Source organism: Cryptomeria japonica, chromosome 5 (genome assembly GCF_030272615.1).
Source record: "Cryptomeria japonica chromosome 5, Sugi_1.0, whole genome shotgun sequence".
Taxonomy (NCBI): Eukaryota; Viridiplantae; Streptophyta; class Pinopsida; order Cupressales; family Cupressaceae; genus Cryptomeria; species Cryptomeria japonica.
In genome coordinates, this window is record NC_081409.1 from 318,960,295 (window position 1) to 319,032,383 (window position 72,089).

General features: G+C 35.4%; 1 pseudogene; it reads left to right on the plus strand.

Moving 5' to 3' along the window:
- Positions 1 to 16,756: 16,756 nt before the first annotated feature.
- LOC131062617 (pleiotropic drug resistance protein 1-like) lies at positions 16,757 to 23,394 on the plus strand (annotated as a pseudogene).
- The last annotated feature ends 48,695 nt before the right edge of the window (positions 23,395 to 72,089 follow it).

Sequence of the window (72,089 nt, forward strand, 5' to 3'; positions counted from 1 at the left end):
TTAAAAAGAAACAAAAACCTCTTTTTTTTTCGCTTTTTTTCAAGAAATTTTTTTTAAAAGCACATTTCGGCCTGCATGTCGTAAAAAGGCAAAAAATTTGTTTTTCAATTTTTTTCTCGATCTGCGTGCCAGGAAAAAATTCACTTAGAGGCTCAGGAACCAAAATAGGTCAAATTTTATATGACCATAAGGGTTTTCGTGCCTTATGAGCATGATGGTGAGGTCCATTTAGGCCCAAAGTGCTCAGAAAAAAAGGTCAAACCCTAGGTACATAAAAAATTCCTGAAACCCCAGATCTGCTTCCAAAGCCAAAAATTCTCAAAACAAGAACAAGTAGCTGTAGATCTGAGCTCTGATACCATATAGGAGTTGAGAAAATACAACACCACAGGAGCCCAAGTAATCTCTGCAAGCTGAAAAACCTATTACAAGGAGAAGCAATGAAGCAAATCACAGAAGGAAAGAATACATAGGAAAAATATGCTCCAAAAGATGAGAGCTCAACAATCTCCAAAATGTATTGTCAATAATAATCCTTCTTCATATAATGAAAAGAAAGAACTCAACCTTTAATAGGTCAAGAAACCCTAAAAGGGAAAACCTAGGTTTGCACATAATAATTAATTAAAATAATTAATTATATGCACCTGAAGTTAGCTTAAGTGTAAAAGAGATAAAGGGAACTATAATAATTAAACAAAAAATGTTTAATTAATTAAGTAAATACCCAAATACTCTAACAACCATCAAACAATTTTTTTAATCCTTTTTGCAGAGCATCATTTGATGAACCCGACGTGAATCCAACACAAGATTTCTCTACAAAACTACTAACTTTTTTTGTTTAAATTGCTACACAGGTTGCGCTTTAGCGCTTTTATGTTAAATAGCGTTTCTTTGTTTACACAGAGTGGCGCTATTGTAATAGAGAGTTGTAATTTTTTTTATTGTAACCGAAAATCAAAACCTAGGCTTGTAGAAGCCCACCAATACCTCATTTAAAATTTTTTTTGGACTAATTGTTTGTTTGTTTATGCAGGATTGGAGGAGTTAGATTAGAAAGCATTGAATTCTTTCTTTCACTTTATTTTCAAAGTTGGATTAAAACAAATTCATTGTCTCTTTTGGCTTAAAAATTGAACCTCACATTTTCATTTTGGATCATAAAAAGACTCTCATCTTTAGTTTTGGTTTGTAAAAACAACCCCACTTGCAAATTAAAAAGAACCACAAACTTCAAAGTTTGTTTGTAATTTAGGAACAATCTTTATTTTTGTGCTTAAAATCAACAACACAACTTTCATTTCTTGCATCAACTTAAGGAAATTCACAATCAACATTTCGTTTTGGGGCCAACTAAAAAGAACAAGCCATTTTTTTTTCCTTCAAAGTTCAAAAGCAATTTTACTACAAGCAAAAACGTGTTTTTCAATTCAGTTGACCAGGATTTCAAGTTTCTAGTTTACAACACTTTTTGCCTTTGAAAGTTAAAAAGATCACCATGATTGTTGGAGCAACATCTCCAAATAGTTAGATCACATTGCAATGAAAATCAGTTAAAAAGAACAAGTGTTTTTCATGATTGGCACACTTGTGCAAAGTTTGTCGAGTGGTCCTACTTCTAACACACACTATCTTCTTTCTTGGATTTCGTGGTCCTAGGTGCAAGAGAAAAGTGTTAGTAACACTCATATTTTATATTTTTAAGAGAGGCCTGCCAAGAGACACATCACTCTTGGGAACGACCTCGCATGGTAAATCCTTTGACCTGCTATAGAAATCAGGTGAGAGCCAAAGATGTTGCCTTGGGTATAGTTGTTTCTATAGTGTAACTTGCCGAAAGGACAAATGGGCCCCACCACAAGTTACAAGACTCTTAAGTGAGTCACTGCAGAATGAACTTATGTCCAAAAACATCAAAAATTACTAAACACTTTTAAGTAGCAGCCCACCCGTTCCACTGATTGAGGATATTTGTGATAAATAAAAGCATAGAAGGTTTTGCTCCCAAGATACTCACCATACATATTTCCTTGAGTAGAAACATAGCTTTTTTGAAAGGTTATTTGTAGCCCGATAAAAGTTGTGACTCCCCCATCATAGGGATCATCTATTTGTTATGCTCGCACAAGACTTAGTATATCACATCCTTACCTGCCACGACAAGATTCATAAGGTATGTAGTACCAAAGTCGAAGAAATATCAAGATGTGGGCTGAACTTATCGCAACTGGCCATTTGACCTTAGGGATAAAGGTTGTTTGAAGTGTTTTCATTTTGAGTCAAGACCATTGCAAATTGAGCCGACTTTAGGCTTTGGGAAACACCTAAAAAAAACATTTGAAGGAAAGGGTCATAAAAAGTTCAAAAGATTGGGTTGATCTAGACCCATATTTACTTGTGCCATTTGAGGCAACATTCTTGTGTTTGTGTGCTTGCTTTGTTTTCTTGTCAAAGAAACATCATAAAAGTAAAATCCAAAACAAGTATTCATCCAACACAAACATTTTCAAAAATAAAAGATCAAAAAACTAAGAGAAACAACAAAAGTGTCGAATTATATGACCATTCTTCACATCTTGAGAAAGCAGAATCTTCATCAGCACATCAACTTGAAAAAAAGACCATTGAGCTCAAAGGCTCTTATCAAAAGGAGGAAATTCTTCTATCTTAATAGACAAATCTTTGTCTCTCATAGAACCTTCCTACGTCGCATGCGTCTATATCTTCAAGGGAAATCAAATGAATTTGATCAAGAGTCATTAAACCGCAGAGCTTTTATGCAATATCGAGCTTTGAGTTATCACAAGAACAAAGGAGGCAAAATCAATCCTAACTTCTTTCCCGACATTTTCATCACATATAACGTAGCTCGGGAAGAACCACCAACTCCCGAAAGAGAAGAAGAAGAATTTGTCCCATATGTGACACAAAGCTTTTATTGAAGTTAACATTTCATCCATTACCCCATTCACATCATTACTCCGTTCCAACTCTCAAAACATTAAGAGGTTCTTGTCCTAAGTTCTATTTCGACTTTGCTTGAATCAAACACAAAACATCACTTTTTAGAGTGTCTCTAAATCTAGGATAAACTCATCCTCAGAGACATTTCTACGTAGGTTAAAACTAGTCTATGAGTGCAATCCTCTCATTACTAGGTAGTTGAGTCTGTAATACATCTCAGATTTCTCTAAGCCTTATCACATCAAACTTTGTCAATCAAACACAACAAGCAATTCAAGAAAAAAAACTTTGGTAACATCTACCTTTAGTGCTAGAGATTCATATGCGAAACACTTCACCAAACATCAATCTTTCATTTCATCAACAAGCAATTCAAGAAAAAAAACTTTGGTAACATCTACCTTTAGTGCTAGAGATTCATATGCGAAACACTTCACCAAACATCAATCTTTCATTTCATCACCAAATCATCCTCATTTTCATCAAACTTCAACAAAAACTTATAAACAAAATGGCTCATACCAGATCAAGATCTAGACAACAAGAAATTGAAGAGGAAGAGGAAGAAAATATCAATGAGTTCCAAGAAGCCCTAGGAGGAAATATAAATGATGAAAATCCAAGCACTCCTACTCCAGCGGCAATAGAAAGGGCACAACATAACCCTCTCTTTAATAGACTTTTTCATGAAATACTCAAGAGCAATGTCGATGCTCACTTTTTAAGACTTGCTCAAGAGGGGGCTAAACTACCCTCTGACTTTGATGTTGCACAACTAAGACAAGTATCAGAACGCCAATGTCATAATGAGGATGAAAGAGGTCGAGAACACATCAGATACAACCTTCATCAAGGTAATTCCCCACCTCCTCCTCCTCCAAATGAAATAGAAGTGTTGCGGCAACAAGTTGAGAATCTCGCCCAACAACTTTATAGTGGTGTGAAAACTAATCAGTTTTTACTTAATGACATTTGTCCCTATCCCTTTGATATGAATCTTCATATGCCACCTTTTCCGTGAGGGTTTGAAACACCCAAGTTTGAAAAGTACCAAGGAAAAGGAGATCCTCGTGATCATGTTAGAGAATTCCATTCAGCTTGCCTCGAAATGGCATACGAGGATACATACCTAATGTGAATTTTTCCCCAAAGCTTGGGAGGAACAACCACATCATGGTTTTCCTGATTACCAGGTGGCATTAGGACATTTGAAGAACTCATCCAGAAATTCCTGGCACATTACTCACACAACATTGAATGTGATATCACAATGGCCAATCTATGTAACACTAAACAAAAATCAGGTGAGCTATTTTCAGTCTTTCTGCAATGATGGTGTTCAATGTCTAGCAGACGTTCTCTTCAGTTACCTGAACAAGAACTAGTGGAAATATTTATTTCCAACTTAAATGACGAAATGGAATTTCACCTAGACATAAAAGACACAGACTATTTCAATGACATGATCACAAAAGGCTTAAAATGTGAGCGGGCTCTCATTAAAAAAGGGCTTATCAAGATATATAATGAGCCAAAGGATGGCCCTCGCCTATGCTTCAATAGTGACAAGCCTAGCTTCTGGAACAAAAACAAAAACATCGTCAACAATGGGGTTGTGGATGTAAGAACTATCAAAAGTGCACAACCTGTAGTTTGATTTGTAGGACAGAACCCCCCACCCAAGAATAAAACAATTATTAGTCACATGACCATCCTTACCACAATATGTACAATGGGGCCTCTTAGAATAATTATTCTTTTGATTATTATTGGAATTGTTATTATAGGATTTAGAATGAAATTTATTATTAGAATAATGATTATTATGATTATTATTGGATTTAAAATTATTATTATGATTTTGATTTTTAGACATAAAAGCATGTTCACTACTTTTAAGAGTACCAAACTAAATTAATTTAGCTTCCTCTTGACGTAATAAATTACGAAAATATCATGTTAATTAAGTAGGTAAACTATGAATAGCAAGCTAAGCATGAATATTAGTAATAAATTGTTGAAATTGACAAGGAAGACATTTTTTTAGAATAAGATGAATTAAACTTATATCAGCTAGTTTAACTCCTAAAACAGTTAATTGACTATTAATAGAATCAAATTTAATAAAAATTCATCCATGGATTTAAAATCCGTATACTTGATGTCTTCGAGTTGATCTTGAAGCTGATTTTTTCGGGATTCATTTGAGCTATCATAAGTTGTTTTTAAAATTTCCCAAGCTTCATAACCCTTTGTACAATTGACAATGAGAACATACAATTTGAGAATCATTAAAATACCAATTAAACCAAGTGCTTCCTCATTTTGAGCCTTCCACATGTCTTTTTTAGCTTGAGGAGTAGTTGTAGCGGGCTCTGAACTTTTATCAGTTGCAACATCCAAAAGGTGTTTGAAACAGAAAATAAAAGAAATATGCATTTTCCATGAATGAGAATTAGAACTATTTAATTTAATTTCCGGAATTGATGTAGACATATTTGCAAAATAAAGAGTTAGAAAAGAAAAATACCCCCTTTTGAAACAAATTTAATAATTTTACTATATAAACTTCTAAATAACAAAAAAAAAAAAATAATAAATAAAAACTTTAAACTCTTAAAAAAACAAAACTTTGCACATATTCAAGATTTTTTTACAAAAGAAAAGGTTATATGACAAAAATAAAAAAATAACTTAATTTAAAACCTTTTTTTTAAACAATATTAAAAACTTTTTTTTTTTGCTCGGTAAAAAAGCTTAAGCCATATTTTATTAATAAAAAGTATTACAATCTCCGCTCAGTGCAGGCGCCGATAGGAAAGAGTGGAGAGGAGAAAACCTTTGGCCTTGTCCGGGACCATAGGTCTAGTGAGACTAATAACATTTAATTTACATATAAACTTTTACAGGTTCTACATTTTGGCTTATCAAAAAGCCCTTCATAGGTAGCATCTATGATTTACATGGGATAGTGTATTTCTGCCAAACTTTCCAAGTTCACTGCTGCCATATTTGCCATCTTCTTCTTATCCTGCAAAACAGATTTTCAAAACATTCTTCTGCAAAACCACTTTGTTAACTGTTAGTGCCAAAGAGAAGAATAAGAGCCAATATTATTTCTGTATACTCACCCCTATTGTCATTATAGACTAGGTTTCTTTCATATTAAGTCAACATCATAAATTGTTGGCTATACTATGAAAGATTACCCAGTCTACAATAATAATAGAAGTGTAAACACTGGTCAGCAAAGGATTGATACTAACACAACCTATCTAGCCTGTATTTTAGACTCTTACTGTGATATTCGAGATTTATATATGTTTAAGTATAAATGCTGAAGTAAACCAATATGCCAAAACTTCTAAAGTACTCCCTATTACTGTATTTTAGTTTATGCCTACTTCATTAAACATCCTCATTCTCAATTTCACTTAATTAGTATAACTATATGTTTTGAAATTGTCATCCAGAGGGTATCTTACCCTTCGCTATGTATGCTATATCAAAGGAAATAAACAGTTCACTATGTACCATATTCTAACTGCAAATCATATATCTCTATGTATAAGATTAGTTATAGTAGTAATAGAAAACAAAACTATGTAATTGAAGCTTAATCTTCCTCCTTGTCATCTGTGGCTTCCGTGCCAGAGGCCTGTGATTCGGTGGGATTATTAGCCTAGAATGGGGTCCATCCCTCTTCTACCATATAACTCACCCACCATTCCCCTTTTGGTTCTTTTACCACTCCAAGCCACTTCTTAAGGAATGCAATGCTTCTTACAATCTATGTTTGTCTTTGACGACAGAGTTTCTGATCCTTTCCACTTAGAATAGGCCTTTTGAACTCTACATTGAGCACCTCATCCTTATCTATAGCTTCCGCAACTTTGGAGTAATCTTCCGGGTAAGATATTTGAAGATTATCATCCACACATTTTATCGCCATTTCCAGGTTTCCCAAGTATTATTCTTTGAAAATCAACCTGCATAATGTGACTGTGACTGCTTTTTCTTCTCCCATTGTGAGTAGTATTGCTGCAAACCCTGCTAGGATGCTGTTATTAACTCATTTCCTATGTTCTGAGAGTATAACCTCATCACCCAGAATCCTTTTGGTCGCATGTATGACCAAATCATCTTCCCATTTCAGGATAATCGACCATTAGAGATCTCTCTGATGAAGGACATTTCATGTTTCTCAGGGCAGAGACAAATACCAGAATCCATTTTCAGGTAGAGCTAAGTGGTGAATGCCTATGCAAAGATATATAGGTTATGGCAATCGGTATTGTCAGTAATACAAATTGTGACCCCGGTTGTGCCAGGCTAGTCTCATGATGTTTTCCTATTTGCCTTTTAGTATGTAATATGATTTGTTGATAACTCTGACATATTTCCCTTCCCAAAATGCCCCGTTGTAATGACTGCGGGGGTGATGATTACTTTTTTCATGATTGTTGGTTCGCCTTACTCCCTAGCCTTATCAATGCATGATTACTCAAGCAATCGAGCAATATCTTTATGATTATTTCTAGCTTATGATGTTTAATCATTTTTATATACTACATTGATACATATCTATATATGTCTATATATATATATGTGGGCATATATATCTATATCTCTGTGTAGGTATATATTTGCTCTATTAAATTTATGTCCATGTACGTGTGTGCATATATGTATATGCCTTTATGCATTTATATTTATAAGCATCTCTGTATACTTGCATGTATATGTGTATATATGAATATTTTTGTATACATATATGCATTTATATGCATATATCTATATATATACATATATGCATATACATTTATATGCTTATATGCATATATATCTATATCCATACTTGTATATCTGTATATATATGCATATATGTGTATGCAAATATAGCTTTGAATATTTAATCATGTTGTATGTGTCTAGATGAGCATGTGTGTTTCTGTCACATCTGCAAAAGTTCCATCCCTATTCTGTCATGTCGTATCAATTGTGAGATTGTTGATCGCTCTATCATTTAATCTCTGTTTGTCTTATATCCTAGTGTCTCCAACTTGCTAAGGGTTCAAGCCGTGTCTAAATGATAAAGTCTTGTCGTATGATGATGTCCATGTATATTTATATATTATATATATCTATTTATATATAGGTCTGCATATATGTCTATATGTATGTTTGCATTTTTCCGCCTCTGTGTATATATATGTCTATATATATAGGTATTTATGTATATCTCTATGTAAGTATGACATATGTATCTGTCTATGTATTGTATGTCACTTTGTCATATACTTGTATGTATATAACCCTATATGTTTGCCACTATACTTTGTTTATATTCTTGTATGTATTGTATGTCGCTTTGTCATATACTTGTATGTATATAACCCTATATGTTTGCCACTATACTTTGTTTATATTCGTTTGCATCTATAGAAGGGAGTAATCTCTGCTCTAAGAATACTATTGATAGATATATATGATTATATGTACATATAACTGTATATGTGTCCGTATATACCTGTATATATAGTTATATATGTATATGTGCATCTATATATGTCTCTGCTACCATATATATGCACGTGTACACATATAATTATATAAATACAATTGTATAAGTACATATATATCTCTATCTGCGCATGTACATATGTATACCTTCCAATATATATGTGACTATTTTGTGAATATGTTGTTTCTAGGATTATGTCTAAATCTTTGCATGTGTATGAGTATCTAGTTCTGATTGCCTATGTGTTAATGATGTGTTTCTATTTGTTCCATCTGCCCCTAAATTGACTAGCTTATCTGCCAATGTGTTAGCTTCCCCATAGATGTGATTGATCATGTAATCTGAGAAGCTTCCCATTAGAGAGAGGGCTCTATCCAATAAAATTTTGAGCTCCCAATTTGGCATTGTCTTGGTCCTTATTCCATTAACAATAATGGCTAAGTCCCCTTCTATTTCCAATTTGGATATTTTTAATTGTTTGTATAGGTTTAAACCTTCTATTAGGCTCAACAGTTATGCCTTATTGTTAGTGTAATGCCCTAGATATTGGGATCTCGATCCAATACTTATCCCTTCATGTGAGTGGATTATACATCCTTCCCCTGCCTCCCCTGGATTGCCTCTGGATGCTCCATCAAAATTGAGTTTGCACCATCCAGCCTTCGGGGGCACCCATTTGCATGCTTTTCTACCCTCGGTCTTATCTTTGTTCGCCTTCCCAAAGAAAGGAGGGATTTGATCCCCTTCTAATATTTTATGATATAGTTATCCCAATCTGTAAATGTCTTATCATGTTGTGGAATGGTCATATTCCTATTATTGGAGGTTTCTGTGATGGAGGCTTCTATTTTTGCTATCAAGTTTTCTACCTTCATTTCTATCTCCTGAAAGATTCTCTTGTTCCTCCCCTTCCAAACCTCCTAGATTACTATTGCTGGACTGCATATCCATAGATTGTGGAAGATGTTATTCCTTTTGATGAATGGCCAATTTTTGAGCCAATCCTTTAGGTAAGGGATGATGTCCCCTGACCAGCCTAATTGTGCCATCAACCAATACCAACATTTCTATGTGTAGTTACAGGTTGTGAATATGTGGTCATTTGTTTCCTCATCTTTCTTGCATAAGACACAAATTGAGGTTCCTTCGAAACCTCTAATTTTAAATTTCTTTGCAGTTAGGACCTTCCCCTGAAATGCCACCCAGGCAAAGAAGCCAACTTTTGGGAGACTGAATTTGTCCCAACAAATTGTGTTAGGGGTATAGTCTTTGATATTGTTTGCCTCATCATATATGGTTTTGAAACTATCTTTGCAATTGTATTGTCCATCCTTTGACTTCGACCATATAAGTTCATCTGGCCCAGGTCTGAGTTTTATTATTCTTCCCTCAAGATTTTGCAACAATTCTTGGTCTTTGTTGTCCACTAAGAAGGGGAGCATGTTTTTCCATTTCCATCCCATTGTTGATTTTGGTGCCAATGTCGTATAATCCCTTACATGGTTCCCCCATAAAGATTTCATTTGGTTTTTAATGCCGGTTGTGTTCATTACACTGTCTATTGAGGGGTAACCCCCCGAGGAATCCTCCCAGAACAAGGCGGTTCTACCATCGTGAATATCCCAGGATAGGTGGTTCACTATGAGCGATCGACTTTCTTTTATAAAGTTCCAGATTCTAGATCCCTTGGGTGAGTTTGTTTCCCTAAATACTGCCTCTCTCTGATTTTGTGTTATGTATTTGCTCCTAAGGATTTTGGCCCATTGTGCTTCTGAGGATGTGTACATTCTCCATGCCAATTTTGCCCCTAAAGCCTTGTTTTGCCATAGTAATTTTCTTATTCCCGTGTCTCCATCACTCTTTTCTCGACATATCTTATCCCATGATATCAGTTTCATTTTGTTTTTATCCTCTACACCATTCCAATAGAATTCTCTCATTATTTGAGATAGTTATTTATAGGCCCCTTTTGGAAATGGTATACATGATAGAAGATAGATAGGCATTGTTGCTAATACTGTTTTTATGAGGGTTAATCTTCTTGCCCCTGTCAGACATAAGGCTTTCCAGGATGACAACTTCTTCCTCAGTTTTTCAATCAGGGGATCCCAAATTTTATTGGTTTTGATACCTTTGTCTAGAGGCATCCCTAAATACGTGAATGGTAGATGCCCTATTTTGTACCTAGATACAAAGCTATCCTGTATTCCTCTCGTGCTTCCGTTTTAAAGAAGAATATTTTTTATTTCTCTTTGTTTACCATCTCTCCTGAGGCCAGCCCATAAGTCTGTAATATGTTCTTAATTTCCTTAGCTTCCTTTAACTATCCTTTCCCCAGAATTATTGTGTTGTTAGCAAACTGTTGATGGGTGCATGGTTCTACCCCACTAGTGATCTGAATTCCCGTCAGTCGGTTGGACCTCCGTGATGCATCCAAGCTTCTACCTAAGGCTTTAGACATAATTATAAATAAGAATGGGGATAAAGGGTCTCCCTGTCTAAGTCCTCTGTAAACTTCAAAGAATCCTTCCGGTTCCCCATTTAGTAAGATAGAGAACCTAGGGTTTGATATGTAGAAGTAAACCCAATTGATCCATTGTTTGTTAAAGCCAAAGGCCTTCATGCAGCTGCAGAGGAAGTACCAATCCACTTTATCATAAGCCTTTTTGATGTCTAATTTTAGCAACATATTAGGCTGTCCTTGGAGCTAATAGGAGTGGATGGCTTCCTGGATAATAATAATTCTATTGGGTACAAATCCTGTTTGTTCTTCTGATATTATGGCGAGCAGTAATTTTTTTAGTCTATTAGCCATGACTTTAGCTAGTAGTTTATAAGTCATGTTACATAGAGAAATGGGTCTGAACTCATCCCATTTTGAGGGGTTCTCCTTCTTTGGAATTAAGGCCAAAAAGGTGTTATTAATCTCTTTTAGGAATCTCTTTGCATTGCGGGTGGATTCCAAGGTATTAGTAACCTCGTCCCCTAAGATGTGCTAGCATTTCTGAAAAAAGCTAGCAGGGAAGCCATCCAGTCCAGGGGTTTTGTCTCCCTTAAATTGTGCCAAAGTTATTTTAACTTCTTCGTGAGTGATTTTAGAGTCTAACATTTTATTATCATCCTTTGTTATCAGTTTGGGTATGTTATTTGATAAGATTATATTGTTAGGGAGGTCTGAGTGTTCCCAGTTGTTAATGATATTTTGAAAATACTTAATTGCATCTTTTGCGATCAGATCTTGATCCGTTATGGTCTGATCACTGTCATTGGTGATTTGGGTAATTTTGTTTGCTGACCTTTTAATTTTGACACTGTTGTGAAAAAAATTGGTATTTCTATCACCATCTTCTAACCATGTCTCTCGAGATTTCTGTTTCCAGTATATCTCTTCTCTGGCCAGAATGCCTTCAGATTCGCATAAAAGCATTTTCTCAGCCTCATATGTTTCAAAGGTCATCCCGTTTTGCATCACATCAGTGTTTATTGTCTCCAGCTCATTCTCAATTCTTGACTTTTCCTCAAAGATGTTTTTAAATTTCTCTTTGTTCCAATCTAGTAGCTTGTGCTTGATCTCTTTCAGCTTAGAGACCAGACAATACATTTTTGATCCTACAAAGATACTATCCTTCCACCATTTTTGTATGTTGGGGAGGAATTCTTAATGTGTAAACCACATTCTTTTGAACTTGAAGGGATACCCAGTTTGCTTTGTTTCCCCCACAAGTTCTAAGCGTACCGGGTAATGATTAGAGCCTGACCAAGGTAATACTATAGTTTTTAGTTCTCTTTGGAGATCGGTTAGATCTCCTTTAAATAAGAATCTATCAAATGTTTCTGCAATGTTGGAGAAATCTTTTCTTCTATTATTCCATGTGTGAAAACATGTCTCTGTTCTGATTTCAAGTAAGTTATTGTTATTTATCCAGTTTATGAAGTCTCTTTGTGATTGTTTAATGGTTTTTATACCATCGCTTTTATCAAATGAGTATAAGATGGTGTTGAACTCACCACCTATGATGATGTGTTTTTCATCTTGAATATTTAAGTAGTGTTCTATTTCCTGCCACACTAATCTCTTTTTGTCTGTTGGGATTGGGCCATAAACATTAATAATTATAAACTCAAGATTTAGACTAAGGGCTCTAACTCTGCTAGCCATCCAATTTTGCATCTTGGTTTGACATGTGAATGCAACTGCATTTTTTCTCCACATTATACCTAGTCCCCCCGATGCCCCTGTAGACTCCACAACTTTCATCTTCCATTGGATGAATTTTCTGCTAAAATTATTTATATCAGTCTTGCCTAGTTTTGTTTCTTGTATCATAACTATATCCATAGCAGATTTTAGTATGCTTCGCTTAAATAGTCTTTGATTGTTAGGGGCTCCCAAACCCCTAACATTCCATGTAAGTATGTTTATACCTCTTCGAGGGGATGGGGAGATATTCCTTGCCCCAACAGTGTTGTAATTTTGGCCCGCCCTTCTGCATCCTCGTCCATCTTCCTTTTGTCTAAAAAAGACTTCCTACCTCTTTTGTTGCTCATGGAATTACCACAATCAGTAGTTAATTTCTCACCTCCCATCTGGAGGATACCTCTATTTTTTGGATTGGTAGAGCTATTGTCTAATATTATGTTATTTTTTGTTACTTGCATATTGATCAGTTCATTGATAATGAAATCTCTTTCCTCATTTGCATTCAACCCTTCCACAATAGGGGATTTCTCCAGAGTGGTATAGGCTATGATTGTATCCTCTTGAGCCATCTCAGTCGGGTTGGTGATTAGTAGGGGTGTTTTGGAGGGGGAATTGAACTTGTATATTGGGGATGTTAGCATTCTCTACCCTATTTGTCGGAGTATCAATGAGTATTTCCTCGACAAATTCTTCAGCTATTTTCCCCATTAAGTTTTTTATAACATTGTTCAGTTCTGCTTGGATTTGTTCCTGATTATTATAAGCCTGAGTTTCTATGGCTCTGTCAGGACTATTACCCAAGATCGGGATAGGAGGTGGGGTTGGGGTAGTATCAATCTCTTTCTGACTAGTGTTTATAATGAGGCCACCCCTGTCATCATTAAATTGTATATTTATTTTCTCATTTGAAGCTCCATTTTTATCCGTTACTATCACTTGCGGCTTCTGCAAATTAGGACTTGACCTCTTGCAGAAAGCTAAATCTTCTGCTACTGGTCCATTATACCATATCGGTTTTAGACTATATATGCCATCTATTGTTTCTAAGATTATATTTTTTAGGTCTTCCTTGCCTTTGTTTATTTCTATTAGTATTTTTATGTCTGAGTTATCCGACCAATTTTTTTCTACAGCTATGAATTTACCTAGTTTATCCCCAATTTCTATAAGGATTTTAGCATGCATTAATTCTATAGGAACATTGTGGATTTCTATCCATTTTGATACCATTTTAAATTTATATACATTAGCACTAATTTCGGTTGCCAATCAATGAAATTGAAATTTGTGCCTTTGTAAAAAACATAATCTTCATGCAATAGTTTGGCCTTCAGAGATTTATCATGGCATTCAATGTATAGAAACTTATTTGCTAGGGTTGTTATACTTACCTGGTCGTGGAACGTTGTTTTCCACCATTGCACAATTCCAGCAAGTGGCTGGTTGTTCCCTCCCCATTTCGCAAAGAGCCCATGCCCTCTTCAATAATTACTTAAATCCTTTGCTTCTCTAGGGTTCGTGATTTTGATGGGCTCTGGATCGGGTTTTGTTGTTGCTAGGGCATCTTCTCTTCTTGCAACATGATGGAGTGAGTTTACTAGCTTCGAGACCGGAAATGGTTTTGCAAATTTGGGGCCATGAAATGGCAGTGCCCTTCTTCCATCCTTAGCAGGTCTACCATAACCCTCCGCTCTGTTGGTATGTGGGCAAGTATTTTGTTGTGGCTTTCAGAGGGGTTTTTCAAGGCTTGCATAATTTTCTCGAAAACCCAACAGTATCTTGTTTGCTTTGGTGGCGCAATTGAGGATTTGAGAAGTGATGGGGATCACCCACATTTTTTATTGTTCCGCCGGCCTAGCTTCCCTCTTCTCTGCCCTAGTTGCTCTCTTGCCCACTACCACTTGCCATGGATGATTATGTGCAGAAGCTTCCCTGCCAGATGAAGGTTTGCCCGCCATGTCAAAGTTCTTGCCCTGGTATGGGCGATGATCGTCGGGATAGTGATATGCAGAGCTCCTTTTTTCTTTCATTGTTTTTTCTGACTAACTTTATTTAAAACTTTATAATCTTAATTAAAAAATAATAATATTACATTAAACTATTAGTAAACTTTATTTTAAATAGATTCTACTTAATTCTAAAGAGAGGAAAGAATTTATACGTGAAAGATAAGTTTACTTTATAAACTTATAAAGTTTTAAATACAATTTATACGTGAAAGACAAGTTTAAACTGAATTGCATGAACCGAAATAAGAGCCAAAAACAAAAAAAATAAGAAACGATAAAGTTAAAATGGAATTCAACGCATGCACGAAAAAATGGGTCAGCAAAAAAGAATTACAGAGACGTTAACATAGGAGATTGGTAGGACAAAAAAATGACAGAGCATGGACTGGAAAGAAACAAAGATGAAGGAATAATTTTTGCTGAGTTGAAATAATAATGCAGATGAGGCGAAAAAATGACAGAAGAATTGCAAAAAACGATACAAAGGAAGCACATAGAGTATTGATTCAATAGTCAACACACAGCCAAAAAAACACAAAAGATATAAACAAAGATAGATATTAAAGAGATTGATGCTTAAATATATTACAGAGATAAATCAAATATTGAAATTTAACATAAATATAAAGGAGATGTTACGCAAAGATTAAATGAAGTAAAAAAATGATTTTTTTCTTATCAAAACCCTGCAAGAAGAGGAATGCTAGAACATGCAGATAAACAAAGAATGTATTGGCGGAAAGCCTTCCAAAATGAGTTAGACAAAATGGGTTTGGTAGCAAGCCTTCCAAAACCAAAATTCAAACTAGAAAGAAGACTTTGGTGGCAAGCTTTCCAAAGCTTTAAATTTTTTTTTTTAAAGTTAGAATCTAAATGGATTAATCCTGCATGAAAAAAAAAATTAAAAAACTGAAACCAAAACCTGCAGAAAATAGATTAGAGAATAAACTTCCACTCTTCTCTCAAAGAGTGCCTCCAAGAAAGGTGAGCTCCAAAAAAAAAATGGCAACCTTCATCAGCTTCAACTTAAACAAGGATTAGTAACTTGCTCTGATACCATGAAAGGAAATACAAGAGAAAGAAAATGAAATCACCCAAAACTTGATGAGGAGACACAAGAGCTTTTGAAAGGGGAAAAGCAAAGAAAAACCCCTTATGTATTATGAATGAAGGGAGAGAGAGAGAGAGAGAGAGAGAGAGAGAGAGAGAGAGAGAGAGAGAGAGAGAGAGAGAGTTATTTTTATCAATTTCTCATATAAAGTACAATAGACATCTTGAAAAAGATATCTCTAAGTGATGTATTTTATTTATTTATATCATGTTCCAATTAAAGTTCACTCCTTGCTCACCGAACCCCACATTAACTAACTTTAAAGAAACCAAAAAAATGATAGCTAAAAGCCCATCAATAAATTTCACATGTACCAATAGCCACCCACTTTACCCCAAGTAGTTATAATTTTTGGACTTTAATTGGAGGAGTTGTGCACTTTTATTAGCACCCATAGCACACGACTATTGAGGCATTTGTGCATAAGTATTGACCATTTGTAGTGCACGGTTATTGGGTTATCTTTAAATAGTTATCGATTGACATGTTGAAGTGACCACTTTCTAACCCTTATTCACACAATGATCCCACGATATCGTCGAAATTAATATATCATTTAAGATCTATGAATACACAAAGTTAGCTATAATGACTAATGGTATGCTTCCCTAAACTAATTTTATTTTAGTCACATGGGTGAAAACTGCTCTAACACAACTCATTCTACCCAAAAATAAATAAATAAAGAAAGAAAGCTATTTGTTGTGGGACGAGGCTTGAGTGGAGGTACTCTTATTTGCGCATGTGATGTCCTAGGCCTTCTAGTTGCACAATATTCATCAATTGCTGATCCCTCAAGTCAAGTCAAGTTCCGCCAGCACGGTTTGAAAACTCAGAATATTTCCACGGAAGGAAGAGAATGGAAGCTTGGTTGGGTGATAAGTGTGTACTATAAATGCACGTATATGCCACTTCTTCTTCCTACGATTTCCTCTCTCAACAGCAACACAATGTCCCTGAAATTGGATGGCAATAGCGAGGTGCAGTCATGGGCAGGCAGCCTGCGTCTGGGAAGCCGGCGGCTATTCGACAGATCTGAGACTGTTTTTTCTGCTTCTTCCGCTTCAAGAAACCGTCTAGATGATGAAGACTCCCTCAAATGGGTAGCCATCGAGAAGCTGCCCACCTACGATCGCCTCAGAACTTCAATTCTCAAGGACATTCATGGTGAAGTAGATGTTACAGATATTCATCTCGACAGTCGACAAAAAGTGCTTGATAGGCTTGTCAAAGTTGCAGAGGAGGACAACGAACGTTTTCTCCATCGCCAGCGTAGAAGAATCGACAGGTTTGATCATATATTTTGACTCTCTCCTTCCACTTCCCATGCGCTTATTCTTCTAGTTCTAGCATTAATTAACATTTGTGGGATTCATTCATTTTGATTTCAGAGTCGGCATTCAATTGCCCGAGGTCGAAATCCGTTACGAGCACTTGAATGTCGACGCCAATGCCCATGTGGGAGGCAGAGCGCTACCTACGCTCCTCAACTATACCCTCGATATATTGGAGGGATTGTTGGGATCGCTTGGTTTATACAAGGGCAACAAAACAACCATGACTATTCTTCACGATGTCAGTGGTGTGGTGAAGCCCGGCAGGTAAAACCACAACCAAAACCAAACTCTAATCATGCTCTTTAGCTTATTAGATCTCAAAATTGATATTGAAATTGGAATTTTATAGGCTTACGCTCCTTCTTGGACCTCCTGCTTCGGGCAAGTCTACGCTCCTCTTGGCTCTTGCAGGAAGGCTGGATAAATCTCTCAGAGTATACCTTCATTTCCATTCTTTTACAAGATAGAAATGAATTAAAAGAGCTTACTTATTGCTGCTCTGTGCTCACTAAAACATATTGGTTGCAGGTTACAGGATCGGCAAAATACAATGGGCATAGCATGGATGAGTTCGTCCCAGAGAGGACATCTGCTTACATTAGTCAGCACGATTTGCACACAGGGGAGCTGACTGTAAGGGAAACCTTGGACTTCGGTGCTCGCTTTCAGGGCGTTGGCTCCAGATATGGTATTAAACCAATATGAAACCATCACAATATGCCATCATCCACCTCCTTTGAAAATGAATAATGTGTGACTGTTTTTTCTTTACAGATATTTTGACTGAGCTTTCCAGGCGAGAGAAAGAACAGGGTATCAAACCAGATCCGGACATAGATCTCTTCATGAAGGTTGGTGAAAATCTGAGAGTTTCAATGTTAATTCATTTTTCCCATGAATTTTCTGAGCTGACAGGAAGTGGTGAAATGATGTTGCAGGCAACTTCAATAGATGGACAGAAGACGAGTATGATGACAGACTACATCTTGAAGGTACTAAAATTATGTGTTTTTGTTACGCCAAGATTGAACAGCTTACAAATTTGAGGTTTTGAATGTTTAATAGATTTTAATTAGAATGGAAATGGTTGGAACAGATATTGGGGTTGGACATCTGCGCAGACACGATTGTAGGGGATCAAATGCACAGAGGTGTTTCAGGTGGGCAAAAGAAGAGAGTTACAACTGGAGAGATGATCGTGGGAGCTGCAAACGCGCTGTTGATGGACGAGATTTCAACCGGCCTTGACAGCTCTACCACATTTCAGATAGTTAAATGCCTGCGTCAATACGTGCACGTCTTCAATTCAACCATGGTCATTTCGCTTTTGCAACCTGCCCCCGAAACATTTGATCTCTTTGACGATGTCATTTTACTTTCCGAAGGCTATCTCGTCTACAGCGGACCCCGTGAATCCATTCTTGAATTCTTTGAGTCCATGGGATTTAGATGCCCTGAAAGGAAAGGTGTTGCTGATTTTTTGCAGGAGGTAAACAACTTCATCAGACACTAGTGGATTCTGAGTTGTAGGTTGTGTTGTAATTACATTCTAATTACTGATCACTGTATAACAGGTGACTTCGCCCGTGGATCAAGAACAATATTGGGCGAACAGAGGTCGAGCGTACCGTTATGTGCCAGTGAAGGAGTTTGCAGACGCATTCCAATCTTTCCACGTTGGAGCCAAAAAGAATGTAGAGCTATCAGTTCCCTATGATAAAACCAAATCTCATCCGGCTGCGCTGACCAAACACAAATATGGTGTAAGTAAAATGGAGCTTTTCAGAGCATGTTTGGACAGAGAAATTTTGTTGATGAAGAGGGGTGCCTTTGTCCACATCTTCAAATCCGCTCAGGTAATTTATTTTTTCACTTAATTTTGTCTACTTCAATGTTAATCATTGTTTGTAAATCTGAGCGGAAACCTATTTGACAGATCACTCTAATCGCTTTGATTACGATGAGCGTCTTCTTCCGAACTAATATGCATCACAGAAATCTGAATGATGGAACAATCTACTTCGGAGCTCTCTTCTTTGGGCTGACACAGCTCATGTTCAATGGTTTTGCGGAACTATCAATGACAATTGACAAACTCCCAGTATTTTACGAGCAGAGGAGTTTAAAGTTCTTTCCTGCTTGGGCTTTCTCTCTTCCAACCTGGGTTACCACGATTCCTTCTTCCATACTCGAATCTGTGATATGGACGGTTGTCACATACTATACCATTGGTTTTGCCCCAAGTCCTCACAGGTAACACTTGTCTTAAACTCCACATGTTTTGGCAACCCATGATTTTCCATTTGTTTGGGGAATTTTGAAAAAATAGTAGTAAAAGGAATTTTTCCCCTTGTTTAAATTCTTTGATAACTTTCTTTCCTCCCCTCGTTTTAAAGGATTTACAAGTAGTCCGCTGTTATAACTTATGCCAATAAACCTGACCCTGTTATATATCAATGCAGGTTTTTCCGACAGTGGTTGCTGTTGTTCGCACATTCTCAAACTTCACTATCACTTTTCAGATTCATAGCATCTCTAGGACGAAATCGAGTAGTGGCAATGACTTTTGGTACTTTTGCCCTCTTGGTTATTTTCGTTCTTGGGGGATTCATCGTCTCCAGAGGTATAACACTTTTTCCTCTAAGTCATTAATAAGATAGCTAGGTTAAGGTGACTGAATAAATGTACCAGAGGATTCAAAACTAATGCTTTGCAATGCTTTACTTGTCTATACCAGAGGATATTAAAGGTTGGTGGATATGGGGTTATTGGATTTCTCCTCTCATGTATGCTCAGAATGGAATTGCAGTAAACGAGTTCCTAGCAAGTAGATGGCAAAAGGTTAGTAAGTAGCCTAGTTTGTATTTTCTTTTCATTACTTCTTCTAAACTAGTAGAAATTGGTTTCCTACCCTACACTTAAACTGCTTGCTATGTCGACAGGAAACGGAAAATGTTGGTGTGAAGTTGTTGCATTCTCGTGGACTGTTTTCAGATAACTGGTGGTATTGGCTTTCTGTTGGGGCGCTCTTCGGATACGCTGTTCTCTTTAACGTGCTCTACACAGTGGCATTACATTATCTTGAACGTGAGTAAACCACCTCCAAATTATATAGATTAATCCTTTCTTGTGAGTCAATACATAATAACGTCTTTTCTCTATTTCATCAGCCCTGGGAAAGCCACAAGCAACAATCTCTGAAGATGACTTGAAACATAAAGAAAATTCAACAGTTGGTTTGCAAAATAGAGCCTTCCATGAGAATGGGGTCGAAATGCGAAACATTCAACAAGGGGGTATCAGAGAAGTTCAATCTGTTGGTAAGGAGATTTAGCATGGATTACTATCATTATTGTCTACCATTCCATGTGAAAGAGTGATAAAGCTTATGTATTATATGTTAATGTTAAATAGGGGGGAGAAGTTCTCAACGACATAGAAGTAGCAGTGTTTCGAATAGGTCCGATTCCCTTGTGACAAGTGCTCGTGAGGCTGGCAAGAAAGGGATGGTTTTGCCCTTCCAACCTCTCTCCATGGCTTTTGACCATGTCAGTTACTTTGTCGACATGCCCGAGGTATGTTGTTCGAACTTAATTTTTTTTTTATGTTAAATGCGGAATAGTTAACCATTTGAATCACTTGATACTCAAGTAGAATGAGCTTAAACTAATGAAATATGATTTTGTTTTGAGTCGTCCTACTAATTGAAATTATATGATGGGTTAGGAAATGAAACAACAAGGAGTAACAGAGGACCGACTTCAGTTACTGCGTGAAGTGAGTGGGACATTCAGGCCAGGTGTGTTGACATGTTTGATGGGGGTGAGTGGGGCAGGGAAGACGACCTTGATGGATGTTCTTGCTGGAAGAAAAACAGGGGGATATATTGAAGGTTCTGTCACCATATCTGGTTATCCCAAGAAACAAGAGACCTTTGCTCGCATTTCCGGTTACTGCGAACAAAATGATATACACTCTCCATGTGTCACAGTCTATGAATCCCTCATATACTCTGCTTGGCTTCGTCTTCCCAAAGAAGTCGATCGTAAAACTAGAGTGGTATGTTTTATTGCTTAAGGCATATGTTCTCTCAAATATAAGAGGTAGAAATATATATTGGATCACAATCTGCTAGCCTTGAATGATGAATTATAAAGCATTCTACAATATTTATTCCAACAAATTTTTAGTAGTGATTAATATGAATATGAAAAAAATCTGTTGAATAGATGTTTGTGGAAGAAGTTATGAGTCTGGTAGAGCTAGAAAACTTGAAAGGAGCACTCGTGGGTCTTCCTGGAATGAGAGGGTTGTCTACTGAACAGAGAAAGAGGTTGACAATTGCCGTGGAATTGGTAGCAAATCCATCCATTATATTCATGGATGAGCCAACGTCAGGGCTGGATGCTAGAGCTGCTGCAATTGTTATGCGAACTGTTCGAAATACTGTGGACACAGGCCGAACTGTTGTGTGCACCATTCATCAACCAAGCATAGACATATTCGAGGCCTTTGATGAGGTAATACATGATGAAATCTTTAATATTAGATGTTAGATGTTGTGGGGAGATGAAATATGAATATGAATTTAAATGTGGAACACAATTTGCAGCTGGTGCTGATGAAGCGTGGAGGGCAAATGATATATGTAGGACCTCTAGGTCATCGTTCAAAGGACCTAATTGACTATTTTGAGGCAGTTGAAGGAGTTCCGAAAATAACCCAGGGTTACAATCCAGCAACATGGATGTTGGAGTCCTCTTCTGTTGGGACTGTGCTTCGACTTGGAGTTGATTTTGCAGAAATATATCGCAATTCCCGTTTGTATAAGTGTTGGTGATTTGTGATTTTAACTAATCTAGATTCTAAACCCTTCTCATCATGATTAAATGTGACTTGTGAGATTGTTGTGTTTTGGCAGGAGAAATGATGCTCTGATAAAGGAATTGAGTGTACCAGCTCCAGGGTCAAACGATATATACTTTGAATCACAATATTCACAATCTTTCTTCATCCAGACATGTGTTTGCTTATGGAAGCAACATTGGTCCTATTGGAGAAACCCTGAATATAATGCAATGCGCTTCTTTTTCACACTCATCGTCGCTTTGATTTGTGGCACAATTTTCTGGAGGATGGGTAGTAAGACGTAAGGCTAAGCTTCTCTTTTATTTCATTCAAGTCGGAATTCCATGTCGTCCGTCTTCTGACTTTTATTTATCGTAATTTCTAATGCAGAGGAGAGCAAAAAAATGTTACCAATGCAATGGGCTCAATGTTTGCATCCGTAATGTTTTTGGGTGTGAACAATGCATCATCAGTTGAGCCTGTTGTGGATGTTGAAAGAACAGTGTTCTATAGAGAAAAGGCTGCAGGGATGTATTCGGCTCTCCCATATGCTTTTGCACAAGTAAGTAGTTTTATTCTCAAACTCGCAATTTGAGCAAATATATTTTAGCCATCCAATGTGAGAGCATGAGTCCTTAGGCTAGAAGGAATATTAAAAATATTTATTTGGTTAATTTTTTTAACAAAAGTTAGATGTGCAGATGTTGATTAAAATACCCTACATTTTTATTCAAGCGGTAGCGTATGGATTAATTGTGTATGCAATGATCGATTACAAATGGGAGGCAGCAAAGTTCTTCTGGTTCTTCTTCTTCATGTTCTTCACATTTCTATACTTCACATTTTATGGCATGATGACTACCTCTCTCACTCCCAATGCAAATGTAGCTGCAATTGTATCCTCAGCTTTTTATGGAGTATGGATGCTTTTTTGTGGCTTTATAATTCCACGAAATGTAAGTATTATTCTTGATAGTCATATAATGATATAATAATTTTTTATTTTTTAAATGGTATTAATTGAGTGAATGTTAAATTGACATGGCAGAAAATTCCAGTGTGGTGGAGATGGTACTACTGGGGAGACCCAGTCTCATGGACACTCTATGGATTGGTTGCTTCACAATTTGGAGACCTTGAAAACATAATAACAAAAACTGATGGCACTACAGAAATACTCAAGGATTTCTTAAAGAATTACTTTGGATTCAGACATAGCTTCCTAGGAGCTACTGCAGGCATTGCAGCTGGATGGAGTGTTCTCTTTGCCTTCATCTTTGCCTTTGCCATCAAATATCTTAACTTCCAAAACAGATAGATATTGCAAGGGGACTCGCCATGACATCGCCATATATATACATATATCAAAATGAAATGTGAATTCATGGACATGCACTAACCTAATGCCAGTTCATATTTTAGTTCAAAAGTCTCCACATATAGGAAGTGGAATGTCATTGAATCACAACAATATTTCCATGCTACTTTTGTGTAGCGGAAAATCTCTTGATTTCATTATTATTTTTTCTTAATAAGCTATTATTATTTATTTATTTACTTTTACAAGATTTTATGCAATGCCTTCTCAATTTTTTTTTTTGGTATGCAATTACCACTGCATAAGTTATGAATAATATTTGATGCTACCAAAATTATGATGGTAGTCCAATTCTATTTAAATGGACTTGCTTGTGTTCTCTATTTTATGCTATTTTTAACTTGCCTTATTTTCTTAAAATACTCTAATTTTTATGCTAAAATTAATTGTAACAATCGAGCAAAAAAATGCAAGCTCAAAATTTATTAAACATTACCCAATATAAACATCCCATCGCTAACAAAAAGGTACACAATAAACTTCTACCAACTTTTATCTCCTATGATCTACAATATTATGATAATGTGCATGGTATGCAAGTGATATCCAATAAGATCTACACAATAGATACAACTCCCACTCAAGTATTAAAATAAGGAAGTACATTGTAATAATATGAAAGTGTCACAAACTTACATATCTAATTGTCATAAATAAAAATAACATGATTTCATAACCATGATATAAAATGGTTCAAAAGTACAACCCTCATCAATGATAAGAATATAATAGACCATGAAACAAACCATGCGCATAAGTGGCCTACAAATAATGTGCATCATAAATAGTATACAAAGAACTCTACTTGTTGAAACTCTACAAGCTAATTATCTAAGCTCCCATGATGCCACTTTCCTCCCAAATCTATGAATGCCACCATTCATAATATGTGCATGCAATGTGTCAACATCCTCTTAAGGAGGATAAACTAATATTCCTTAATAAAGGAAAATAAAAGAAATGACTTTTCCTCACACATGTACTAGAGGACAAATTACATGTAGGGATTCCAAAGGAATATCCTAAACTAAATACAAATAAACCTAAGCCAAGTAAAGATTAAATATTCTAACAGTGACATTGTGCTCTTTCCTCTTCTTCCTCTACAAAAATTGTTTGCATATACACAAAATAACTTGTATTTGTGTTCCGAGTGAGGCTATTTAATTAAGAGATAATGTCTTCTTGCTTGTATTGGAAGTCTAAGTTGGGTTGAGGGACAATGGAAATGTTCTCACAAGGGAGAACCCTTTTGATTATTTTTACCATATTTTAACCAAAATTTGAAATCCTAGATACAAAATAAAGTCCCGATTAGGCTCAATGGGAGTTGATTTTTACAACCTTGCAAGATGAAATGAAAACTTTGTAGTTCATTCAACATCCTACCTAGGCTATGTAAGATTAATTTTATCCTTTTGCAAAATGCAAAGTGAAGTTAGTTCCAAGTTGAAAGCCTAATTAGCTACATGATAGTTGTTGTTCATTTTAACCCAATTTGCAAATTGAAATGAGGAATTGATTCCGAATTGAAAGCCTAGTTGTGAGAGATGATAGTTGTTGTTCATTTTAACCAATTTGTAAAACAAAGTGAGTAACTGAAACCAATTTAAGCTCCTCATTAACTAGACGAGGGTTCATTGTAACGATTGATTATGTAGAGTGGATGCCAAACTTGGTACTAGTAAGGAAGCCTATTGGGGGCATCAAAATCTATACTGATTTCAGAGACTTGAACAAAGGATGTTCTAAAGATGACTTCCCTTTACCCAACATTGACATGATAGTGGAAATGACATCTGGTTATAAAATGATTTTCTTAATTGATGGTTTTTCTGGGTATAATCACATCAAAATAGCTCCCGAGGATCAGTCTAAAACAACTTTCACATGCTCCTGGGGAACCTATTGTTTGAGTGTAATTCCCTTTGTCCTAAAATATGGCAGAGCAATTTTTTAGAGAGAAATGGTAACCATCTTGTATGATTTCAAGCACACATTAATAGAAAACTTTATAGATGATTTGTTATGTAAATCACTCACCAAAAATAGTCATCTAAGTATCATACGGTCATACTTGAACCATTGGATTACATAGCAATCATTGCACATCATTCAAGACACCCTCGATCGCCCCTTGATCACTGCTTCATCGATCCTTGTAACTCATCACACGGTTTCCATTATATGCAATGTACTTTCTCATTCCCAAGATAAAACCATTATCTCTATGCGCCAAAAACCATTTGGAACTCTTCTTATACAACATGCATATGTGGCATAATCATCACTGCTCATCATTTGATCATAAACCAATACAACCGATTCACCAAGCTCCATCGGGTAGGGTTTGGCACATCAACGGGTAGGGTTTACCGATTGATCTCACTATTTCTCTATTAATACTGATTTCCTTCATAAGCTCACCTATCGGTTGCAAAACAAAATTATTACAACATCATTACTGGTTATAATTGACATCAATGACAACATAATAGTTCATTAATGCAATCTTCATGCAAATGCCAACAGATCCAACAAAGGTGAAAGCTATAATGGATATGCCTCTACCTTCAAATCTAAAACAACTGAGAAGTCTACAGAGAAGGTTACAATCTATCAGGAGATTCATAACACAATTGGCTAACAAATGTCATCCCTTCCAACATTTACTCAACAAGGGGGTATCTTTCAAATGGAACGAACAGTGTCAGCAAGCTTTCCAACAATTAAAGGACTATTTTTTATCTCCACTGGTCTTGGTGCCTTCTATTGAAGGCAAACATTTCATATTATATATATCAACAATAGAAACAACATTAGGGGCTCTCTTAGCACAACACAATGAAGGAAAAGAGAGAGCTATAAACTACATCTTCCAAAATCTTGTCGGCTATGAATTGAACTACATCACCATTGAACATGCATTCCTCATAGTTGTCTTCACTACCCAAAAGCTTATACATTACATGTTGTCACAAGATGTTTCTCGTAGCAAATATAGACCCATTGAAATACCTACTCAACAGAGCAACACTCACATGACGCCTTGCTAAATGGGTGATGATATTGAGTGAGTTTGATATCTAGTATGTAGATGGTAAGGCTATAAAAGGACAAGCAATAAATGATAAACTTACCAAAGCTCCTATCCAAGATGATCACCCATTGTTATTTGATTTTTCAAATGATTCAATATTCAATATCATACCTTCCACTGAATGGCAACTCTATTTTGATGGCTCACACACACAACATGGCTCAATGGTAGGTATTTTGAGTGAACAAATAACATTGCAAAGTATGAAGCCTTTGTCACAGGGCTAAGAATTGCAATGCAATGGGATATCAAGAATTTTCAAGTGTATGGTGATTCTCAATTTGTCATCCAGCAATAAAATGATGAATATGAGACTAAAGATGAGAAACTTATCCCTTACAAGAAGTTAGTTGATTTCTGTAATACTAGGTTTGTTTAAATCACATTCAATCAAGTACCACAACTACAAAGTAAACTAGCAGATGCCATAGCCACCATTGCATCCATGCTTGATATCCTACAAAATATGCTAAATGCAATTGAAGCCATTCCCATGACTTACATTACTGGTTCACATATTTCCAAATTCATAGTGAACTATATCATATGTCAATATGTAGTCCCTTTGGCCATTGTCACTGATAATGGTCATCCATTCAAAAACTAAGACGTTAGGGAACTCTGTGAGAAGTTTCATATCCAACACCATTTTTTATCTCTCCACTATCTACAGAATAATGATAAAGTTGAGGTGTCTAACAAAACTATCATTAAAATACTCAATTAGATTGTCAATAAAGCTCCCCGCGACTAGAATGTGCAACTCAACCTTTCTTTATGGGCATACTAAACCGACATCTGCACACCTACAGTCACTACCCCTTATTCCCTATTCTATGGTACTGAAGCCATACTTCGTATCAAGGTCGAGATCCCCTTGTTGAGAGTCTCTTTGTGTCATATCATTGATGATGAAGAATACAAAGTATTCAGACTACATGAGCTAGAAACGTTGGATGAGCGACAACAAATTATCGTAGTCCATCTCTAATGATATCAAAATCGTCTCTAAAGGAACTATAAAAAGAAATTCAAGGGTAGGCACTTTTATATTGGAGACTTGGTTGTCAAAATGAATCCAAAGAATCAACAAGATAGGGAGAAATCAGGAAAATTTGAGCTCAATTGGTTAGGTCCCTATGTAGTTACTACAATCTACAGATCTTGGGCATATCACCTCACAACACCAGAGGGAGAACTGTTGTCCAATCTTGTAAATAGTATGTACCTCTGCAGCTACAAAAATTTCTCGTATGTGTACAAGGATATGAGAATATGTGTACAAGAATATAAGAATACGAGAATACGTGTATGAGAAAAATATTACAAGAATGTTCATTTAGGGTTAGGGTTAGGGTTAATTTTGTTAACTAAATTCGTATGTTGCCCTAAAAAATGCATGTTATAAGAGGTTGGAATATAAAAGACATTGTAATGGTGTTGTACTGATTTACTGGAAAATAAGAAAAGATTGGACGACTATGTTGTACTGATTTACTGGATAATAAGAAAAGATTGGACAACTATGTTCTATGGATTAGCCCATCTTGGGTGAACCACTTTAAATCTTTGTGTTATTTTGTGTTGTGTTTTTCTTCATCTTTGTGTATTCAAATATGCAATTACTTGCTAATTTGTATTTTCTCTGGATCTACCTAAACCCTAACAATTGGTATTAGAGCCGTGTATTTTTATAAATTTGCAAGGACTTTCATATTTGAGTGGGAGAAATGGAAGAAACCAAATTCAAGGTCAAGAAGTTCGACGACTAGAATTATTAGTTATGGAAAATGTAGATGGAGGATTACCTGTATCAAAAGGATCTATGGCAGCCATTGAAAGAAAAATCAAAGAAACTAACCACGATGTCAGATGAAGATTGTGATATTCTAGATAGAAGGGCACTAGGAACCATTTAGTTGTGCCTTCCGCCGTCTATAGCATTCAATATATCAAAAGCAACAATGACTGCAAACCTAATGCAAGAACTAGCTAAATTTTATGAGAAACCCTCAACTTTGAATAAGGTATTTCTTATGAAGTGTTTATTTAATATGAAAATGAGTTAAGGAGGATCTACCATAGATCATTTAAATGAATTTAATATAGTTACCAGCCAATCGACTTTTGTAAAAGTTAACTTTGATGAAGAGGTTAGGGCTCTTTTAATTTTATGTTCTTTGCCAGAAAGCTGGAATAGCTTGGTTATGGTTGTAAGTAACTCTATCTCTGGTACAAATAGTTTGAGATCTTGATGATGTTGTTCGTGTTATCCTAAGGAAATGCAGTAGAAAAGCATAAGTGAGACTTCAACATCATCCGTACTGCCAAAAGCCAGGACATTTAAAGAAAGATTGTTGGTCTCAGAAAAACAAACAAGGAGATGAAAATGAAGATGACAATAAGGAAGCCAATGTTGCAAGTAATATTTTACAAGATGCCTTAATCCTATGTTTAAATAATGTCAATGATTCTTGGCTAATAGATTTAGGGGCTTCATTTCATGCCAGACCCCATAGAAAATATTTTCTAGATTATGTTTAAGGTGATTTTGGACATGTGTACTTGGGTGATGATGAGACCTATCAAATTATTGGAAAATGCAAGATAAAAATCAAGTTGTGGAATGGAAATGTCTGGTTGCTAAAGGAGGCAAGATATGTCCCTAATTTAAGAAGAAATTTAATTTTTGTAGGACAATTGGGCAGTGAAGGCTGCATAGTTACCTTTACAGACAATGTTTGGAAGTTTACTAAAGGTGCATTAGTAGTAGTTAAAGGTGCAAAGGTAGGCACATTCTACTTGTGTATTGATAATACTTATTCTCTCTTAGCTTCTATAAAAAAAGTTGATGCAGGGACACCTAAAATAAATGTTGCAAGGAAAGATTCAAAATTGTGGCACCATAGACTTGGGCACATGAGTGAGAAAGGGATGAAAATCCTTCATTCTAATTTTTTTTTGCCCGGATTGAATCAGATTGATTTAGAGTTTTGTGAAAACCGTGTTTATGGGAAACAAAAACAAGTCAAATTTTTGAAGGTTGTGAAAGAGAAGAAGAGTGAGAAGTTAGAGCTTGTGTATTCAGATGTATGGGGACCAACTCAGGTATCATCTCTTGGTGGCTCTTGTTATTATGTTATTTTTATATATGATACAACCAGGAAAACATGGGTGTATTTCCTATAACAAAAATCAGATGTTTTTGAAACTTTTAAGAAATGGAAAGCTTTGGTTGAGAATGAGATAGGAAAAAAGTTGAAGTGTCTTGGATCTGATAATGGAGGTGAGTATTGCAACAAAGCATTTGAAGATTATTGTTCTTTCATGAAATTTGAAGGCAAAAAATGGTTCCAGGAACCCCACAAGGAAATGGTGTGTCAGAGAGAATGAATAGGACCACCATGGAGTGTACAATGAGCATGGGATTGCATGTTGGACTTGTTAGCATTATGTTATTTGTTTTCATTGATGTCAAATCCTATGGTCTGGTTAGGTCCGAATGTGGTATATTAAGCAACAGTGGAAGATAGGTATGTATGTGATGTTGATGGTCATTTGGTGATATTTCAGAAGACTTGGCTTATTAGAAGATGTGTTGCTAATGCTAATCAATGATATTTTTGGGTCCGGATTGATCCATAAGTCAAAGTTTTTGGTCTGGTCATTGAGGTTGTGTAATAACAATTGCATAGTGCGTGGATAATGTTTTAGGACCGGCTTTGGTGATGTATGTAACATGTTGTTGAGTTTGATGAGGATCATTGTGTTATGATCCAATTCTCATTCCTTCCCATCTTTAGAATGTTCAGTGGTGACCTATTTTAGATCTTTGTCTTGGCCAACTTAGAGGATTATGTTTTTTTAAGACAATGTGTGCAGGAGTGTAATCTGGATGAGTTGATATGGGTTTTTGGTGTTGAAGATACGCGAGATTGAAATAATCCAGTTGATGTGCAATAGTTGTGTTGTGGATTTTTACTAGAAGCAGTTTCAACATTACATATTGTGTTCCAATGGTGGATTCTCTTTTATCTTTCTTTCTTTAGCAGTGAGCCTTTTTCTGGGCAGTGAGCCCACCCGCAGTGAGCATTTTGGCAGTGAGCCATCCTTTGTAAAAATTACCTTAATCGGTGTCACCTTAATCGATGTTTATATATTGAGAATTATCATTCTCCGTGGTTTTTCCCTTCTTGGGATTTCATGTAAATTTTGGTGTTCTATGTGTCTAATTTGTTATGTGCATATGCTTTCATGCTTTATTTGCTTTGATTAATTTTGATAGTAATTCTAAATCTATGAATAAGAGTTTAAAAAAAAAAAATACTATCAACTGATTCACCCCCCCCCCCTCTTAGTTGCCCAAATATTCATCAATTGGTATCAGAGATTTGGTTCCTTGTTATAATGCTTAACCGCTCGAGGTAGATCCTAATCTGATGGCACACAAGTTATCTATTTTGATCTTTGAAGGATCTGATTATAGTTTTATAGAAAGTGAAGATGAGAGATTATTTGGTTTCTCTGGGTTACAATACTTGGAAGGCGATGGAGACTAAGAATTTTCAACTGGAGAATGGTCTTACTACTCCAGATGAGATTCAATCTTATGAAGAGAATGAAAAGGAAAGGTATGCTATCTTTAGTGCATTATCAAAAACTGAATTGACAAAAGTTATCTCTTTCAATACTACTTATGAGGTTTGGTAGAAGCTAAAAGACATTTATGAAGGAAATGAGAGAGTTAAGTTGACAAAGAGGATAACAACTAAGTGAAGGTATGAGAAGGTTGACAACGCAGTTAATGAAATCAGAGAACTCAAAGGCACCTTGAATGATGAAGATGTGATTGACAAAATCTTGATGACTTTCCTAGTGAGTTACAATGATAAGATCTCTGCTATTGAAGAAAACTATGATCTGAAGAAGTTCACCAGAGAGCAGCCATTTGGTACTCTGACTGCATTTGAAGTGAGAAAGTTTGGAAAGGAAAAAGACAGATCAAAGATTGCATTCAAAGCATCTGAAGATGATCTGAATGGTGTTGAGAGCTTGGATGAGATGGAAGATAAATTTGTGAGGAAACTGAAGAAAGATATCGACAAATACAAATGTATGTTACCCTTTAAATGTTTTAGATGTGGAAAGATTGGTCATATAGCTACTAGATGTCCGGAAAGGGGAACAAGACAAAAGTTTAAGGAAAACAAGGGAAAGTTCAATAAGAAATCCTATTATGTTAAGGATGATGCTGGCATTTCTGATGATGAATCAGACTATGAGGAAGGTGATTGTTTGTTTCTAGTAGAAAAGGATGTTCCTAGATTTGATATTTCTAATACTGTTGCTAGTGCATTTCATGCTAGAAGAGACACGAATGAATGGTTGATTGATAGTGGATTCTCAAATCATATGATTGGTGATAAGAGTAAGTTCGTAAAACTTGAAAAATATGATGGAGGTTCTATTAGGTTCGGAGATGATCAAACAACACAAATTGTTGGGATTGTTTTAATAAATTTTGATGGAAAACATAACACTAACAATGTTTACTATGTGAAGGGTTTGCATCATAATCTTTTGAGTGTTGGATAGATGTGCAAAAATGGATATAATGTTTTTTTTCAGGATAATGGATGTGAGATCCAAAAGGATTCCGTAATGGTTACTACAGCTGGAAGAAGGACAAATAAGAATATGCATCAGTTGGAAGGAGCTACAAGACATTGCTTAATTTCACAACTTGATGATATTTGGCTATGGCACCAGAGGATGTGTCATATCAACTTTGACAACCTGGTGCAGATCAGTCCAAAGAGTGCAGTGAGAGACTTATTGAAACTGGCTAAACATAAGGACATCTATAGGGAATTTCAAGTAGGAAAGCAGACAAAGAGCACATTCAGAGAAAAAGAGTACAATGGATTACTGTATTTGGTTCACATAGATCTATGTGGTTCGACCAGAACAAGGAGCTTACAAGGTGAGAGGTATTTCATGTTACTGTATGATGATTATTCTAGGATGACTTGACTTGCATTTTTTAGAGAGAAGTTTGAGGCATTAGAAAAGTTCAATATTTTCAAGGCAAAAGTTGAGAATGAGGTTGAGAAGAAAATTAGGTGTTTAAGATCTAACAGAGGTGGAGAATTTATTTCTAATGAGTTTAATGATTTCTGTGAGAAACATGGTATTAGAAGATAGTTATTTGCCCCTTGAACACTGCAATAGAATGTTGTAGTGGAAAGGATGAATAGAACTATACAAGAGGTAACAAGAACTATGATGAAAGCAACATAGCTACTAGAAGTTTACTGAAGAGAAGCAGTTCACACAACAACATACACTCTTAACATAATTTTGTACCGATGAAAATATGGGAAGACATCTTATGAACTTTGGCATGGTAGAACTCCAACAATAAAATATTTCAAAGTATTTGGAAGCAAGTGCTATATCTGGAGAGATGAGGATAATCTTAGAAAGTTTGACAGTAGAGTAGATGAAGGCATATTCTTAGGCTATTCAACAAAGACCAAGGTATACAAGTGTTACAACAAAATACTGAATAAGATTGTTGAAAGTGCAAATATGAAGGTTGATGAAAGTACTTCAAAAGACTTAGAAATAGTGGCAGGATATGAATCTGATGAGTGTGGAGAAAAGAAAAAGGAAGAAGAAATCAGAAGTGAAGAAAAGAATGATCAAGATGCTTCGACATCTACATCCAAGACTCCAAGGTATGTTTAGAAGAATCATTCAGAAGACCAGATTATTGGGGATAAGAGCAGAGGTATAATCACAAGAAGAAAAGTCTCTCAAGAACAAGTTTTGTTGTGTTTACTATCTGAAATTGAGCCAAACATAGTAGAAGAATCTTGTAATGATTAGAATTAGATGAAGGCAATGAAAGAAGAGCTCGATTAGATTCAGAAAAATCAGACATGGTAATTATTTAACAGACCAAAAGACAATAATGTAATTTGAACTAAGTGGGTATTCCATAACAAGATAGATGAAGATGGAAAGGTTGTAGAAAACAAAGCAAGGTTGGTTTGCAAAGGATACACTTGAATTGAAGGCATTGTCTTTGATGAGACTTATGCCCTGGTTGCTTGGATGGAGGAAATCTAGATGTTTTTAGTGTTTGTATCATTTAAGGACTTAAAGTTTTATCAAATGGATATGCAATCAACATTCTTGAATGGAGAATTGAAAGACGAGGTTTGCATTGAACAACCAAAAGGTTTCAAGTTGAAAGATGATTGAAACATTGTTTGCAATTGAAGAAGGTTTTATATGGACTGAAACAAGCCCCTAGATCCTGGTATGGAAGACTAGACGAGTACCTGACTGATCAAGGATTTCAAAAAGGCTTGACTGACATCAATTTATACTTCAAGACTAATTCAGGTAAAATCCTAATTGTTGTTGTGTACGTTGATGACATAATCTTTGGAGGAAATGAAGGTATGTGTAGAATATTTTCTAATGAGATGCGAAAAGAATTTGAGATGTCCATGATTAGTGAGCTAAATTTCTTCCTCGGTTTGCAAGTTAATCAGAATGCTAAAGGAATTTTCATTTCTCAATCTGAGTACATTAAGGAGTCGTTGAAGAAGTTTGGGTTGGAGAATTCAAACTAGTGTGTACACCTATGACCACCAAATGTAAGTTAACTAAAGATGATAAATCTCCTAAGGCAGATGCAAGTCAGTGTAGATCATTGATTGGAGGACTATTATATTTGACAACTACCATACTGGATATCATGTATACAGTTTGTTTAGTAGCCATATTTCAAAAAGAACTGAAAGAATCACATGTTGTGGTAGTAAAAAGGACTTTCAGATATCTGAAAGGCACAAAAGAACTTGGTTTGTGGTATCCCAGGAACTCAGATTTTACCTTGAAAACTTATACAGATGCAGACTAAGCCAAGAGTGTTGATGGAAAAAAAGTACTAGTGGAGGAGCATTCTTTTGTGGCTCCTGATTGGTTGCTTGGTCAAGCAAGAAGCATGACTATGTATCTCTATCTACAACTGAAGTAGAATTTATTACAACATCTTCATGCTGCACTCAGATCTTATGGATGAAGCCGACTTTGAAGGATATTGGTGTAAAGTTTGATGACCCTATTTCAATCATGTGTGACAATACCAATGTGATAAATATTTCAAAGAATCCATTACAACATTCCAAAACAAATCATATATCTATTTGATACCATTTATTGAGGGAAAAACTATTGGACAATGAAGTCAGACTTGAGTATGTACCTACAAAGGAGCCAATTGCAGATATCTTTATTAAGGCATTGTGCAGGGATACTTTTGAGTATCTTCGACAGAAGTTAGGGGTATTACCTCTTTCCATTTTAAACTAATGTGCATTGGTAGAGTGAGCAGCTTGCATATTCTTATGTGGACTGATGCTTGGGTGCTTCCTCTTAGTGGGAGTGGGAGTGAGTTTCATAGGGGAAGTTTTGCCCACCTTTGTCATTGTTGTCAAAGGGGGAGAGAGAGTGTTTATATGCTTGTTGATGTTGTTTATGGATGTTTCCATCAATGATAGAGGGGGAGATTGTTAGCATTATGTTATATGTTGTCATTGATGTCAAATCTTGTGGTCAGGCTAGGTCCAAATGTGGTATATTGAGTAGCAGTGGAAGATAGGTGTGTATGTGATGTTGATGGTTGCTTGGTGATTTCTCAAAAGACTTGACTTATCGAAAGATGTGTTGTTGATGCTACTCAGTGATATTTTTGGGTCCAGATTGATCCGGAAGTTGACGTTTTTGGTCTATTTGTTGAGGATGTGTAATGGAAATTGCATAGCATGTGGGTAATGTTTTAGGACCAGATTTAGCGATGTATGTAACATGTTGTTGAGTTCAATGAGGAACATTGTGTTATGATCCACATGTATTGGCCGACTTAGAGGATTACATTTTTCTGAAGAAAGTATATGTAGGAGTGTAATCTGGATGAGTTGATATGGATTTTTGGTGTTGAAGATATGTGAAATTGAAAGAATCGAGTTGATATGCAAGAATTATGTCATGGATTGTTACTGGAAGCAGTTCTAGCATTGCAAATTGTGTTCCAATGGTGGATTCTCTTTTATCTTTCTCTCTTCAGCAGTGAGCCTTTTTCTAGGCAGTGAGCCCTTCGATAGTGAGCCTTTCTAGGTAGTGATCTCACTCATAATGAGTATTTTGGTAGTGAGCCATCCTTTGTAAAAATCACCTTAACCAACTTCTATTACTACTTATCAAATTGCCATTAGTTTTTTATATTCAAATTCATACTATATTCTAGTCGGTTAGTATTACCGAATCATGCAGTCGGTACACACAAAGAAGTCGGTATGAACAGTCTAGTCGGTTATAGAAGAAAGCAGTCACAGAACACAGTATTCACCGAGCTGTTTACCGAGTATTGTTTCATGGCTACCGAGCAGTAAAGTTAACTCACTGAGTGAAATGTTTTACCAGATACATTGAACCTGGACATGCACATGAAAACGTGTTACAAGATCGAGGCACATCTAACCGTTATTACATTGGAAATTGCACTAGAAGATTGTGTATGATTGCAAGGTCAATCTAACCAATGAAATATTTTTGTTTAGTTATTCATTCAAGGAATCTTTTTTGTAAGATCGAAGCAATGAATTAGATCACCACTGTAAGAGATCTATTTATACAACATGGGAAGAGAGAAGTGTATGTATATGTGTGTATGTATGAAGGAAGACTGTTACAGAGACACAGAGAGGTCACCGAGAAGGTTATCAGTGAACAGTCGAAGAACAGAGTAAACAGAAGGGTTTACTGAGTTACTTTATGAGTTACCAAGGTATGCTATAAGCAAGGTAATCTTATTCTGAGCACATAGAATCTGCTATAGCATTTCATATGTAAAGTTGCAGATATTTGTAAAGTCTTATTGTAATATTTTAAAGTTGTAAGAGAAACCTTTAACCAAGTCTATAAATTGTAAATCCTCTAACTAGGTGCAACATTTATATAGTGTTGTAAAATCCTTTAGCAAGGTAGATCTAACAGATCTTGTTACTCCTAACAGGGTAAGCTATCAGAAATAGCTAAATGTAGCTCTAACCGAGCAATCTTTATTATTACAGTAGTGAAGTTGTGGGTGCCATCCCCACCGCAGTTTTTCTCTCTAACCAAGAGTTTCTGCGTGACCAAAATATATGTGTTATGGAGTGAATCATGTATGATTGTTATCTATTTGTTTTAACTTTATTTTATGTTACTGCACTATTCGGTTTATGCATAATAGTAAGGTTATTATTGAAGAAAAGTTTTGGAGTACTGATTCACCCCTCCCCTCTCAGTACATTAGCTTTCCATATTGGGCCTAACAATTGGTATCAGAGCTTGAATCTTGGAAAAGGGTTTAACTACCTAAAGAGAAAGATCTTATCAATGGAAGGCTACAAACAATCCCGGAGGATTGTGTATCTACAAGAAGAGCTGGATAATGCAAATCAAGTGATTGCAGACATGCAAAGGCAAATGCAAAAATCTCTGAAAGTAAGGAGAAGATTATCTGATGACTTGCAGGATTCTCAAGAGTTAGTGGAACAAATCGAGACATCATCTGAGAACAATATATCTGAAGAGACTGAAGAAATGATTGGAATGTTGAAAGAAAAGAACAAAGCATTGGTTGATCAACTAAAAGCAATGAAAAGGGAACATGAACATTTCAGTACATAGATGACTGAAAATCTAGATGCATTAAGGATAGCTGAGGACAAAGCAAGAGATCTACAAAGAGATAAACATCAACTTGAAGCTCTAGTATCTAATAAGAATGATGAAATCATAAGGCTAACTGGTATTCAACAAAATATGATAGATCAACTAGGTTATGCACATTATGAAGCAATTCTAAAGAATGATGAAAATCAATCATTGAAACTTGAAGTATCAAGGTTGACTAGTGAACTTGAAATAGAGAAGAAATCCAAGGAAACACTGAAGAAGAGTTATGAAGCATCAAAGATGTTGGATGAGAAACTGAACACAAGATGACCCTACAAAGAAGGAGGACTCGGTTACAAAGGAAAAGAATCAACCGAGAAAGGAATTCATACTACCGAGAGAGGATAATCATCAAAACAAGCTGGAAACAGGAATAACATCAAAAGGAAGAAGCCTATTTGCTACTACTGTGGAAATCAAGGTCATACTGCCAACATATGCCAGATCAGAAAAGGTAAGCAACCGAATATCACTAAGTCCAATGGATATTGTTACAATTGCAATAAATATGGTCACACATCTAATCAATGTAGGACAAAGTCTGTTAACAACTATCAAAAGGCAAAATTCAAAGGGTTTTGTAGAAACTGCAATAGATATGGACATAGTACTGAGAAGTGCTGGTCTAAGCAAAAGAACTACATGCGGTATCCACACCGAGAAAACACTAGAGGTTATCAAACTCACACAGATCCTTACCGACATTATGCAGCAGTACCATGGGATTACAATACAAGGATATGGTGCATTGTGGAAGATATGGACATATTAGTGCCAATTGTTTTATAAGGTTTGGAATGAACAACCGAAGATCATGGAGAAATCCTGGTATGGCATGTTTTCATTGTCACAAAGTTGGACATTTAGCTGGAGATTGCAGAGATCAACCTAGAAGAGACACTAAAGAGATAAAAGAAAAATTCAAGATGATTTGGAAAAAGAAGGAAATTATGTCAGATGAAGAAAGCACCTTACCTACCGAGTTAGGTGCACCTATTTCAAATTAGTCAGGAAAAGGTATGCAGGGACTGCATTCTCTAAAGGTTAAATCATAACAGTTCCTATTCTATTATGTACAAAATTCAAAATCTGCATAGTGAAGATGCAATTAGTCAGTTTGAAATTCTATTTAAAATAGTTTACAGGAAAGCTGTCAAGTCTGTGTATATAGGAAACCTGTCAAGTTGGTTAATAAAGGAAATTTGGTTACTCGGTCAAAACGAAAAAAAAAGGAGTCAATCGGTAAAAGGTGAACCGAGTGCATTTAATGTTTTGACCTAACTTGCACGGAGCTCGATAAGGTATTTTTGAGTACTTAAAAGTATTTTTGCGGTCATTTTCATTCACCAAGTTTTCAAGAAGCAGAGCAGAGTGAATCAAGGCAATCAAACTTCATTCAGAGCGAATTTCAAGGTATTTACATCAAATCTATTCACACTGTTAAGTTGGTTTCCGATCTAGTCAAATTGCTATTATCTACCGAGTGTGGAGCATCAGTCGTTTGTAAACCCTAAGGATAATTTGCTAAATTTTACCCGAAACCTTCAATGGCACCCAAGATCCAAGATCCAGTAGTTGTCAAAAATGTGGAGAAGCCCTTGCTGAAATGTTCTTTAACTCCCAAAGTTGCCTCTGAACCGGATGACAAAACTACATTTTCACTCATCCCAGATCGTTGAAGATGTTAGATTCTTCACCAAATGTCGTGTTGAGGAACTCGGTCATGTCGAGATTAGTGACACATATGATGAACTTTGCACTGATGGCAAATTGGATAGCAAATTTGAGCATATCAAAATCAAGGGATTAACTGAAGCCCTAGTCTATCCCCGTGTGTTCAAACCCTAGTGGGTTAAATTTGTCTTGAGAAAAGTACATGATGATTTCATGTGGCTTCAAGAGCAACCATTTAAGATCACTAAGGAAATCATTCATCTGATCACCCGGTATCTTATCTATGAGCATGCACGAGCATAGAAAATGATATCACAAAAAGAGCTAATCAGTCTAATTGGAGTAGAATCTGATTAGCGAGGACTGAAATTGAATAATGTCATTGATGCAGAACTCAAGTTTGCAATTAGAGTAATTGGTTACTGTTTCTTCCAATCTGCAAGGGAAAATAGTGTACCATGTGTTGCAGTTGACTTGGCCTACAAAATAGTGAAGAAGGGAATGAAAGTAGATTTATGTGAAGTGCTACTGAAGAACTTGTTTGAGAACCTGAACACAATAAGGAAGCTGAAGAAGAACAACTCAGAAAATACACTAAAGTTTGGTTCACTTCTTGTATGCATGTTTTTCTACTTTGAGAAGTTCTTTCTCTCGGTCGGTAAAGTAGTATGGGAGCTACACCGACCTATCACCCATCAAATCAATGACTTTATCAAGAAACTAGGAGATAACTTTAATGATATCATGGATGACTATTTCTGCAAATTTCAAGAGAAGATGCACAATAGGTACAGGATTCCACCACAGCTGGTAGAAAAATATAAGGATAATATATGTTTTGAGGTAGACATTGATTATTGTTATGTGAATGTTGTTGAACCGAGGACTCAATCTTTGCCACCAATAGTTTATGAGATTGATTATGATATAACACAACAACAAATTGATGCCTATCTATCATTGCCAAGGCATACTACCGAGCTGAGGTATGGAACCTATGAAGAGGTGAAGGAAAAAGTAAAAATGAGCATTGTAGTACCTAAGGCTACAAGAAAAGCTACAAAAATGATAAAGGTTTTATCTGAGAAATTCGGAGAAGAATCCTCCTCTACACCTGTCAAAGGCAATCTTTCCATTACCGAAGAGGAATCAGAAGCTCAAGAGGCAGCAATAACATTAAGTACAGAGTTGCCTAAGGGTAAAGTTTTGAAAAGAAAGAAAGACATTTCAAAGGCCCTACCGACTCCACCAACAAAGAGACCCAACACTAGAGCATCAGCTGCATCACCGAGTAAGAAACAAAAGAGTGTTACTGCACCCAAGATAACCAAGACCTATAAGAAATCTACTTGGAGACTCATTTTGGCAAAAGAGTTAAGTGATACAGAATCTGATGATGCGAACAAATTTCAGATTGTAAAAAGCAAAAAGGTAAATATTCATAGTGTTGAAAATTTTTGTGCCAATCTTAAAGAATACGGTGGATTTGCAAGATTTAGATATGTTAAGTATGAGACTAGGAATAATGATGAGAAGCGACAAAATGAAGAAGCTGTCATCTGTACACTTCTAAAGTTTCAACTAGCTCCATTAGAACTAGTAAAGTCACTTCCGAGTGAATTATACTTACATATTGATAACAGATGGAAATATGCAATGGACCCAGAGAGACAAATAAGAGAAAGAAGTCTAGTCCATCTATTCCCTGATATGTCTATAGCAGAAATCAAGGAGCATTTGACCACATACAATTCTAAATTTCTTGTCAAACAGAGAGCCTTAAAATTGATGAATGGGCTATACATAGATGTGGAAAATGAGACAAAAGCCAAGTGGCAGGAGATCTTCAAACAAAAGGATGTCGGTGAACAATCTCAAATTGAAATTGTTGATGTCACCGAGCAAGATCCAGATGTCACCAAGCAAGGTCTAGACTCGGCTGACACTATTCAAATTGATGAAGATGTAATGGATGAAGCAGCACCGAAGCAGGAAATGATTGAAGGAACTACCTATGCAAAACTTGTATCTAGTGAATCTGTCTTAGAATAAGTTTAGCCTTATCCGCTGGTGAAGCCACCTGTCTCAACCGAAGCTCCTAAGGACACAGAGCAAGGCACCGAAGGCAACAAATCTGAAGCAACAAAAGATACAACCAAAGATCAGATGTCTCAAGCACCGTTGAGCACTGCAAATGTTACAGCTGAGACCCCTTGCATCGAGACACGCAAGGACACTACAATGGCTATAGGAACCGACCAAAGTGTTGCATCTACCGAGAAACCTACCAAGGGTCAGCAAGCCTCACAAGCACTTGTCTTAGTGCAACCGACCAAAGGAAAAGAGAGGAAGGTGAGAAAGCATAGTTTCAAATTTGATTTGACTAAATTGATAGTGTTGCCCAATGTAGACATCTCCAAATTGAAAGGGCAAGCACTCACTAAATTCGGTGAACTATGCAAAGCAAAGACCGAACAGGAGAAGCAACTGGCCATATAGAAGAAGAATAAAGTACTTCAGAAGGTTAAGACACTACTAACATAAATGCTACCTTTAGCTACAGTATCAACCGATGCAGCCATCCATATTCAATTGGATGAACTCCTAAATCAGATTGAGACATCTGGAGTAGATGCATCCAAATACTTGAGCAAACTAAAAGACAAGGAGCTAACTACTAAAATGATAGAGGAAGTACAGAAATCCATTGCTATTGGCAAGGTAAAACTTGTCAAATTCATTGCTGAGTTGTCCCCTCAACTCAAGCATATTCTTTATTTATTTCAGAAACTATGTACATTTTCCTTATTCATTAAAGATATCAAGAATAAAACTGATGCAATTGAGAAAGAGATCACCGATCTCTCAACTAAGTTGACCACCGAGCCTAATTCAGTTCAGAATTTTTATGCAAAGCTTCAACAGCTCATGACTCAACAGTTAGAACTCAGGAATGAAGAGCATAAAATCAAGATGGACATAATGACCCTTTAGACATTATTCCTTCCTCATCTCTCATCAGTACAGGAACAGATCCACAGAGCTACACGCCTATCAACTACACAAGAGGGAAGCACTCTTGATGGCTTAATATCACTATTAGCTGATATTCAAGCACAAAATTCATTAATGGAAAGTGTAAAGGATTCACTCTCAGTCGCCCTCACCGATGCCCAGACTAAGTATAAGTCTATTTTTGATCAGTTACTGCCTCCGGATGGAAATTAAGTTTTTGATGTTTGTCAAAAAGGGGGAGTAATATTATAATACTACATAGAGGAAGTAATACCCAACAAAGGGGGAGTAATACTATATTTGGAGAGTGATACAATTTTGAGTATTGTATACAAGGGGAGTATACCGAGCAGAATATATAGAGCATTCAGTGCACAAGCACAGAACAGAACCGAACATGCAAAATTTAGAGTTATGTACAGAATAATGATAAGGGGAGTATATCTGCATATACTATTTCATTGACTATTGTATATATTGTCAAGTGTAGTCATTTTGCAAGTATATAGTTTTTGAGTTATGACTTTGAAAGTAGTTTTTGTCAAATATCTCAACTAATGTCAAAAGGGGAGATTGTTACTACTTATCAAATTGCCATTAGTTTTTTATATTCAAAGTCATACTATATTCTAGTCGGTTAGTATTACCGAATCATGCAGTCAGTACACACAGAGAAGTTGGTATGAACAGTCTAGTCGGTTACAGAAGAAAGCAGTCATAGAACGCAGTATTCACCGAGCTGTTTACCGAGTATTGTTTCATGGCTACCGAGCAGTAAAGTTAACTCACCGAGTGAAATGTTTTACCATATACATTGAACCTGGACATGCACATGAAAACGTGTTACAAGATCAAGGCACATCTAACCGTTATTATATTAGAAATTGCACTAGAAGATTGTGTATGATTGCAAGGTCAATCTAACCAATGAAATATTTTTGTTTAGTTATTCATTCGAGGAATCTTTTTTGTAAGATCGAAGCAATGAATTAGATCACTGCTGTAAGAGATCTATTTATATAGCATGGGAAGAGAGAAGTGTATGTATATGTGTGTATGTATGAAGGAAGACTGTTACAGAGACACAGAGAGGTCACCGAGAAGGTTATCAGTGAACAGTCAAAGAACAAAGTAAACATAAGGGTTTACCGAGTTACTTTATGAGTTATCGAGGTATGCTATAAGCAAGGTAATCTTATTCTGAGCACATAGAATCTGCTATAGCATTTTAGATGTGAAGTTGCAGATATTTGTAAACTCTTATTGTAATATTTTGAAGTTGTAAGAGAAACCTTTAATAGGGTAAAAGACTCTAACCAAGTCTATAAATTGTAAATCCTCTAACCAGGTGCAACATTTATATAGTGTTGTAAAATCCTTTAGCAAGGTAGATCTAACAGATCTTGTTACTCCTAACAGGGTAAGCTATCAGAAATAGCTAAATGTATCTCTAATCGAGCAATCTTTATTATTGCAGTAGTGAAGTTGTGGGTGCCATCCCCACTGCAGTTTTTCTCTCTAACCAAGAGTTTCTGCGTGACCAAAATATATGTGTTATGGAGTGAATCATGTATGATTGTTATCTGTTTGTTTTAACTTTATTTTATGTTACTGCACTATTCTGTTTATGCATAACAGTAAGGTTATTATTGAAGAAAAGCTTTGGAGTACTGATTCACCCCTCCCCTCTCAGTACATCAGTTTTCCATATTGGGCCTAACAACTTCACCTTACCCGGTGTTTCTATATTGAGAATTAGCATTCTCCATGGATTTTCCCTTCTTGGGTTTTTCACGTAAATCTTGATGTTCTATGTGTCTTTTATGCTATGTGCATATCCTTTCATGCTTTATTTGCTTTGATTAATTCTGCTAGTTATTCTGGATCTATGAATAAGAGTTTAAAGAAAAAAATTATTGTCAATTGATTCACCCCCCCTCTCCATTGCTCGTATATTCAATAGGATTTCCCCTACATTTATGGGCAGATGTTGTACATACTATTGTTTATTTGATAAATAGGGGACCTTCAAATCCTTTGGATGGTGGCATTCCAGAGGAGGCATGGATTGGTAAAAACGTATTTTTTTCTTTTCTGAAATCCTTCGGTTGTGAAGCTTTTGTCCATGTTGATAAAGAAAATAGAACCAAGCTTGATGTTAAATCTAAAAAATGTACCTTCATTGGATATGGAATGGATGACTTGGTTATAGGTTATGGGATTTTGAAAATCAGAAAATACTTAGAAGTAGAGATGTTATATTCAATGAGAAGGTCATTTATAAAGAGAAAATGTAGGAAAAGAAGCATGAACAGGTCAAAAAGGAATATATGGTGTTGGATGAGATTCTTGAGAATAAAATGTCATTGGTACCTGATGCTTTGTAACAACAAATTATCTCACAAACTGCTACAAGTGTTAGATATTCTATGAGGTTAAGTAGACCTCTTGAAAGGTTTTCTCCTTCTTTGTATTCTATTTTATTAACTGATTCTGGTGCACTAGAAGGATATGAAGAAGAAATGCAGTTGGATGTCAAACAACATTGGGAGCTAGGTATGAAAGAGGAAATGGATTCCTTGATGTAGAATTAGACTTGGGACTTAGTCCCATTACCTGCAGGAAAAAGAAACTTGCCAAATAAATGGGTTTATAAGCTGAAGGAGGAGGATGGAGGACATAAAAGATATAAGGCCAGACTCGTGGTAAAAGGTTTTGCACAGAAAAAGGGTATCTAGATTTTGATGAAATATTTTCTCCTATTGTAAAAATGACTTCAATAAGAACTATCCTTAGACTAGTGGTTGCAGAAGACTTGCATCTTGAGCAACTAGATGTTAAAACAACTTTTCTCCATGGGGATTTTGAGGAAGAAACCTACATGCAAGAACCACAAGGATATGGGGTCAAAGGTAAGGAGGAGTTAGTGTGTAGGTTGAAGAAGAGTATGTATGGCCTAAAGAAAGCACCCCGACAATGGTATTTGAAATTTGATAGTTTTATGGCTAAACAAGGTTACCATAGATGTCAATTTGATCATTGTGTTTATTTTAAGAGATTGGATAATGATAATTATATTATCCCGTTACTTTATGTTGATGACATGCTTGTTGTTGGGACTAACATACATCATATAAATGAACTTAAATAGAAATTAGAAAGGTCATTTTCTATGAAGGATTTGGGTGTAGCTAAGCAAATCCTTGGTATGAGGATTTCACGGGACTGAAAAAATAGAACATTAACTTTGTCCCAAAGTGAGTATATAAAGAAGGTGTTGAAAATATTTAACATGCAAAATTCAAAAGAAGTTGCTACACCTTTGGCTAGTCATTTCAAATTGAGTAAGGAGATGTGTTCAAAGATAGAAGAGATAAACAAAATATCTAACATTTTGTATTCATCAACTATTGGCAGTCTAATGTATGCGATGGTATGCACACTACCAAAAATTGCACATGCAGTGGGAGTTGTGAGCAGGTATATGAGATATTCGAGAATGGAACATTGGAATGTTGTCAAATGAATTCTCAAGTATTTGAGAGGTTCTACTACAAAGGCATTATGTTTTAGAGGATCAAACTCTACTCTATAAGGATATATTGACTCTGATCTGGCAGGTGATATTGATACAAGGAGTACTATAGGGTAAGTCTTTACTGTAGGGGGGACTTTAGTTAGTTGGATTTCTAGATTCCAAAAGGTTGTTGCACTTTCAACCACTGAAGCTGAGTATGTAGCTGCGATTGAAGCTAGCAAGGAGATGATTTGGTTATAATTTTTTTTAGAGGAATTGGGCAAGATGCAAGTGTTGGATGTTTGGGTGATTGCTGCAAATATGTGCCTTAATGGTATCAAAGAGATGTGTTGTCATTGTTGTCAACATATTTTCTCTGTCTAGTGCAGTGTTGTAGTGAAGTTCAATTAATTGGTTCATGTTGTATATTGATGATCAGTGTTTGCGGATCAAAAGATTTGTAGAGTGATATCTCTAGTTGATCCAGTGCAAGTTTTAGGGGTCTGCATGAACATTTGAGTTAGTTATGAGTATCTGTGTCGTGGCCAGTTTTTTTGTTGTTCAGTATTGCCAGAGTTCAATATTTTGATCTGGATTGCTCCGCATTGTAATATTTTGATTTGCATATTTTGGATTATGTTTGGACATTGATGTGTGTCCTCAATTCAAGCGGTTCGTGGTTTGGAGCTCCGCAAGTGATTTTTCTATTTTGACAGTTAGTTCAATTAATGTTCTTGAAGTTCGGTTAGATAATAGCGATGATTCTAGTAATTGGAGTTGGTGCAGATGTTGTTGTGGTAATTTATGATGCTTGTGGATGTTTCTAGATCATGTGTTATTCATGTTGGTGGTCCACATTGATCAGTGATCATGTTATTGATGATTTTATTTGATCCGGTGGTGTTCTTCATGTTCTTAGCCGACATGATGTGTGTTGCAGATGTTTGATGCATAATTCTTGGAGGTGTTTCATATTCAAGGTGGTGAATTAGGTCCATGATATGTCTTAGCTGACATTGTTTTGGTCTGCATATGATATTGTAGTGTGTATGGTTATATTTTTGTAATTAGGTGATATGTGTTGCAAGGTTGATGTCATGTATAAATAAATGTAATAATCATTGTGAGAGGTGTGTGGAATGTGTGAATCATGTATTAATCATTTGGAAGCAGAGAATAAGTGTGGAGAAGTGTGAGAGATTTTATGTGCTTAATCAAAACTGTAACCACGCATTGAGGATGGTATTTCTCAGTTCATGATTTTTCGGAAGTGATCTGAATCTGTTTATAAGGTAGTGAGCCTTCCCAAGGTTGTTGCCCTTTGTTGTTTTTCAACAATGAACTCTAGTTAGTGTGCTTGAATACATGTTTATTACCCATTGTAATATTTCATATACTTCTAACATGATATCATCATATTGTGGGTAGGTTCACACTGTGGTTTTTCCCTTGACTGGGTTTTCCTCATCAAAAATCTTGGTGTTATGTGTATTCATGTTGTGTTGCATGATTTATGATTTCACTATTAATTATCAGATTTGAGATTAAAGTAAGTTGTTGTAAAATTTGGTGACAACTGATTCACCCCCCCTCTCAGTTGTTTGCCCTATTTTTAGCAGTGAGAGGATAGCCCATTGTACATTGATATCCAGAGTGCCATTCATCTTGCAACGAATTATGCTCTTCATTTGAGTACAAAACACATTCAACTCAGGTACCATTTCATACAGTCTGTTTTGGAGGATGGCCAGTTACGTATAGCTTGAAAAGATTCAAACAAGTGACAATCCTACAGATATATTCACGAAGGTAGTCACACAAGACACATTGATATCCTCATCTTCTTCTATTGGCCTTCTTAATTGAAAATAATTGATTTAAGGAACAACTGACTCTAGCTGTTTTCTATCTAGTGGGAGCTGCAAGTGCAACAATGTCATCTAGGATTAGTCTCTAAGTGCGAGATTGTTTGGTATGGAGCCTAATCAGTCTCCAAGTGGGAGATTTTTGGTATGTGGTGATTGATCATGTAAGTGTTGTACACTCATTGGGCAAAGGTGTCAGCTCAAAGGGCCATCGTAAGGATCCCCCTAAAAAAAATTTGTATGTGTACGAGAATACATGTATGTGAATACAAGAATAAGCGAATATGTGTATGAGAATATGATAATATGAGCATGAGGAAAAGATTATAAGAATATTCTCTTAGGGTTAGGGTTAATTTTCTTAACCACCTTTGTATGTTTCCCTAAAAATTGCATGTTATAAGCAGCTAAAATGTAAAAGGCATTGTAATGGTGTTGTATTGATTTATTGGATAATAAGAAAAGATTAGACGATTGTGTTCTATGGATGTAGCCCATCGTAGGTGAACTACTTGAAATATTTGTGTTATTTTGTGTTGTGATTTTAATCTTTGCGTATTCAAATCTACATATAATTGTTAATTTGTATTTTCTCCAGATCTGCCTAAACCTAACATGAAATTTTTCAGAGAAGATGGTGCAGCTATTCGAGGTATTGGAAGTATCTCTATTGATGGTAAGCATAAAATTGATGATGTTTATTATGCTAAAGGATTAAGGCATAGTTTGTAAAGTGTTAGTTAGATGTGTAGAAATGGCTATGAAGCTTTGTTCGGTGGTACCAAATATTGTGATTAGAAAAGAAAAGACTGGTAAAAGGGTTGTAGAAGGTATTAGAACAAGTAGAAATGTATACTACATCTAGAATAAAAGAGAAATCAAATGTTTTCTAACACAGAGGAATGAATGTTGGTTATGACACAAAAGGCTGAAAAGAATAGTAGAGAGTAGGAATGTGAAAGTGTGCGATGAAAAATGTGTGTGTTAAACTAAGGGCTAAAAAGAAAGCTGATTAACTGAACAAACACAATGCATCATACACCTCAAGATTGGAATGATAAAATCAAAACAAGCATACAAACAATAACACAAATGCAAACCAAATGCCCGCTTCGATTTGATTATTCCACGATTGGATGTGTGCTCGTGGCGTAGCTTCAGATGTTCAATATTTCTCCATGATAGAAAATGCAAATGATAATGGATTGATGGATGAAAATGATAATGGATAGGTTGAGTACTAATTTTGCCAGAGTAACGGTATGATGTATGAAAAAGTGGATCAGAGAGAGGTTGGTCTAAAAATGGAGGGATTAAATAGGAGATGAGAGGATGGGAAGGGGAGGTGAAGAGGAGACACTTGTCCTCCAAAAAAAAGACAAGTGGCTCAACTAGATGGAAAAGGAATAACATGTGTCCATGATGACACATGTTTATTTTGGGCAAAGACACCCAAAATAGGAAGAGTGACATGCGGATGCATGTCCATTTTGGAAAAGGCCACCCAAAATAGGATATTTTCCCCAAAATTAGGAATTGGTTAGGATGTGCACACATGTGTGGGAGGTTAGAAGGGATAGGATAAGGTTATTTGGAGGGACAACTAGGCTAGGGAAGTGGGTTGGAATGATAGGGTTGGTTAGGATAGGATTGGAAAGAGGTTAGAGAGAAAAGTTAGGAGCCATGTGCTCAAATAGGAATTCGAACCAAATTAATTAATTAAATTAATTAATCCATGGGCTTGGAAAGGGGATATTTAATTAATTAAAGTAATTAATCAAAAGGGATGGACAACAAGGATAATTAATTAATTAGGAGGAAACAGGTTGGGGAATTAATTAATTGGATTAATTAATTAGAAGAATATGATTAGGAGATTAATTAATTAGAAGTAAGGGATAGGGAGGGAAATTAATTAATTAGATTAATTAATTGAAAGAATAGGATTGAAATTTGATTAATTAATTAGCCAAATTTAGGTGTCTACATTTTGCCCCTCTTTGTGGTGGTACTAGAATAGTGTTAGTGTGAAGACAATAAGACACTTGCAAGAGAAGAAAAAGAAAGGGGGAGCAAGAAAATGCCCTAGGCAGATGAAGGAATGGTTAGGTATGCCTCCTCGAGAGGGTGCGCGGGGAGAAAGGAACCGGGCAACGTCTCGAAAGAAATAGTGCCCTAGCGGACAAGATAGAAGGGAAGAGGTAGAACAGAAAGAGGAGACACTTATCCTCCAAAAAAGAGACAAGTGGCTCAACTAGATGGAAAAGGAATGAAATGTGTCCATTTTGGGCAAAGCCACCCAAAAATAGGAAGAGTGACATGTGTCCCTAAGAACGTGCATGTCCATTTTGGAAAACCACCCAAAATTAGGAATTGGTTAGGATGTGCACACATGTGTGGGAGGTTAGAAGGGATAGGATAAGGTTAGTTGGAGGGATGACTAGGCTAGGGATGTGGGTTGGAAGGATAGGGTTGGTTAGGATAGGATTGGAAAGAGGTTAGGGAGAAAAGTTAGGAGCCATGTGCTCAAATAGAAATTTGAACCAAATTAATTAATCCATGGGCTTGGAAAGGGGATATTTAATTAATTAAAGTAATTAATCAAAAGGGATGGATAACAAGGATAATTAATTAATTAGATCAATTAATTAGGAGGAAAAGGGTTGGGAATTAATTAATTGGATTAATTAATTAGAAGAATAGGATTGAAAGATTAATGAATTAGGAATTAATTAATTAGAAGAAAGGGATAGGGAAATTAATTAATTAGATTAATTAATTGGAAGAATAAGATTTAAATTTGATTAAATTAATTAGCCAAACTTAGGTGTCTACAGAAAGTATGCAAAGATTGGAATTAGATTGAATGTAACACTGACAACAAAGTTGAGATTGTTCCAACAATTATAGAGAAGACAAGTGATTTGGAAGAGAACAAGGAGGAGGAAACAAAAGAAGAAGAAGAGGAGGAAGATACATAAAAAATTCATGCTAAGTATGTCCAGAAGCATCATTCTAAAAATCAGATAATTGAAGATAAGGAAAAAGGTGTATAGACAAGAAGAAAAATTGTAGAAGTTCAAAAACAAGGCAACTACTATTTTCTATCAATGACTAAGCCGAAGACTTATGAGGAAGCAAGTAAAGATGAAAGTTGGGTAAAATAAATGGAAGAAGAACTAAACTAGATACAAAAGAACAAGACTTGGGAGCTGGTACCCAGATCAGTGGAAAAGAATGTGACATGAGCCAAATGGGTTTTCAAGAACAAAATAAATGAGCAAGGACAAGTCACAAGAAATAAAGAAAGACTGGTATGTAAAGGTTATTCCAACTGGAAGTCATAGATTTTGAAGAAATTTTTTCTCCGGTAGCAAGGATGGAAGCTATGTTTCTTGCAATTTTAGCTTACAAGAACTTTAAAATTTATCAGATGGATGTCAAGTCAATATTTATTAATGGAGACCAAGAATAAGTAGTATACATTGAGCAACTTGATGGGTTTAGACTGACAGAAGATCTGGATATGGTGTACAGACTAAAGAAGCATTGTTTGGGCTCAAACATGCACCAAATTTCAAGAAAGGTACACCAAATAGTAACCTTTATTTCAAGATTGATGGAGACAAGTTACTAATTGTTATAGTTTATGTTGATGATATTATATTCAGAGGAAATGATATCTTATGTAAAAAAGTTCAATGATTGGTGACTTATCTTTCTTTCTCAGATTACAAGTTATTCAATATGAAAATAGAATTTTTATCTCACAAGGAAAATATGGGAAAGAAATGTTGAATAAATTTGAGTTTGATGGTTGTAAACCTATTACAACTCCATTGATCATTGGATGCAAGCTAAACAAAGATGATGAGTCTCTGAAGGTTGATTAGAATGAGTATAGATCAATTGTTGGTGGATAACTGTATTTGACAACGTCTAGACCAATTATCATGCAAGTTGTTTGCTTGGTGGCTATATTTTAAGCTAATTTGAAGTTGACACATGAGCAAGCTATGAAAACAATTTTTAGATATTTGAAAGGTACTATTGATTTTGGACTCTAGTACAAAAAGGGTGGAGATTTTATGTTGAAATATTATACTAATGTAGATTGGGTTGGAAGTGTTGATGACCAAAAGAATACTAGTAGTGGTGCTTTATTTTTAGGAGATAGATTGGTCTCTTGGTTCAGTAAGATACAAGATTCAGTTCCTCTATCTATTAGTAGTGGTGCTGAAGCAGAGTATATTGCAGTAACATTCCGCTATACTCAGGTAATGTGGATGAGATAGACTCTTAGAGATATCAAGGTAACATATGATGAAGCAATTCCTATTATGTGTGACAATACAAGTGCAATAAATATTTCAAAAAATTTGGTTATGCATTCAAGAACAAAACACATTTCAATCAGATATCACTACTTAAGGGAGAAGGTTGCTGATAAGGAAGTTCAGTTGGAATATTTTTTTACAAAAGAACAATTTGTATATATTTTCACTAAGAATTGGAAAAGGATACATTTGATTTTCTTTGGGAGAAGCTTGGGGTTATTGCCTCTCCTTCTAACTAGGTGCATTATGAGGGTGCATCTTTCCAAGGGGAGCTTTCATGACTATTTTTTTTCCTGGATTGATGTTATGGCTACTCTCAGCGGGAGTAGTGGAGTGTGTGTTGGTGTTGTGGCCTTTTTATTTGATGGTAAAGGGGGAGAGAAAGAGGAAATTTTACTTCAGAGTGAAAGAGAATGTAGTTTCTATAGAGCAGTATACTTTGCAGATTGGTTGAGTGCTCAAATTGGTCAAGTGTTGTCATCAATGACAAAAGGGGAGATTGTTGGAAATATATGTTTCTATGCTATTCATTGATGTCAAACTTGTTCTTTTGGATAGTCTTCTATTCGAAAAGTCTGTGGTGCAGAGATATCTTGTTGTATTGGTGTTGCAGTTATTCTATTTGTTGTTCTGGAAGTGTTTGGGTCTAGGAAGTGTTACTGATGTTGCTTGGTGTTGTTATCTTCTTTGTTAATTTTTTTGGCATTGTGGATATGTTAGTTTTGTGGTCCAAAAATATTTTTGTTTTCTCTTGATGTTGTGGTATATTTCATAGCTAGTTGTGATATTCTATGTTAATTCTAATTTTTGGTCTAGATATGATTTGTGGAAGAAAATTTGATGTGTCATGGGTCTCAACGTAGTTTACGTGGAGATTCAGATAAGAGTAATTTGCATTGGAGATTTTTCTTTTGGCCCGTTAATTGTCTATATCAAAACATTGCATGTTGGAATGTTGTGGGTTATGTTTTGGTGTTTGTGGATAGGTGGATTGAACTTATGAAGATGTGTTTTGGTCTCCTCTTTCTCCTAGAGTGGATCAACGTGTGTGTTTTTGGTATGGAAGATTTATATTTTTTGTTTTTTTAGGTTGACTTGGTTCAGATTTTGATGATGTATCTTGTATATACAGAATGTATGTGATTGAGTTGTGTGTAAGCATAAGAGAGAGAGTGTGATGTGGAGATAGTCAGCGAAATTCAGTACATAAAAGAGAAGAAGTTGTGTTCGAATGATATGCAAGTTGTTTGAAACTGTGGTAGAAGTATGAGACAATGTGTTGAGAAATGAGATCAAAATTGTGTGTTGATGTTGGTTGTCTGATGTAGAGTTGAAAGACAACTTCATGATCGGGAGATCCTTCTTTTCAAATCAATTTGTTATATCTTGCCCTGTTGTAGTTAGCATCAAGTTTGCAAGTCATTTTTGTATCTTACCCCAAGAGCAGTTAGCCTTGGTCAGCAAGTCTAAAGGAATGAGCTCTTTCATTGTAATCTGATATACATAGTGGATATTTTTTGTGAGCAGGTACTCACCTTGGTTTTTCTCTGTTGTGGGTTTTCCACATACAAAATTTTGGCAAAATTTTGGTGTTGATGTGTTGATTGTGTTGTTGTTTAAGTGTTTGAGTTGTTGCATTCATTTTTGTTTAGACTGATTCTCCCCCCCTTCAATCATGCCTTGGGTTCAACAAGATACTCGATAAATCTTATTTATTAATTATCTCTATTATCCTCTCATATGAGGATGGTATCTGCTTTTAAAATTTTTAATTCTTCTATTTTATCCTCTTGTGTGGATATTTTTAAATAATTTTTAATTATTAAAATCTCCTAATATCTTCAAACTTGCTAATTTGGTATTTACGAGGAGATAATTAAAGATTTTTATTATTAATTATCACAATATCTTCCCATCCGATTTCTTCCATTCTCATCCTTCCCCATGTTGATGGGTGTTTTGACACACTCACCAACAAGCAAGTAGAGTTCATGAAGTATATATCACCTCTCCTAAAAAGTAATCAATCTCGAAAGACTAAGAACTCTAAGGTCTCTATAGTCAGGTCACAACGATGTTGAATAACTCAGTGGTTGACATAGTTGTACGTGTAAAGGGGCCCATTGAATCTGAAACTTTATGATTTATTTGCAAAAATTAGAAAACTAAAACAAAATCTAAATTAACTAGTAAGAAAGAAATAACAAAAGAGAAAGGGAATGCAAGGAGATGATGAAAATTCAACATTCATTCCATCCGACGATATCAACTAAACCTGGAGGATATTTGGGACATTTATACATTAGCATGCAAATCAATAATCAACACACTAACGAAGCTAAATTCAGAACTTAAAATTACTAAACCACATTTGCATCAACATTAACCACCATTAAAATGCACAGATCAATGAGAAACAAACACGATTCTCTCCAGTTTCATGAAGTTAAATCAAACAAAAGAGTATTAAACATTCATCACATGAATGAAAACAATTGAAAGAAACAAGAAATTGCATTAAAGTTTATAAATTCGCCTTTGAATGGGGCACTTGTCTAGCAAATTTGACACAGTGAATCTCTAATTTCTTCCTTCTATCAAATTATTTACAACTATAATAATATGAAAATGCAAAGGAAAGATATCTGGAATGTGACTTTCAACCAATTTCCAGAGAATTTCCTGCTCCTTAACTACTTCCAATTCTGAAAAGTCTAATTTCAAAGCATCTAACCCCTTACAATGAGCATTTAGCTCAAATTTATAACAATTTTCCCAGAGAATCCCCTCTTTGGAAACTAAAGATCGACTCCCCGATTTGTGCATGCAAAGACGAAGTTTCCTCTTGCAATTGAAAATCAGCTTCAATAACCCATGCAAACTTGTCAATTTCAATGTTGAGTTCACTATGCAGTCCAATTCCTTCTTAGCAAGTTTCCCAGTTCATCTCCAGTTTGTCTTGACTCAACTCCCATTTAACATTTATCCTGCACATTAAAATAGTTATAATTAATTTATTTCCAAAATGTGCCAATCTATTTCATAAATTCACATATTAAAATAAAAAATCAATTTTATTGTGAATTTCAAAATAAAACAATTTAAATCTCTTAAATTAAATAATATTATATAAATATTTAAATCATTATAAGAGAACTTTATCAAATTTTAAAACAAATTAAAATTCAATAAAATAAAATAAAACTTTGTTTCATAGTAGACCCCACTTCTCCAACTTTCCCTCACAGACAAAAATAAAATAATCAGTTCATAAAAGTTTTATAAAATAATTCATTATATCAAAATGATCACTTCAAATACTTTCCCAAAGTAAAGTGATTGCTATAATCTAAATGAAAATTTAAATATAACAATATCACCTATGAAACAACAAAAGTATTCAAAGTACTTATATTCCAAAAGCATTTCAAAATCAATAAATACAAAGAAATAATATGCTTATAAATATTTTACCAGAATTCTTCATGGTCTTTGCTTTAGTTTAGTCACCGTAAATTACTTGTTTCTCATAGTCATCTTGCTCTAGTTTAATCGTATTAAGCTAGGATTATTAATCATGAGATTTGTTTGCTTCATTCTATTTGCTTTTCGGCATAGTAAAAAGTGTACATAGGGGTCAATTTATCGTAGAAAGCTAAAATCTTCATTGCTCAATTAAGAAAGAATGCATTTTCTGCACTTTCCGTAAGGTTGAAACATAAAAACACTTCATTCTAGAATGTGACGCTTTCAAGTACAACAAAGACAGTTATGAAACCACTCTTGAAGATTACTCTTGAGTTAATTTATTCAATGAAAAGTGTGTCGAGAGATTAAAAGCTCTCATCATTACTCTACACAAAAAAAGAGGTGTAATACATACATTTATTTCTGAAAGGGTCTGTCCCATAGGCTATTCATTACTTTTATCAAAATCTCAAACTCTTGACATTCGTATTTTGGATCGATGCGTCGTGTTTTTTCCCTAATTAGGGTTCTTGCTCATTGCATTTTCTTTTCCTTTGGTTTCATCTTTCATCGGATTTATGCTGGCTTTGTATTTTCACAGACGATTGCCTTGGTTGTGAATTAAGGCATACCGCCCAACATCATTTTACTCTAATCTTCAGAGACGGGCATCGCTAAAGTGAAACTTGCGAGTATTAAGATCTTTTGGCAGTTTGATTTAACTACATCTTGTGGAATTTGAATGAAATCTTCATACATATCTTTTATAACAAAATAGCAGTCACTAAACACTGCATCATTACACTAACAACACCAATGTTTCTCAAGTCCTTGTGTTGCACATTGATATGATACATTTTGCACAATTTTCCTTTATTTCGGGTTGCCAACATTGCGTCAATTCGAACTTTGGCCCTTTTTACTTACCTCGCACTTCCAGTCTCTTGGCTATCTGGACTAGCAGACTTGGTCTCTCCGGGATATGCAACTAGGGTTATATACATATACCCAATTTGATCACAGTCCCCCTTTTGTTTCTGTGCTCTCTCTAATCTGCACTTCGCACGGGCTGGCCTTTTTAAATCGCAGGATTTCAGGTTTATGAGAGTTTTGAAATCTTGGTTGATTGGGCACTTCGGACATTCGGGGATTGGAAACTCCAGAATTTTTTAAACTCACACTTTTTGCCACTCCAGTTCTTGGGGCTCCGGAATCCCGAAACACCTCACCGTGAGCACTTCGGACATTCATGTTTTGGTTTTCCTGAGCATCCGAATTCGGAGTTTCGAGTTCCCGAAGATACAAGCTTGGGATGTTTTGAACTTTCATACTCCGGGGGTCCGGAGTTCCAGAATGTGCTTAATTTTTTTATTCACCTCAGAAAATTGAGTTTCGGGCTCCGAGGTTTTAGAGTATCGACTCCTCCCAATCTGAGGAGTTCGAAACTCCAGAGCTGCACATGCTTGACGAGAATTTTGTTTCACGAATTTTGTTCTACTTTGAGCTTTTAATTCGGGGGTTTGGGATTCGGAACAATCCTTTTATTTGCCTTTGCATTACTCTATATCCGAAAGCCCGTCACTTGAAAATTTTAAAAGCCCTAAAATTTATTTATTAAATTCAAATTTTAAAAAACTAATTCCAATTTTAAATTCTAATCTTCATTTTATTTAAATTTATTTAAGTTTAATTTTGACAAAAATTCAAAATTCAAATGAATTCAAATTTTAAAAGAATGAAATTTAAATAAAATTAAAATTAAAATCTTAGAATTTAAAATTGGTTTTGATTTTATTACGAGCTATTAAAACCAATTAAAACTAACTTTAAATATTAAAATTGAAATCAAAGTTTATATTAATATTTAAACAGGTTAATTCTTAAATTAATCTAAATTTAAAACATAATTAAAATTTTGAATTAACTTTGAGTTTAAATATTATTAAAATATTAATGTAAATTTCAATTAATTTTAATATTTAATTTGAATTTGAATAAACTTTAAATTTCATTTGTGATTATTTAATTTTTTACTTTTTTTTTGTATTTTTTTTAAGCAAATATTTGAATTTTTTAATATTTTTCAAATTTTTATTTATTTTTTTCAATTTTTCAATTTTTTGGATTTTGGATTTTGCAATTTTTTAGGGGTTTTGGTATTTTTCACTTTTAGGGTTTTGCGGATCTTTTACGCCTATGTTAATCTAAACTAACCAAGCAAACAACGACAAAGTGATAACGAGCGAAAACGTAAACACATAACGACAGGACGACAACAACGACCAACAAGAGGAGGTGCACGCGAAAGCGAAGATGCACAATCGACAACACACAACAACGACATGAAAACCAAAGACGAGCAACGAACAAAGACAAAAATATAGGATTTTGGGATCTCGGGGTTCCGCAGTGTGAGGAAGCTCGAGGCCACCACAACCTCGGAAACCCGGATGTCTGGAATTCCGAAACAAAAAACACATAATGCAAAAACCCGATATTCTAGGGTTCCGAGAAATAAAAGAACTCTTCCAAACCTGGAACTATGGGGTTCCAAGATTCCAAATAAAACATGAAAGAAACAAAGACAAAATCTGGGAACCCAGGATTCCAGGGTCCCTTAGAATTGAAAGAAGGATTCTTCCAAACTTGGAACTCTGGGATCCCAGAATTCTGAAGAAAACAAGGAAAAGAGCAGGCAAAGAGATAGAAGAAGCTTGGGAGTTCAGAGATCCAAAGGAGAACTTCAAAACCTCGGAGTTCCGAGACTCCGAGACACAAACAAACAAAAGATAAAAAATCAAAACAAAGAAAACAAAGGAAAACGAACAAAAACAAAGCGAAGCAGAGGGGGCGGGGTAGCTCGAGAAGTGAAAAGTTGGGCGTGTTATGCAGGGCTTAACCCAAATGGTAGGTTTGTGGTGCACTCAACTACATTCATCCATCTCTTCAAAAATCATTTCAATCCTGGTCATCTATTGAATATCAATTTTCTATAAATTGAGGTCTCTTTCATAAATGAAAATCATCTAATTTATGAAATGTTATTCTATCGAATCCATTTAACAATTTCATTTAGCATTATCATTTAATTTGCATAATCATGTTCCTAGTAAATCTATCCATCACTACTTGCTTTCATCTATTTCATGCACCTCGCATATAAGGAGCAACATGTCATCATTAGAGAAGAAAGGAGAAGCAACAAAGTTTAATTGAAGGAGTGCAGATTAAAGGTTTGCATCATGTGTTGATTTACACTTTTATTTCGATTACTTTGTTGGTTAGATTATGATTAATTTACATGTGTTTCACTCATGCTTTGGTTTTTCATTAGTAATTGATTTAACTTTTTGTGATTTCTAATGTCTAGAGGTGCGTTGCAGTTTTCACGAAGAGACTCATTTTTTTCATTTTTTTATTGTTTCTATGACTGGAAGATGGAGTTGACTCCCCAATGTGTGTTGGTACGCCCTCGTGAGACTCAAGGAATGTTTCTACATGGCTTCATCATTCTTGAAATAGTATAAACTTGGTGGTCCTTGTTGGTCCCAATTGATAAGTTCGGGATGAACTAAGGGCATGTTATCATCGATATTATACAAATATGGCATGGAAAAGGTTAAGGTCATGATATGGACATCAGTGGTATCATTGTCAACATTGCTTTCGGTATTACATTCTTCAGAAGATACATGCTAGGATCCCAAAAATCTAGAATCCAGGGTCTAGGACAAGTTTGTACAGGAGGAGAATTATTTACATGTTTATCTTCGATATAGGTAAGTCATTGAGGTCAATGAAAATATCATCTAGGGCATAGGAGCTAGAGGAATAGGAGTCTCGCTCCCACTCATTGGAATTAGTTTTGTTGAGATCTTCCTCAGTTCTCTTTTCATCATCAAGAGTGTGCCCCTCCTCAATAAGGTTAACTTGGCGTTGGATGGACCAATCCATAATGGTTTAAATCCTAGTACTCTGGTATGATGTCGCTACCTTGACTGAATAGGTTCTATAATACCTTGCTTGTTTGTGCCATGACCACTATGCCCATCATACCCTTTCTTTTGCATGATTGTAAATCCTTTTCCATAGTTTTCAATAGAAAACTATATAGGTGGGGCATCTTCTTCATCTCTATAAATCCATTTTCATATACCCTCTTCAATGTTTTCTTCATTGTGGTTTGTGTGATGTTGTGCTCATTCCTCTTCTTCCTCTATGACAAAAATTATGAGATAATGTCTTCTTTCTCATCTTGGAAGCCTAAGTTGGGCTGAAGGACATGGGTAACATTCTCACTAGGGAAAACCATTTTGATTCATTCTATCAAACTCTAATAAAAAATTGAAATCTCAAATGTAGAATGATGTCCTAATTAGACTAAATGGGAGTTGATTTTTACAACCTTACAAGATGAAATGGGAACTTTGTGGTTCATTAAACCTTCCTACTTAGGATATGTGTGATTGAGAGTTAAAATGAAAGGTTATTTGACCTCCTATTTATGCTATATGAGATTGTAAATTGGGAAGGAAATGTTATTTGACCTCTTGTTTATGCTATGTGAAAGATGTAAACTAAAAAGGAAAGATTAATTGACCTCCTATTTATGCTATGTGAGATTTTAAAATGAAAAGGAATTAATTCCATATGGAGGGATTGGAATCATGTCAAACAATTCATCAGTAACAGAGGCATTATTGATAATAAGGGTGCTCTTAACTTAGACATATCCATATGGTGGAATACTCTACACAATGGGAAGCATCTGGCCTGCCGTCAAGGGTGCTCCACCTTGAAATGGCACAACTTAGGAGTAGTAACTTTTGAACACATCTTGGAAGACGGTTCTCTGATTTCTTGGGATGCTCTTAGTTCGACCTTCAACCTCCCCACCTCCCAAGCCAAAACCTACAATGTACTAAAAAATGCACTCGACCCCATCCTCTCCTCATCGTCCCCTCCTGCGCTCTCCCCAATTTCTTCCCTTTGTTGGGTTGATGACTCTCCCCTCCCTCTAATGAAGCCAAACTTGTCTACTCCTCCCTTGCCAACTCCGAAGATATCCTAACTCACCTCAATAATCTTTGGAACCTCACTTGGGATTCTAAAAAGTGGCATTCTACTCTCTTGAGATTCTGGTCTCTCCCGTCTGAACCAAAAAGAATTTTTTTGCCTGGAAACTTCTGCTCCACAAGCTCCCTCTTAAAGACAACAATGGCAACCCCCTATTGTGTAAATTGTGTTGTCTCCCGCAATATGTACTACATATTTTTTTTGAATGTCATTTTGCCAAAGAGGTGTGGAAATTGTTTGGTCTTTCAATTGATACTAAATGTCTTACTACGGATGAGGTGGTACTTGGTTATATTAAAGGTGGCAAGAAATGTGCTAATCTCTTTTGGTCTGTTCTCTCCCTGGAAATTCTATGGATCATTTGGAAGTCTAGGAATGATGAAGTGTTTATTGGAAAGGGTAGATACCTCACTGAGTCTCTTAGAAGACTCATTCTTTACCTTGTTGCTATGCAAGTCACAGTGGTCCTCTGCCTCGATGAGGGAAAATTTGATAGGTGGTTGAACGATGGCTCAACATATGCCTTCATCAGAGAACTGTCGCATGGCTTCACCTGGGACTGAATGGGAAGTAACAGGACACACTTTGAACAAGCCTTAATGAAACTCATGCAAGAAATGGAGGCAAGACAGCAGAGAGAAGACTTCATTTAGATAGAACTGGACGGTCTGCTTACATGCCCTTATAGAGACCAGTTCATCGAGGGGCATGTACAGGTGTGGTGTGAGGGCGAATTGGGCTGGACTACATGGCTCCCCCTATTGGGAGATAATACTGATCTTGATTCCTCCCTCTTCTTTTGCTAGTTGATAAGCTTTTTCCTTTACGTTACTGCGTATATGCGGGCTTCAAAACTATAATTTTGTAAATTTTGGGATATAGCTGTAATATTCCTATGCATCATCCGCACCTTGTATGTAATGGTCACATGATATGATCTGTGGGATTTCCAGCCATGATTTTACTGACACTATGAGTTCTATTTGTTAGACGGTTGTGTGTTTTCCAACCAAGACTCTTGAATTTTGTAAAGTTGCTATTTGATACTTAATACAAAACAAATGAAAAGAAAAGGTTAATTGGCCTCTTATTTATGCTATGCGAGATTGAAAATTGAAAAGGAAAGGTTAATGGGCCTCCTGTTTATGCTATGTGAGGTTTTAAATTGAAAATGAAAGGTTAATTGACCTCCTATTTATGCTATGTGAGATTTGTGGTTCATTTTAAGCCTTTGAATTAAGAAATTTGATTGTTAGGCCTCCTGATCAAGCTAAAACCCTACATGCATATGCTAGATCTTCCCAAAATCCTACATATATGATTCCTAATTAGAAAAATTTCTGCATGTAATCAATCTAACCCTAGAAAACCTGCATGCATGAAAATGTTAAGCAAAACTAAGCACAATTATCAAACGCGCTGAAATATCCATCAATTGTACATATAAACTTGATCAACTATGCAACAAGATTGATCAACTGCATAGCAGGATGCTCCATGATGTTGTAAATACGCAGTTCTAGGGATCAAATGCACAGGTTAGGGGCAGTGACATGAAAGATAATGAATGGTGTCCTCGATCATCGACATGCAATCAAAAACTCACACAAACATTAAATTGGATGCGTTATTCACGTTGGGTTCACCAAAATGTCGATCGAGAAATTAGGTAAATGAAAAAATTGAAGCATGAATGAATTGAACTAAGCTGGCAAAAAACTTAAACACACATGCAAATCAATCCTAATCTAACCAACAAAGTAATTGAAACAAATCATAAATATGCAAACCATCAAGTTGCACTCCTTCCATTAAAATTAACTACTTCTCCTTTCTTCTCTAATGATGACATGTTTCTCTCCAGATGCAAGGTGCACGAAACAAATGAAAGCAAGTGGTGATGCGAGATTTATTAGGAACATGATTATGTAAATTAAATTGACAAAATGGAAATGTTAATTGCTAATGAATTCGACATAGTAACAATGCATGAAAATTAGATGATTTGATTGATGAAAGAGACCTCAATTTATAGAAGACTCGAGACTCAATGGACGACTGGGATTGAAAATATTTTTGAGGAAAGGATGGTTGAGATCGCATTAGACAAGATGAATATGAGAGAGATAAAGCAAAAGAGATGGAAGAAAGTTGATTTTTGAATTTGCATATCTCATTTTTAAACTTATAATTAAGATAAATGAGATATTGCCCAAAAAGGTTAATTTTTGAAAATCAATTAAAAATAAGGAAAGATATTTGTTTCCAAATACAAAAATTAGGAGGATATTATGAAGATTTAAAAAAAAAAAAAAATTATCATCCTCATATGAGAGGATAGATAGAGATAATTAATAAATAAGACTTATTAAATATCTCATCATAAAAAGTAGATAAAGATGAATTAATAAATAAAATTTATTAATTATCTTTATTTTCAAAGAAGATAAATACAATAAATTAATAGATATAATTTATTAATTTATTATTTGCATATATGGGTTAATTAATTAAATATAATGAATTTATATAATTAATGGACAAAGGGGACAAATAAATAAACTATTAACTCTAGAAGAATTGTTAGTTAGAAAGGGGGTTTGATTAATTAATTAAATCTAAAAGGGCCAATAAGTCAAATCGATGCTCAGAGACTGGAATTTGGTCAAATTGGGAAGAATTGGGAAGGTTCGAGTAGAAAATGGGAAGAACTGAATCAAAATGGGAAAATTAGGTCAAACCGGGTGAAAGTGAGTCAAAGGGCTGAAATGGGACCGATGTAAAACCATGGGACATAAAAAAAGGTCAAAATGATGTCATAAACTTGAAATTGGGAGAAAATGATGCGATCTAGACAAAAAATGGGAAAGAGGAAATGACAGGATCAAACCAAGAGCATATTAACCTTATTGAGATAGGTTTTGAGACAAATTGATGCCATAGGATCGAAAAAGGGATGGAATGACATTAATGGGATTTATTTTAGGAAAAAATGATATCATAAAATTGAAATGGGGAGAAAATGTTATCAACGGGACAAAAAATGTTATCACCTTATTTGTTTATTTTAACAACTAAAGGTTTGAGGAGATTTATCAAGTATTTTGTGAGGCTAGGTTTGATCCAGGGATGGAATTGGGGTAATAGTTTGGCTCCTAAATCTCATTTATAGTTTGTAGATGAGATAACTTTGATGGGATTAACTAGAGTTAGTGAGGCGGTTAACTTAAGGATATTAGATATTTACTTGGATACCTTAGAGTAAAGGATTAATGAGGACAAGTCCTCCATTTTCTTCTTTAATACTCCTAAGCTTATTCAAATCGGGATTAATGGGATTCTTAGATCCTATATTGGTTGCCTTCCTTAAGTGGGAGTCTACCTATAAAAAAAACATGAGGGTGGTCTTGGTCTTTGGTAGGCATGCCTTAGTGGTCAAGTTTTTCCTGCCAAGATTTTCTAGAAGTGGTGCATTTATTAGGATTAGGATTGGGCTAAGAGCCTTACTACTAAGTATTTAAGGGAGGTGGAGAGTAAATATGTTCCCCAGTTCAATCTCTTGGGTAAGGTTTCTATGATTTGGGTCACTCTTAAAAGGAGCACTAAGTTAATTAAGGATATTTTGGATTTGTAATAGGAGTTTTGTGACTTTTTTTAATATGGTTCTTGGGATGGTCACCATCCTATTATATCAATGCATTTACACTTGCAAACCCTATGCAACATATTTCTTGAATTTGGTTGGAGTAGGGTTGAGGACTTTAAAATAATTCAGGACTTGTGATATGTAGAAGTGTTTTGATGGAAAGAACCACATGAGTTTCCACCAGTGGGCTCAGAGAAGGCTCGTTAGGAGCTTGCTAGGATTTTGGTAGGTAGAGTGTGTGATTATTTAATGGGGAGTGTTTTTCTTTCTTGGCACCTTGATTCAAAAGGTAGGTTCTCGATTTCCTCGAGATACCAAGATTTGGATAGGTAGGATTGGCACTCTTTTGTGAAACCAAATATGGAATAATCTTGTTTGGTCTAAATAAATTTTTTTCATGTGGTTGGGTTTGCAATATAGATGCCGCACTTGGGAGAATTTATGGCAGATAGGATCACAAGGTCCTATATGTGTTCTATTTAATAATTATGATGAAAGCTCCTCACATATATTCTTTCAATGTTCCTTCTCTAGAGAGATTTGACACTTTTGGTGGGGAGCTTAGAATCAAGACTATGTCCATGCCACTTCTCTGGTTGAGTTATAATCACATCTAGGGAATCCCCCAACTTAGAATTCCTATCTTGGTCCAGCTTGGGATATTAATCCCATTTTCATTATTTGGCAGCTTTGGTTGGAAAGAAACCATAAGATTTTTTAGAATAGGAAAATGATGGCTCTTCAAACATGGTTGAGGATCACTAGTATGTTTTAGGAGGCCTTATCTACAAAATGCATTTTTTCTGCTCATGTGGACCCTGGAGATTTGGTGGTAATCAAAATTTGGGCTTAGTGGATTGTGGCAGAAGTCTCTCTTTGTCAAGGATGTGTCAACATACTAAAGGAAGATCCAAAAAAATGGTTTTTGGTCTCTCATACCTCAAGGGGTTTTGAAGATTATTATTTATGGTTCTTCCAAGGGGAATCATAGGCATGATTTGAGATTGGAGGTATTTGTAGAGATAGTTTGGGGGTTGCCTGATTTTTCTTTTCAATGTATAAAGGACAATAAACCAATAATTTCATGGAAGCTCTTTCTCTTCTCTATGATTTAGAAAGAGATTGTGTCATAGGTTGACATTTGTGAATTCAATTCTCATGTTGTGATAGATATGTTGAATGAGAAAAAAATTTGATGGAGTGAATTGGCAATTGGCTTTATTGGTCAGATGGATTCTTAGTCGGAGTTATTCTTTAGACTTTCTCTTTTTGTCACATCCCTTGGGAGTGGAATAGGGTGCTAGATTGCTTGGCTAAATGGGCTTCTGAGTGAATATGGCTGAAAATTTGGTGAATGGGGACACTTGACCTCATAGTGTTCTCAAATTTTAGAGAAGTTAATTATAGAAGACATGACAAACTAATCAAAGGCCCACTTTGGGGTTTTCTTTGGTTAGGTGTTCTCTGGTTTTGTTGATAGCTGTTTGTTGGACTTGCTTTTCTTTCTTTTTACTTTTTCTTTCATATTAATAAATGTTTACCCCTTTCTTCCAAAAAAATTAAAGAATTAAAACAAAATTAAAAACTTAGCTCTTAATACAATATCATTCAATTCAAGTTTCTTTTTTATGGGATAAGTAGATTATTACAAATCAATCTATCCCCAAAAAGAATTGGACATGTCAACTTTGAGCATCCAATTTGAGCAATAAATAAAATTAGAACGACGAACGATGTATTTCTATAATAAGTATAACTAAGAAGATCTACACCATTCTTCATAGTACTCAAGTAGAAAAATTTGATCATGATCAATATGCCCCTTGGATCATCCTTATTTCTTGTACTTTATGTGTATCTTCACCTTTACAATCTTTTTGCATTTTCTTTGCATTTCAGTAGGGAAAACTACTATATTAATGTCCCAAATGTTTGAACATAACCATTTGATGCCCTTCTTTATTTTTCAAGTATACCTTTTAAAAGACAGTTCAACAAGAAAGTTTTAATGTGCATGTTTAAGTGACTCAACCATAATTTTTTGGTAATTGAAGCTTTATCATCAACCAATTAATAATTGATTATTATTTTCTTTGCAACCTATATCGACATTAATGGTGATCTCATAATCATATAAAGAACCCTTCATATATGTTTGATAACTTGCACATGTACACCCCATTATGGTCTTTTTTATAACTTATTGTAAAGTATAAGAATACATAAGTGTTCTAATTTTGTGCTTAATCCTACAATTTTTATTTTTTTTATATTGCATATAAGGAGTTAAATAGATACAAAAAAAATTGTCATTACCAGCATCTTGTTGATTACAGTTGTGTGTACATATGGATTGTTGATCCAGAAAAACTATAAAAGTCTATAAACAAGACTATGCAAGACTATGCATATAGCTGACCAAAAAACTATAGAAGTCTATAAATAAAATTATACACGACTATGCATATATCTGTAGTATGTAACATCCAGATCACATGGGTGAGCTACTGGAATGGAGAAGCCAGATCACATCTGCTCATGATCCTGAAAGGCCTCCATCCAAGTCGTCCACCCCAGAGGGCCTTCCATCCACACGGCCTACTTACCCTCAAGTAATTGACTAAGCATCTGAACGTGTTCCTTCACTAGGTCTCTGGTTTTCCCAATCTCTAACCCAAGGCTCTCCAATGCTAAATCAACAGACTAGTGTTCCCCTGTGGCCTGCTTCCACTTGTACCCATTCTCCAACTCATGTACGAACATCTTGGCTTGTCCGTCTTTAAGGAATCTAAGGAATTTGTTCTTCTCAATGTTCATTGTAACAGATCCATGTGAAAAAATTTGATGAAGAGTGAGTCCACAAAATGACTCAATAAGGGCCCTAGCTTTACCTTGAAACTTATCCTCATTTCTAATTTTTTATATATACCATAAAATTTCAGTGGATAGAATATGCCAAAATAGGTTAGTATCCTTTTTTAATCCCTTAATATACCTAGTAAGAACATCTAGAATAAGAATCTGATTAGGAATAGAGATACCAAACATAATAGGTATCTTTCGCTTGCTGGTAGAGTGAAAGTTTGTCAAAAAATTCTATCCTCTTACAACATTTACTATTCCTCTATTTGGATGTTCTCCAACTATCAAATCCTGGAAATACAAAAAGCTATAAGGAATTTCCTATGGTCCGACGGGAAAGGAAATAAGAAGATACACTCTATTAAGTGGGGGTGGTGCCACATAGAGAAGAGTCTGGGAGGGCTCGGGTTAAAAGACCTAAGAATACAAGGGGTTGCTCTTGCTACAAAATGGATCTTCCAGGCATTTGATGGCAATGAACCATGGAAAATTTTGGTCAGAAACAACATCATCAAAGCTTTTCCTAAGAAGGCTAAATCTTGGAAATCTTTACCCTTTTGTGACCTAGTGGCTAGAGGATTTGCAGTCCCAGTGCAAGGTTCAAGTGTCTTTAAGTCTATTCGGAAAGCATGGGAAAGTATTAGACAGTACATCACAAATAGTAGGGCCAGTAAAAATGACCACATCCATGGGGAAAGGTCTATCTGGTGGAACCTTCTCCATTCTTCTAAACCTCTCGTGCTTACTCAAGGGTGCTTTGCTAAGTCCTGGGCCATTAAAGGCATTTGTTACCTTTAAAGACATTATTGAGAATGATAGGCTTATTAGCTCAGATACCCTTAGAGTTAGATATGATCTGCAAAATTCCCAAAAGAGAACTTACAATATGGTGAAACATGCCTGTACAGAACTGCATTTGCCTAAAAACTGCAAGATAATTAATGAAAGATGTAGTGATCTTATGTGGAATAATAATATTTTTGTGTCCAATATCAAAGCCATTAATGTTTATAATACCCCCTCATATGATGAATCTATTATATTGTATGCTAACACTTTGTGGTATGCAGACCTCTCTATGAAACAATGGCAGAAGGTTTTCTCACGACTATGGAGTAGCCCTATTACACCAAAGAAAAAATGTTTTAAATGGCTAATGATTATTAACAGGCTGTCATTCAGAAAAGATCATAATAATAGTGATATTTGCAACGTGTGTAGAGTACTTGAGTCTGTTAGGCACATTTTCTTTGACTGTAATATTGCTAGAGAAATTTGGTTGTTGTTTGGTATCTCTATTCCTAATCCTACAAATTTTGATTGAAAACCTATTTTTATTTAATTTCACATGGGTATGATTCAAAATGATAAGCCCAAAATTTATTTAATGTATATTTATTGTATTTTTTTTTACCACTCCAAAAAAGTATCATAAACATTAAGGTTGACTTCATAACAGTTCTCCTTGAGATTGACTTTACAACCATTTTCTGAGCTATAATATCATTGTGTTTGTCTTTCAAATAATAAAGGTGAGTATGATCATGCAAGATCTCATTTTAAAAAGGAATGTAATGTATCATCCCTTGATAGATCCATAACTAAAATTTGATGCCCAACTTTCTCTAAGATTATTTTCAATCTCTTAAAAATCAAATGTGATGAGCATTGAGATCAATTTCATATCCATTGACATTCTATAAAATCTTGGTATTTTCCTTTCAAACAATAAGGGAGAGTGAAATCATGCTTTAAGTCATTTTTTAAATGAATGAAATGCACCATTCATGGATTTGTGATGGATCCATTATTGAACTCATTAGGTACTGCAATTATATCCTCGATTGCAATCAATGGACTCTTTAAATAATTCACACCCATAAGATTTGTGATAGTAGTTCCAAATGCCCTCCTTATACTTATAAAAATATCTATATCTCATACAACATAGGAAATATAAATAGAAAGTAGGCCATTATGAAATCCCATTAAAACAACTAATGATTGTCTCAAAACTATAATCTTTGACTCAGCTATCTTATTAGCATCCTTAAATTGGTTCCATGTGATAGGGCCTCAAGCACCAACTTGGTAATGCTTTGCAATAGATTTACTTGTTGGGTTTGATACACTATAACACAAACTTTCAAATGTACCACATAGTCGCATGTAGTGGGCACTTTCTCTAAGCTTATTGTAAAAACAATTTTCATAGTTGAGGCTTCATAGTCAGAGTCTTTTATAATCAATAGATGATCCAAGTTTCAATAATCAATTACATAATATATATGAATGATAATGACTTTAATGATAATCATGTTTTGGATCAATGAAAAGGATTTGGTAAATGCTTTTGAAAGGTATGCCACACTTTACTATTAGACTTGTGCATCCCCTAACTCATACATCTCTCTTTTGTTCTATTGTTGCCTTATTTTCTACCTTTTGAGTGAAGCATGTAGTGTCATTTCTTCTTTATTTCAAAGGATTCAAACTATTGAGAGGTGGATATTATAAAATGGATAATAATCATAGTAAAATATTAAATTGTATTGCATACTTATTAAATAAAATACATATAATAATGTAAATGGGAAAGAGGATGATGAAGGGTACCTCCCTAACAAACCCAAACACATGTTATGGTACCACTTGATGAAGGGCTACACCATCCAACAACATAAACACAACACATAAATTGTATGAAAAAAATACTTGCTTTCTATTACTTCAATGAAATGAAAATACAATATTCAAAATTTACAAAATATTAGCCATGTGGGATTTACTAAACTATAGGTTAGAGCTACAAGCTACACTTCCTAATTTATGAAATGAACGACTTTTATTCTCAACTTCAAATGATCAAACAAATTTGAATGATGAAACTACAAGCTCAACACCCCAATTTATAGCAATTTGTAAGGAGAAATACCACAGTGGAACCCAAAAACCATGGGCTAAAACCACATGGAAAATCCACACCCTACTGTAGAAAGGAAAAACATGTCCCATAGAAGACTCTTTGATTTCCAAGAAAGATACTCCTCAAATTCCCAAAGTAGGTGTCGAAAAGGGAGACTTCCATTTCGCAAATTGTAACCACCCAACATATGTGTAAACATGACTTTTATACTTCCCAGAGTGGATGCCTAGGTGGGAAATTCCTCCATGTTTTTCAATCATCAATGACATGTGTCCACCCTTGAAAATTATATTTACCATTCGACATAGGCTATAAATAATAAATTATTTTATCCCCTATATTCCCTTGAACACTTTTCAAGGGACGTAGAGACACATAATAGTTTGCATTTAGTCATTATTTAAAATTATTCACCTCACCTTAACAAACAACTAAATAAACATTTTTTTGGTGATGCAAGATTGCTCTTACACCCATGGATGCTCTTGCATCAAGGGAATATCAACATGAAAAGGATTAATGTTATTTGTTAGTGGCAAAATAACATTTATAGGAGATTTTCTAAAAATGACTTATATTGAGGTAAAAAATTGTACCTTATAAAGTCTAAATTTAATGTTATTGTCACAAACAAATGGTTTCTAGACATTTATACATTTTTTGAGGCTACATCAAGCCTTTAGGGTTTCACTAGGATGAAAGTTTCACCTAGCATTTGTTAGAGCCTTAGGTTTGGATTCTTTATGACAAAAATCAAAGCCTTTGGCATGAATCCCTATCTAACATGTGCTCTAACAATTATTGGAGCTCTTAAATTCAGATATGGCTTTAAAATACTAAACCAATCACACACAACAAATTAAAGCATTCAATATTACTTTCGTAGTAATGTTTCTTTGGCCTTCCAAGGTACACCCTCAGAGATAATATATAATGTGGTTCAATAAGGATGTTTGATACTCTCAAAAGATGAATAATGTTGAGTATTAGTATTCAAATAACTCTCTTGAAGCAATTAAACTTGGTGGAGGTTAATCACTTTTCACGTAGTCTTCCTATTTTTTGTCCTCTTAGATGAGATCTTAGATGATAGTATTTCTTGAACTATAGTTCGTAGGTAGAGGATAGATCATGTTACCTCTTCTCTCCCTCTTTCTTGCAATGAGAAAGAGAAGTTTCCATCTTAAGTTAGGACCCTTGTTTCAAAAGCTCTATTTGTTTGGTTTAGTTCCCTAAATCTCTCCATTCGTGAGGTTCATCCTTCTTTCCTCCATGACTATTATTGTAACGAATTCAGACCCTTCTCAATGGATGGTTTATAATGCCTACTTAAAAAATGACATGGCGACTAGTGGCAAATTACACAGGCCCTGATCACTTACACACCCTTAGATGTCATTGGTAGAATGTCACTCGCGGCAAATTACACAGGCCCCGATAACTCCTTTAAAGAAGTTTTGCAACATTTCACATTGCCCAACTTGGTACCATTGGTGCCATTGCACTCTCTTTTAAAGCCTTGTACAGTTTTCATGCTTGGCCATGAGGTGATGTAAGTAGTCCAAATAGCAATCATGAAAAGATTCAATTTGATTATGAATCCTGAAACATTATCGTAGAGCATGAAGGCACCAAAATCCTAGTAGCATCCTCATTGCTTCTACAAGTTTCTTTCCTGACAATTCACTCTGCCTCATCTCTGAACCTTCTCTTGCCCTTCCCATTCCTACTGTTCTCGGCCTCCATGATTTATGAATGAGAAATGGAAATAAGGAGGTGCAGTCTAAATGGCCGTCTAAATGAAGCCCATCTTAAATTGAAACCCGACAAAAAGAAATAAAATAATTTTATCATTTTACAATAATCTGACTATCCCTTTTCTCATCCTCCTTTCATCTTGCATGCGAAATGATTGTTCATTATGGCTATTTTGTTCGCAACACACAATGATCTTATGTTTATGGCTATTAATTCACACCACACAATAACATTATGTCCCGTTTTAGTGTTTCTTCATAATGCATGACTGTCTAGTACGTGTATCAGTATGGAATAAATGAGGCCACCCATTGAGGAAAACATATGCCAGCTATCCAAATAGCTAGTTGCATGCCAACTATCCAAGAACATCAATACGTGAATGAAACTTTTACCTTATTGAGTGCCTTCTTCTTCCTACTTTATGTCATTAACCAAGAGCCTTTGAGCTTCATTAGAAAAGTTATTGTCCTAATATTGCCATTCCATTCCTTCCTTTTCTGTCAATCATATACCCTAATTTTCTACTCAATCCTCTTATTGTCAATGAACGAGATGCTTTCGAACTTACTCAACAAGAACCCTTTCTTTGTCAATGAACGAGATGCTTTCGAACTTACTCAACAAGAACCCTTTCTTGCAAATAATCTTGTAATCTTGTATAATCTTGTAA